General features: G+C 38.4%; 1 protein-coding gene across 3 annotated transcripts; it reads right to left on the bottom strand.

Moving 5' to 3' along the window:
- Nucleotides 1–34,904: 34,904 nt before the first annotated feature.
- Nucleotides 34,905–56,258, bottom strand: LOC140529027 (SLAM family member 9-like). Of its 3 annotated transcripts, none has more exons than XR_011975393.1 (4): nt 51,075–52,718; nt 48,722–48,988; nt 43,163–46,195; nt 34,905–37,772 (listed from the first exon to the last, which is right to left on the bottom strand). XR_011975393.1 is itself a non-coding variant. In XM_072647422.1 (4 exons), the coding sequence occupies exons 1-4, from the start codon at nt 56,241–56,243 to the stop codon at nt 46,110–46,112; spliced, it is 717 nt and encodes a 238-aa protein (XP_072503523.1). In that variant the 5' UTR covers nt 56,244–56,258; the 3' UTR covers nt 42,444–46,109. The 3 variants fall into 3 exon arrangements, 2 of the variants coding, with proteins under 2 accessions (XP_072503523.1, XP_072503522.1); XM_072647422.1 differs by lacking the exon at nt 34,905–37,772 and adding an exon at nt 56,189–56,258 and having other exon boundaries at nt 42,444–46,195; nt 51,075–51,383; XM_072647421.1 differs by lacking the exon at nt 34,905–37,772 and having other exon boundaries at nt 42,444–46,195.
- Between the last annotated feature and the right edge of the window lie 4,690 nt (nt 56,259–60,948).

Consider the following 60,948-nt stretch of genomic DNA (forward strand, 5'->3'; position numbering starts at 1 on the left):
TATAACTATGTTTAGCTGATTTATTTATGTCTGTGTTTAGTGATAATGTAAAGGGGAAAAAGTTCCTAAAGTTTTCATTCTGCTTTTCTCCTCTCTGGGCTTCAGATTCCTTATCTACTCAAGCACCAAGTATTGTGCTAGGATCACTTATAGGAAGCCTTTCCCAGTTCCTTAATTCTAGTCTTTTCTCTAGGTTACTTACTTCCTAAATCTCCTGCGTATAGCCTGTTTGTTCATATATGTTTGCTTGGTGTCTACCCCATTCATTTGTTAGCCCGCTGAAAGCAGAAACTGTCTTTTGCCTCTTTTTTGAATCTATAGTACTTAGCATGGTACCTGGTACAAAGTAGGTATCTAATAAATGTTTGTTGATTGGCTTATGAATGTATTAACGGTTTACTTTTCCAGGCAAGAGGCACAGAAGCACTATGGGAATGCTAGTCTGTTGGAAGTGTGCAGTATTGTGATTGGAGAATCATGAATTCCAAGAGGACCTGGGTATCCAGACGGTAACATAGGACAAGTCTGGGACACTTATGAAGGGAGAGAAGATGATAGGATGTTTTGGAAACAATTCTAGGTGTGATATCAGGATATTGTGACTTGAGTCTTGATCTACCAAGTGGTAGCAAGTCACTCAACCTGCTTGAGTTTCACTAGGCTACATCTATAAAACAGGGTAATTCCTCTTGCCCTACCTCCATCATAGGACTGCTGTGAGGATCAAAGAAATAATGGAGTGGACTTTGTCTATTTCACTTTAGCACTTCTGCAGTTGGCATTGGTATTTTCACATTCATGACCAACTTGCAGAATTTTCAGAAGACCAAAGTAGGCAATATTTTCTCAGATAAAGAAACTGAGGTCCAGAGAGGTTCAATAACTGGTGCCAAATTACACAGCCAAGTTCTGAATTTAAATGAATTTCCAGGTGCATCCATCTACCCCCCCTCACATTCCAAAACCTAGGAGGTAATTAGATCAGGAGAAAGGGATGGAATTTTTCTCCTACTTCATAGATAAAGAAAATGAAAGGTCTTGTCCATAGTTAATCAATACACTTGAACAAAGAATCCAAATGTCCTTCCTGATCCTCAATTCAATGCATGAAAATATCAATAATGATGAAGTTGTTGAAGATTATAGGTGACATTTACTGTGGCCAAATTTTTTCAATTCCCTGAATCTCAGTTTCCTCAGCTACAAAACTCAGAGTGCCTACACTGTTGGGTTGTTATGAGGTCCAATGTAAATAATGCGTGTGTGTTCATCCTTTGTTGCTGAAGAAGACCATGCCATCAGAGAAATAATGGCATGACTTACACTTTACTTTGTTTTGAGTGAGGAAGGGCTATGCAGGTCACCAGCCTCACTTTTCCTCCACAGCCATCAGAATCCAGTGACCAGATATTCATCAGGATGACTAGAGATGACCCAGGATGAGGCAATTGGGGTTAAGTGACTTGCCCAAGGTCACACAGCTAGTGAGTGTCAAGTGTCTGAGGTGAGATTTGAACTTAGGTCCTCCTGATTCCTAGACTGGTGCTCCATCCACTGCATCACCTAGCTGTCCCAGATAATGTATGTAAACTTTCAAGTGCCGTCTATAAACATTGGTATAGCACTTAGAAGTCTGCAAAGAACCTTTGGAGCATTATATCATTTAAGCCACACAACCAGTCAGTTGACAAACATTTATTAAGCACCTACTATGTATCAGGAGTTGTGTTAAGCTCTGGGGATACAGAGGAAGAAAAAAACATTGCTGAGTTCTGATTAACTCTGTTACTCCGAAGAGAGACAGCATCACGTCAGGGAAAGAGATCAAATTTCAGCCTTGCCATTTTCTAGCTGTATGGTCTTGGGCAAGTCCTACTCCCTATCTCAGACTAAGTATACTTAGCTATAAAATGGGAAGGATTAGATATCATTGCTAGGACCCCTTCTGGCATTGAGATTTTTGTGAGTTTAAGGAACTTACTACAAAAAAAACCAAAAAAAAAAAAAAAACCCTGGCTCTGCATAAAACTTACATGGACTGAACTGGCTACTCCAACAATTTCTCACAATTTAATTAGAATTATGGTGTCATATCCCAGGCCCTAAAGCTTTCAACTGGTTAAGGTCACATTTGGAGAGAGGAGAGATATAAGCAGAAAGGTTATATAGTGTAGTGGAATGACAACTGCAGTGGGAATGAAGAAATTTAGGTTCAAGTCCTAGTTCAGCTACTTGGTCTTTGGGACCCTGGACAATTCACATACTTCTGTGGACTTCAGTTTCCTTACCTGTCAAATGTAAGTTGGGAATTGAGGTGGTTCAACAGGTGATCTCTTAGATCTTTTCCTATTCAAAGATTTCATGATTCTAAGTTGGGATTTTAAGTTTGACAGCTAGGTGGCGCAGTGGATAGATCACTGGACTTGGAATCAGGAATACATCTTTATGAGTCTGCTCTCAAATCTGCCCTCAAACTCATACTAACTGTGTGACTGTGGACAAGTTACTTAACCCTAATTGCCTCAGTTTCTTCATCTGTAACATGAGCTAGAGAAGGAAATGGTAAACCACTCCAGTATCTTTGCCAAGAAAACCCCAAATGGAATCACAAGGAGTTGGACATGACTGACAACTCAACAAGAATGAATTTAAACTATACGTTCTGTTCTTTGACTTTCTCTTTCATGAGTAAATTTAGGGTTCCCTTGAATCTTACATTGAGGGTTATACTTGATAAAAAAGGAGGGAAAGGGGAAGAGGATGAAAACATTATTTAGAGTGAATTTCTCTTTTTGCTTTTAAAACTAAAAGTTGAGAGGAAGCTTGGCTTGTGATGGGTGGGTGGAGGAGAAGTGAGTAGAGGTTGCTCATTTTTACAAGAAATCAACTTTCTCAGTTGGATGAACTTGTCACAGTTGACCTGCCCCATTTGCAAGGTGTTTCCGCCTGGGATTTATTGGGTGTTCACCAAAGTGATATATGCACTTGTGAATGTATGTATGTTTTCAAACACTTTGCTTGCCTTCAAAAGAAACTGATTTGAGTGGTTGAGGTGGAGTTGGATGGGGGTTAGGATGGAGGGCAGCTCCTCCAGATTGGAGTCTGATTTTCTCATGCTGTCCATTGCTCTTCAAGTTTGCTTATTTGGGAAACCACCAGCAAAATCTTTCTAAAGCCTTTGTTGGTCAGAATGGCCAGGATCCTAATCAAGCAACGGAAAAGGTCTTTCCTCCTCTAACAAGGGTGAAATGCCCAGAATATAAAGAGAGTGATATTCAGATTCTGATAGCTCCAATCCTGCCTGATTACTGGATAAGAGGGCAGGCTGTCTATTGCAAAGCAGCAAAGAGGTTTTGATTGGGAATCAGAATACTTAAGTTTAAGTTAAGGATATGTCACTTACTGTGACAAGATCTGTGACTTTGGACAAGTCTGTCTCTCAGCCTTACTTTCCTTATTTGTAAAATGGAGTTGGATCACATAATTGCTATCTATCCTATCCCCCAAAAAGATTTTTTTTATGGAATATTATCTTTTGTGTGTCAAGGCTCATCACCAATGGTCAAAAACTTAAAGCAATTGGTGTCACCAAGGTATGCATAGTCTTCCTCTGAGAATGAATTCAAGAGAACTTACTCAACTGGACTTTCTGAACTCCAAGATCAATTCCTCCTTTACTGGACCTGGGGAGCAGAGTCAACCCAGTCTGGAGGCAGATGATGTCCAGAGGGATTCTAACCTCTCAAGGTGGGAAGCACCAAAGCTGTTACTCACACTTGCTTTCCCTACTTCCTACTCCAGAGATGTCAAACATAGGTTACAACTGCCAAACATGGCCCATACCAGATTAAAATATAATTGGGAAAATTTTTAAAAATTGAAAATACAATAAAACATAGATAATGTTAAACTATGGTTTTCTAAGTCAATTTGCAGCTGCAAGGATTCTTATATGGCTTTCTTTTCTGTTTGAGCTTGACACCACTGTCCTACTCCACAGTTCAGTAGCTCTTCCTAGAAGACACCCTCAAATTCTAAGCCTCCAAAACATTTTGGCCCTAGGACTTTCCCCATAGTTCCTTCCGGCCTGTCACGGAACCATTATCCACACCCTGACCTGTGACTTCACCCATGTTTCCCTCTGACTTTCCATGCCAGCACCTTTCACACCTGAGACCCAAATTGATTTATATCACCAATTCACACGTCCATCTCCAAAGTCTGTAACTCTGCTAGGATTTAGGATATTTAAGGTATCTCCTTCCACTTCTCTAAAATACTTTAATGCTATGAGCATTGATTTGAGACCCAGTGGGAATGATATAAAGAAATTAAACTTACCTCAGAAAGCTCTCTCCCAAACAATAGTACTGTTTCAATAGAGTAGAGACAACTGCTTTACCCTTCAGAATCATTTAAGATTGTCATGTCTCACTTGTGGTAATCAACTTTGGTCACCAGAAATCCCAGACTATCCCCTTCTTCTCACAGAGCTTTCCCTTACTGGAACTTTACCACACCATTAGCCACATTACAAACACTAAGAGTCCCAAAAATGGACCTGGAGGTTTCACTTCTTACCATTCCCTTTCAGGTAGTTCCTTGATTGTCCTCCACAAAGCCTGCCCTTCCTAGGGTCTCCACTATACAGGCCACATTACCATCAATGATGGTCATATCCATGGGCCAGAAGGATTCACTTCTTAACATTCCTTCCAAGTACTCTACCCATTGGGCAGCTAGATGGCTGGGTGGGTAGAGTGCTAGGCCTGGAGTCAGGGAGACCTGAGTTCAAATATGGCATCAGACACTTATTAATGACTAGGCAAGTCACAATTCTGTTTGTCTTAGATTCCTCATCTGCAAAATTAGCTGGAGAATAAAATGGTAAACCATTTGCCAAGAAAACCCCAAAGGGGGTCATAAAGAGTCAAACATGACTGAAAGAAATAACTAAACAACAGCATTCTATACACTGTTATTTTAAGCAATAGATTAAGACTATTGTAGAGGGATTAATGGTTTTACTTTCAGGACTAGAACCCAGCACTCTTTTTACCCTGAACCTGAGAGTCCCTAAGACCTCCTTCTATGCCGTGGGCCTGTTCAATCAATTTCAGGTTCTCAATATGTGCCATTTCCATTCCTGGACTGTATAGATACTCAGATCTGCATCTTTGGTTTGAGAGCTTTGGCACCTTTACAACTGCTTGGCCTATGGAAGGGACAGGTAGGTGGGCCAGTGGATCAAATGCTGGGCATGAAGTCAGGAAGACTCATCTTCCTGAATTCAAATCTGACACCAGACACTTACCAGCTGTGTGACCCTGGGCAAGTCATTTAACCCTGTCTGCCTCAGTTTCTTCATTTCAAATTAACTGGTGAACTGAAGAAGGAAATGACAAACCACCTCAGTACCTGTGCCAAGAAAACCCTAAACTGGGTTTTGAAGAGTTGGACATAACTGAAATGATTGAAAAATGACTGACTCTGGATGAGGACCTCAGAGTGGAGGACACCAGACTGAACTAGCAAATAACCCCATATGCTGCTGTTGGAATTCGTCTTGGAAAGACCAGGGAGAGCAAAGGGAAAAAAGGGGTACTAAGAAAAGCAGAACCATCACACTTCACTGCTCTGTAGCTTCTCACTCACCCAGAGGGATGTTGATTACCAAATATAGAAATATTTGTGTATATACACTAAATCAATACTATGTGTATATATATATATATATATATATATATATATATATATATATATAAAATTTATTTAAGTAAATAAATTAAATAGACTCCTAAATCGATCTGCATTTATCAGTTCTGCACCAGAACCGTAGAGTCAAGGAAAGGCCTTGTACGAGCAGCAGTCCTTTGGCTGCTGGGTGGTGACCAGTGCGGAAAGGAAAGGTGACTACCCACTAAGTAGCTTGGCTGTTATGTCACAAAGGTAGCAGAAGGGAGAGCAACATGTCAGTGCTTCCACTGCAGGATTTGTGGCAATGACAGTCACTGGTTAGGAGACTTTCAGTCTGCTTAGAGGGCTTCCTTAGTGGATCTTCTGCGATTAATCATCTTTTCCCCATCTTTTAATAAACTTTCTATTCCTAAGGAGGGTCCAAGTCAGAATTATGAGCCATCAGGGCTGGGAAAGCAATCTGGAGGAGGCATCCCCCTTCCGCCTACTCTGGCCAAGAATAAATCTCCTTATTCTTTCTGTTTCTTAGAAATCTCGAGGAAGAGGAGTTTAGAGGTTCCATGGGTCAGTTATCCTAAGACTTAGCTCCAGAGTTCAGGAAAAGTTTAAGGTTCATGCTAGGTCTGCATAAAATAAAGGCTATTTTATCTATGCTCCTCATCTGCACCAATCTAAATTTTTTTTTAATTAAGATTTTTGGCTTTGGGAGGTCATCCACAATTCTGACTCTAGAATCTTACTGTTAAGTGAATTTTCTTCTCTGTTTGGAAAGGTATATAAATGTTTTCCATCCCAGTCATCCTCATTCCCAAACCCTGAGTAGACTTGGAAACATCACAATCATAGAATGTCACTTTGGTAAGGAACCACAAAGCAGTCAAGTGCAATCCATAGCTGAAGAATTACCTCTACAACAGATCCAATAAATGATCACACAATTTTTGTTGAAAGACCTCTAGGAAGGAGAAATATAAGTTATGTTGTTCTATTTCTAATTTGCAATAACTCTAATATTTCAGTGCATCTAGGTGGCACACTAGATGGAGTGCCAGGACTGGCGTCAGGGGAATCTGAGTTCAAAACTATCTTCAGATACTCACTATCTGTGTAACCCTGAGAAAGTCACTCAACTTTGTTTGCCTCAGTTTCCTCATTTGTAAAATGATCTGGAGAAGGAAATTGCAAACTGCTCCAGTATCTTTGCCAAGAAAACTCCAAATGTGGTTATGAGGAAGTAGTGGTAATTAAACAACAACAACAATGAATTGTTCAGAAATTTTTCCTTATATCTAGCCTAAATCTGTCTGTGCATCTCCTAACCATTGTTCCTAGTTCTGTCCTTTGGAAACAAACATAATACATATAATCCCTCTTCTCCTTGATAGGCCTTTAAATCCTTGAAGATAGCAATGGTATTCCTTTAAGGCTTTTTTTCCCTCCAGGCTAAATATCTCAGTTTCTTCTATTTATTGCTGATGATCTCAAAGCCTTTCATTATCTCAGTCACCTGCCTCTGGATAGCCTTCAGATTACAAATGTTCTTTACACGTGGTTCCCAGGACTAAACACCTTAAAACTCTATCCTGGGCACTCTTTTCTCCCTATATTCTTTTTCTTGATGGTTTCATGGTACCACAGGAACATAATGCTACTGTTATTTCACAGGTGGGTCCTAAATCTGCATACATGGTCCTATTTACATGACAGAACTCTAGTCCTATATCACCGAACATTTGCTGATGACCTATTTATTCATGTATCCATTTGGGACTTATCTTATAATGTGGTATGAGGTGTTAGTCTAAGGCTACCTTCTGCCAAATTATAAGATAGTGAGTCCTTTCCTCAGTAACTAAGGTCTTTGGGATCTCACTTTTTCATTATCATTCTTGAAAATCTTGATCTTTTTTATTCCTTCATGTAAATTTCCTCATTATTTTCAAGCTCAATAAAATATTCTTATGGGTTTGATTAGTAGAGTACTGAGTAAGTAAATAATTTAATAGTATTGTCATTCTTTATGCTCCATGAGAACAATTAATGTTTCTCCAATTATTTAGCATGGTTTTTATTTCCACAAAGAGTGTTTTATAATTGGATTCATATAGTTTCTGAGTGAATTTTGGTAGATATGCTCCCAAATAGTTTGTAGCTTCTGTAATCATTTTGAATGGAATTTTCCTTTTTGGTGCTTTCTACTGAGTTTTGTTGACATTATATAGGAATGCTGACGATTTATATGGATTTCTTTTATATTCTTCAACTTTGCTAAAGAAAGCTATTGTTTCAATTAATTTCAGCTGACTCTGGAATTCTCTAAGTACACCATCATATCATCTATTTCAAAGAGATGATTTCGTTTATTCTTTGCCTATGCTTATCCCTTTGGTTTCTTTTGTTTTATTGCTATAACCAGCATTCTAGTACTTCATCAAATAGTAATGATGGTAAAAGGTATCTTTGCTTTATCTTGGTTATTACTGATAAAGTTCCCAGCTTTTCTCTATTGCACTTTATTGCTCTTAGATTTTGATACATATTATTGATCACATTAAGGAAAGTTCCACTTGTTCCAATGATTTCTAGAGTTTTTAATAGACACAGATATTTATTTTATCAAAAAAACTTTTCCACATCTATTCATACATATATAATCATTTTTATTATTTATAGTAACAACTTATTATCTTGTGTTGAACCAACTCTGCATTCTTAGTATTAATGGAACACTCATGCTGCATAATTTTCCTAGCATGTTGTTGTAGCTTACCTGCTAATATTTTATGAAAAATTTTTGTGTCATTGTGCATTAGGATTATTTGTCTGTAGTTTGTCTCTTTGTGGTTTAAGTGTCAAGACTATATTTCATAGAAAAATCCTAACCCCTGAAAACTAAGGCTTGCATATCAATTGGGAAAATGGCTAAAAAAATTGTGGTAAATGAATACAATGGAATACTCTTGAGTGGTAAATAATGGGGAAAAATAGTTTAAAAGAGACTTAGAAAAACTAGTATGATTTGATGAAGTGAAGTGAGTAGAACTGGAAGAAAAACTATATATTCCAGTATCGATATTATAAAAAAGAAATAAAATATGAATAATTTAAAGAATTATTAGAAAACATGAAGATTAAGTAAAGACCTAAAAGCACAGTATACATAAATATGTTAACAAAGATTGTTGGGATTGGAAGTTCAAATCCGTGTGGACGGTCTCGGGCGGGTAAAAGTGGGACTTCTAAATCTTAGAGTCTTATGAGGCCCTCCATGAACAGCGGGGATTCGAGAAGGTCAGACTGAGCTAGCTCGGCTAGCTTGGGTATTTCCGCCTCTCCCCGGGAGATACGTGATGGGCGGAGTCTCCCTGCCCTCGAGGTCGTCCCGGATCTGGGCACACTATTGTTATCTAACAGCACGGTATTCAGATGCAAACTGTGTGGCTGAAGGTTAAGTAGGATTGAGGAAGCCTGAAAGCTCTCTTAGCATGTGAGGAGCCAAGAGGACAGTAGGCTCCGCTTCTCTTCTTTCCTCTCTCCCCTCCCCCTCTCTCCCCGCTTGTACTTCTACTTCCAATCCCTTAAGATCCTAGCCTCCTTAGGAAATCTCCCCCTCTTCCTCCTAAGGAAGACCCCCCTGCACTTGTAACTAGACGCTGAAATAAAGCTCAACCCTTGTTCGACTCTGGAACGTCCTTTCTCTCATATGAGCATCCGGTTTTGACCAACCGAAGACCTCGGAGGTGAGGTAAGAAGACTCGGGTAGTCCACACAGGCCTCTAGGCCTGGCAAAAGATAACAATAAAAAGAAACAAAGTTTAGTTAAATACATTGGAATATGTTGTTAAGGTTAACATACCCAACTTTTGTTTCTTTCAAAAATCAAGTAAAATGGAGTATATAATTCAATATAGATTCATCTGTATAATCATTGTTTTTGTTGTGTCAGTTTCTTTGTATTTTCTTTTGTTATTGTTCTTATGTTGGAATGCTAATGTCAAAAATAAAGAAAATAAATCTCAGAAAAAGGAGAGATTAGAATAATGTCTTATTATTACATAGTTTATGCTTTTTGGAAATGTTTTTGAATGTTTAATAGAAATTCCTTGTAAATGTATTTGGTCCTGGAGTTTTTGGGGGGTGGGGGTGGGGAGAGATTAACTATTTGAAAATGACTGAATGAAGAGACACCTAGAAATAATAGTTTAATTTTTATTCCATGGAGAAGATACATTGTGGAGAAGATATCCTGAAGAGAATTCTTGAGAGATTTTGTCCTGAGAAAACTAAAGGATAGAGTTATGGTTCAAGAGTTTATGAAAGAATCAGCTGTTGCAACTGATGGTTAGAGGTAACTCTGACTGATCTTTGTCTCAAATGATTCACTGTTAAAATATTGATCTGTGTATGGAGTGTTAGTTGCACTCTTAATAAATTATATAAGTAATATCATGGATATATTTAATTTTATGAGACTAGAGGGTTGAGAGAGGGGCAACAAAAGCTAAATGAGACAAGAGGATTTTTTCCCCCCTAATTTACTTATAAATTGGAATAGGAGCTCCAAGTTAGTTAGATGTTATGAGAGATTGTGAATTTCTATCAATTTTTGAGGACATATCAGAACATGTCACTTGATTACATTTAGAACCCAAGTAGAGAATTAATAAGGAAATAAGGCAGTATTTGTAGGAAGTAGAGAAGGTGAGAGTTAGTGTGATTGCCAATACCCACATAAAATACATATGGGAGTTCTGTCCTAAAATTGTTATTCTGCTTTGTAACTCTGTATGAAAAGCTTACTAGTAATATGCAATTTCAGCAGTCATCTCTTTCTTAGTTTAATATAGTCACAAATTGATAATTTTCATTATGTTACATTGGCTTTAAATTCACCTTCTGCTGCATCCCAGTTCATAAATGTTTCAATCTAAAAATCATTCAGCTTGTTGTAGTTCAGTAGTTTGTGACTAAAAAAACACTAGCTCATTCATCCTGTAAGTATGAGGGTCCATGTTCCTGGTGTTCCTCCTCTAGAATTCCATACAAGACTTGAGCAAGCAATGATATTGCCAAATAATACACATGGGAGGCTAGATATAGACTTTTTGGAAAGAGATCAATCAATTAATAAACATTCATTTTTAAGTGCCTCCTCTGTACCGGGCACTCTACTAAGCACTGGGATACAAAAAGAAGCCAGAGATAAATACTGCCTTCGAGGACCTTGCAGTCTAAGAGAGGAGACAACATGCAAATAAATACATATGAAATAAGCTGAATACAGGATAAAAAGGAAATGATTAACAGAGAGAAGGCTCTAAAATCAAGATGAGTTGGGGAAGGCTTCCAGTAAAAGATGGGATTTTAGTTGGGACTTAAAGGAAGCCAGGGACATCAGTAGGTGGCATGGAGAAGGGAGAGCATTCCAGGCATGTGGGACAGCCAGAAAAAATTTGAGAGATGGAGCATCTTATTTGTGAAACTGCTAGGAGGTCAGTGGTCACTGGATCAAAGACTATATGTTGGGGAGCAAGGTGTAAGAAGACTGGAAAGGTAGGAGGGGGTTAGGTTATAGGACTTTGAATGCCAAGCAGAGCATTTTGTATTTGATCCTGGAGGCAGTAGGGACCCCCTAGAGTAGGTTTGGGTTGGGAGTGGGGAGGGGATGACATAATCTGCTCTTTTTTTTTTTAATTTTATTTTTATTTTTTAATGTTTAACAATCACTGCCATACAATTGAGATTTTATCCCCCCCCACCTACCCCCCTCCCTCCCCGCGACTGCATACAATTCTGTATAGTTTCTACATATACTTTCCTATTGAGTATATTTTCACTATAGTCATGCTATGTAGTCAGACTAAAATAAATGAAAGAAATCGTATAACAAATCAGAACGTGATACACAAACACATACACATACACAAACATGATCTGCTACATTTTGTGAGTGACTTCCATATTTCTTTCTCTGAGTGTGGAAGGCATTTTGCCTTGAGAACCACCTTTGGGATTTTTTTTTTTATAAGAAGTTTTTGCGTTATTACAAAAATCCAAGTCTACCAGAAAAAACTCTCACACACTGTGGTCGTTGCTGTGCACAAAGTTCTCCTGGTTCTGCTCCTTTCACTCAGCATCAGGTCATATACGTCCTTCCAGGCCTCTCTGAAGTCTTCTTGTTCATCATTTCTTATGGCACAATAGTACTCCATTACATTCATATACCATAATTTATTCAGCCATTCCCCAATTGATGGACATCCCCTTGACTTCCAGTTTTTGGCAACTACATAGAGTGCTGCTATAAATATTTTTGTACATGTGGGACCCTTTCCCATTTTTATGATCTCTTGGGGATATAGTCCTAGTAGCGATATTGCTGGGTCAAAGGGTATGCACATTTTTGTAGCCCTTTGGGCATAGTTCCAAATTGCTCTCCAGAATGGTTGGATGCTCTCGCAGCTCCACCAACAATGAACTAGTGTTCCAACTCTCCCACATCCTCTCCAGCATTTATCATTTGACATAATCTGCTCTTTAAGAAAATCACTTTCATAGCTGAATGGAGGATGGATTGGAGTAGGGAGAGACTTGAGGTAGGAATATTACACTAGTCCAGACAGGAAATGATGCAGGTCTGCACAAGAGTGGTAGCTATGTCAGATGCGAGAAAGGGACATACTTGGGAGATGTTGCAAAAGTAAAATCAGCTTTGGCAATAGATTGGATATGGGGGGGCGAGAAATAGTGAGAACTTAAAAATGACACCTAGGATATGAACCTGAAGAACTTAAAGGATGGTGTTGTGTTGGGACTGGAAGCTCAATTCCGTGTGGACAGTCTCGGGCAGGTAAAAGTGGGACTTCTAAATCTTAGAGTCTTACGAGGCCCTCCATGAACAGCGGGGGTTCGAGAAGGTCAGACCGAGCTAGCTCGGCTAGCTCGGGTATTTCCGCCTCTCCCCCGGAGATACCTGATGGGTGGAGTCTCCCTGCCCTCGAGGTCGTCCCGGATTGGAGCACACCTAGTTACCTAACAGCACGGTATTGAGATGCAAACTGTGTGGCTGAAGATTAAGTAGGATTGAGGAAGCCTAAAAGCTCTTAGCACGTGTGGAGCCAAAGAGAAAAGTAGGGCTCCGCTTCTTTTCTTTCCTCTCTCCCCTCCCCCTCTCTCCCCCGCTTGTACTTCTACTTCCATTCCCTTAAGCTTAGCCTTCTTAGGAAATCTCCCCCTCTTCGTCCTAAGAAAGAAGAGCCCCTGCACTTGTAACTGAAACCCTGTAATAAAGCTCAACCCCTGTTTGACTCTGGAACGTCCTTTCTCTCATACGTGCATCCGGCGTGGCCAGCCGAAGACCTCGGGAGGTGAGGTAAGAAAGACTCGGGTAGCCCAATACAGGCCTCTAGGCTTGCCAGTTGGCGTCCCAACAGGGATTGGGAGCGTAGATAATCCTGGGTGCTTTTGGGGTACACCCGGAAGGGGCTGTGAAAGAAGCGAGTCCCGAATCCTAGATTCGGAAGGAGAGAAAGGGGAGAGAAGCTTCCCAAACCCCTGGGAAAAGGGCAGGGATGAGGAATCAATTGCCAGTAATAAAGCCAGAGGAACAGGAGGTCTGGGCTGAGAAACTTCACAGGGAAGGCAGGGAGGCGGGGGTCACAATAGAGTTAAACGACCTCCGAGAATTTTGTAAGGAAGGGCCGGAGAGGCCAGGGCGGGATTGGAATAAGAGTGGAAGCGGAGAGAGGGGAGGGGAGGACCTTGGCGAGCAGAACCCTGGCGAGCAGAAAGTTAAGGAGTGTAGAGAAAAAATAGGTTCGGAGCTCCATCTAGCGGATGGAAAAGGCGAGGCAGGGGAGAATACGCCGTGCCTTCCCTCCGCGCCTCCTTATAACCTGCTCCATTGGTCAGACAGTTCAGGGCCACAGTCCAGTTTGGAAAAAGGAATAAGAAAGGCTATAGAGAATGGAGAAGATGTAGGGACATTTCCTGTGTTAGAAATAGCGGACCCCAGTGTCCCCGGTGGGGTTCGGAGGAGCCACATACCTATAGAGTGGAAGAGAGTGGCGACTCTTAAAGAGGCTTGTACCAAGCATGGCCCTAATTCACCCTTTGTTATAGCCATGCTTGAAACTCTCAGCGGTCAGTTCATTCTGACTCCTAATGACTGGAAGAGCTTAGCTAGAGCCTGCCTTACCCCTGGGCAGAAAGAAATAAGTACAGGGAGGGGTCAGGATCAGCTTCCCATAGCTATTGCCCTTCCCTTAAGGCACTGGAAGCTTAAAGAAAGCCAGAGACCAGTGTGGGGAATAGGAGGGTGCCAAAATACCTTAGAGACAATGCACCCAGTAAAGTGGGAGGCAGAGGATCGCCAAAGGACCGTATGGCCGTTGGTGATTCCAGGACTTAGTTTTAACATCTGGGGCAGGGACATTATGAGCCGCCTCGGGATGAAGCTATCAAATTTTTAGTAAGGGCCATTGCAGTTGTACTGGAGTCCCCACCCTTGAATTGGAAGTCAGACACCCCGATTTGGGTGGAGCAATGGTCTCTGACTTCAGAAAAACTCCAGGCATTACAAATACTGGTTAAGGAGCAATTAGCACCCTGGAATGCTTCTGTGTTTGTTATAAAGAAAAAATCAGTAAAGTTCAGGTTCCTTACAGATGTTAATCAAGCATTTGTAAGCTCCTGGCAGCTGCTATACCAAAGTAACCAGCCACTATGCATTCTTATCAATTTTACCTTAAAGGCGATCCTCGCTAAACAAAGAAGGGGAAAAGGTCGCCTAATACAATCAGAGCTAAGATTAAGAGGCCTAATACAATCAGAGCTAAGATCAAGAGGCCTAATACAATCAGAGCCTGATACAGCTGTCTCAAGGAACGCACATACTACTCCAGCTATGAGACATTTTAAGATACTAATAGGGGGTCGAGGGTATGTTTGTGTCTCCACAGGAAAAAGTGATGCATGGATTCCCATTAGAAGGATCCGTAGGTGGGAACCGAGGTCGGAGACGACGGAGACGCAGGAGGCGGAGACCCCGGAGAAGGATCATACACCACCTGAGCCTGCTGCTGACAGCTTTAACCTTGCTGCCCAGAGAGGAGGCAGCCCTCATTACAACCGCAGACACTGCTGCTGACAGCTTCCCATCTAGGCATCCTTTTTTCGCCAGCTGAATGAGGACTTTGATATCACAAACCCAGGACACTTGGGTGGGGAGGAGGTGACCAATTTTCCACCTGTATAGATCCATTTGCAAGATTAAGGGAGTGGTGGTGTAAGGCGCCTACACCACCTGCTTCTCTTAAAATATGCTTTGGGATTTTAGTTGATTGCACTTCCCCAGTTGTAACTCAGCCATTTAGTTTCATCTTTGTTTTATTTGATGCCTCCCTTTGTCAGTTGTGCTAGCTGCAGATTTCTGTGTGAATGAAGTCTTGTTGTAAGGTACTCATATGCTAAAGGCCTTCCTAATCCGCTCAGCCTCCAGCCACTGTTTGCTCTAGAGCCAGGTGCGCTCCGCGCATAACAAAGAAGGGGATATGTTGGGACTGGAAGCTCAATTCCGTGTGGACAGTCTCGGGCAGGTAAAAGTGGGACTTCTAAATCTTAGAGTCTTACGAGGCCCTCCATGAACAGCGGGGGTTCGAGAAGGTCAGACCGAGCTAGCTCGGCTAGCTCGGGTATTTCCGCCTCTCCCCCGGAGATACCTGATGGGTGGAGTCTCCCTGCCCTCGAGGTCGTCCCGGATTGGAGCACACCTAGTTACCTAACAGCACGGTATTGAGATGCAAACTGTGTGGCTGAAGATTAAGTAGGATTGAGGAAGCCTAAAAGCTCTTAGCACGTGTGGAGCCAAAGAGAAAAGTAGGGCTCCGCTTCTTTTCTTTCCTCTCTCCCCTCCCCCTCTCTCCCCCGCTTGTACTTCTACTTCCATTCCCTTAAGCTTAGCCTTCTTAGGAAATCTCCCCCTCTTCGTCCTAAGAAAGAAGAGCCCCTGCACTTGTAACTGAAACCCTGTAATAAAGCTCAACCCCTGTTTGACTCTGGAACGTCCTTTCTCTCATACGTGCATCCGGCGTGGCCAGCCGAAGACCTCGGGAGGTGAGGTAAGAAAGACTCGGGTAGCCCAATACAGGCCTCTAGGCTTGGCAGTGTTGCTCTCCACAGTAATAAGGAAGGTAAGAGGTGGGGGAGATCTAAAGGGGTGCAGGAATAATGAATTCTGTTTTGGATATATTGGATATATTGAGTTTAAGATGTTTACTGAACCTCCAGTTTGAGATATCTAAAAGGCAGTTGGAGAGGTGAGATTGGATGTCAATAGAGAGACTGGGGGCAAAATAGGATGATTTGAGAATCAACAGTATATAGATGGTAAGTGCATAAAGCATTGGACTTGGAGCCAGAAAAAAATGAGTTCAAATCTGGCTTCAGATATTTACCAGTCATGTAATCCCTGAGTAAATTATTTAATTTCTGTTTCCCTCAGTTTCTTCATATATAAAAATGGGAATAATAATAATCCCTACCCCCGAGGTTGTTATGAGGATCAAATGATATAATGATTGTAAAATGCTTAACATAATGCCTGACACATATCAGACTCTATGTTAATGTTATTATTGTTATTGTTGGAGAAGAGAAGAGGACCCAGGACTCAACCTTGAGGGACACTAATGGCTAGAAGGCATGATCTGGAAGAGAATCCAGCAAAAGAGTTAAAGGAGCACTCATGTAGGATGAGAACCAGTAGAGGGTGGTGTCTTGAAGGCCTAGAGAGAAAAGAGTATCAAGAAAGACAGTGATCAACTGAGTCAAAAACTGCATAGAAGAAGAATGAGGACAGAGAAAAAAAATCACTGGATTTGGCAACTAAAAGAGGAGATATGTGCATGTTAATCAAAGAAAGAGAGGAGCAGAAAAGTTAACCACAGAGGTACAGGCTATTTATGGGCTACATCTCCTCTGCTAAACATTAAGGGATTCTCCCATCCATGCAGATGCTAGACTGTTGGGTATTGATATGGTCATACTTTGTTAGTCTTTTGATGTTTCACCCTTTCTCCAGCAGGAAGTAACACATGTAGAAAAATGTGTGTAGTCCTGAAGACTCACAGCTTCCCACCTAGTCTGACATGGAGGTATGGAGTTCCAAGCAGTGGTGTCTGGATTGCTCTTGAGTCTTTTCTGATTGGTAGCTTTCCTAGTCCCTCCACATTGGACAAGGACAGGGATAGCAGTCACAACAGGCCTCAATGAACCTAATACACACCCTGACACTTTTTATGGGTTCTTTATACTTGGATTTAGAGGAACCTACAAAGCAGTAACAATGAAGATTGAAGAAATAACGTATATTCTTTATCCAACTTATTCCAAGTGACAATTATGGTCCAGTTATTTAATGAAGGACAAAGCATATCTTTGTGCAAGGCTTCTGTAAACTGAGTGCATTACCCATATTTGGATGACAAGATAATGGGCCCATAGTTTTCCTGGGAAGTTATAGGTGTTAGTGAGAAGGTAGACACCATAACCCTCATCTGTCTAGACCTGGTAAACATCTCTAGAGTTTTAGCTGTAAGTGACCACCCATGCTTCCTCTACACAGCCATACCAGAAGATAAAGTATTGAGCAGAAAACATTACAAAAACACTGAAACCTCCATTTTAAAGGTGGGTAGAGAAGTTTGACTTTGAAGATTATTCAGTGGTTAAGGAAAGGAAGGACCCAAAAGAAAAAACTCAGCTGAAGAACTATGGGTTTTTGTTGGGGAAATGGGATGTTTGCTAGTTCATGAAACATAAAATTAACCTCAATGTCTTGTGAAGGATTTTTTTTGAGATTGGTATCAGGAACTTCCTTGTACATAAGGTGGAGGACATCAAAAGCTACCTAAAGGAGTTGTTAATTGATAGCATCATCCCAGAGTTCCACAGAACAGCGGTGGTTCAGAAAAATATAGTAAGAGTGAGGTGTTTATGGGCTGAATATGATCATTATGATACTATTCCATGTGTTCACAATGACATGGACTATCTGCCAAAGAGTTAAGTATTTTTAGTGTAAATTTATACAGTGGGTACTACCACATCCCTAAGTCAGAAGCAAGATGAGGAGAAGATGGCCTTCATCAACCCAGTAAGATTAGAACCTTTTAATGACAGGATTTTCATGCCCAAAAAGTTGTTTTGGTTCATAGAAGCATATATTTAAGGGTAATAAAGAGACAACCAGATAGCACAATGGATAGAGTGCTGGACTTGGCTTCAAATTTGACCTCAGAAACCTCCTAGGGGTTCCTGGCCAAGTTACTTAACCTTTCTTAGCCTTAGTTTCTTTGACTATAGAATTTGGATAATAATAATAATACCCATCTCCCGGGGTTGTTATTGGGAGAGCAATTAGCACAATGTCTGGCACTTAGAGTAGACACTTAATAAATGTTTGTTCCCTTTCCTTCTCCCACTATAGAAAAAATGATACTACCTTCAATTCTCCAGGTAGCATCATGTAACCCTGGGATTCAATGGTCATCGCTGAGCTGTGCCAATATAATAAAAACGAGGATATTATCTAAATTGATTTGTAAATTTCATTCTATAAGAATCAAATTACCAAAGGGATACTTTGGACTTAGAAAAAGGAACTAAATTCATGATTTAATTGGCATAGGAAACTTATGAGGGAACTTCCTCCACCAATGTACGTCTATTCAGCTTAGGGTCTTAGGGAACTGCCTATGCTTCTAAGAGGTTAAGCCCAGCATCACATAAACATTATGCATTAAAACGAGATTTAACCGCAGATTTTTCTGGCTCTGCTTCTGGTTTTCTATTCTTCTATTGCATGTTGCTTCTCATAGTTGATATTTATAAACAAAATAACAAAGTTAATCCAGAGGGAAAAGGATGTAGACTCTCAAGGGAAGTAATATGCAAAAGTATGAATGAAGGAAACACAGCATTACCATACTTCAAAGAATATTATAAATTGTAATCATCAAGACCATTTTCAGTGCTTAAAACAAAAGAACAAGTGAAAAGTTAGGTCAGAAGAACAGACTAGATAAACAAGACATATATATAATAAAAAACAGGCTTGGTAAACCCCAAAACAGAAATTATTGAGGTAACTCTTGACAAGACCTGTTGAGGAAACTTGAGAGCAGTTTTTATGGGTTAGGTTTACATTAACATGATATATAAAATGCCACAATAAATTCATAATGGCTTTGTGGCCTTAATATCAAAAGTCACACCACATCAAAATTAGAATAGAATGAAAAGAGGTATTTTTCACAACTGTGGCTAGGGGAATAATCCTTAACTAAATAAGGGCTAGAGGATATAAAATTATTTTGACTGTGGAAAATTAAAATTCTTTTTGTATGAAAAAGCTCAATTAAGAGAATTAAAGGAGAAATATGAGTGATTTTTAAAAAAGCAGTATGGTGGCACAGTGGATAGACTGGACTTGAAGTCTGGAAGACAAGAGTTCAAATCTCACTTCAGACACTAGATATATGACTCAGGGCAATTTATTTAACCTTATCAGCCTTAGTTTCCTCATTTCTAAAATGGGAATAACAAAAGCACTCATCTCACAGGATTATTGTGAGGTGAATTACATAAAACACTTAAAAAAATCTTAAAGTGCTATATAAATGTTAGAGAATTGAAAGGAATGTAGTCACTCCTAATCATTTATGAGAATCTGTGTTTGAAGTGTAGTTGATGATTTAAAAAAAGTTCTTGACAACCACTCACCATCCATGGTCCAACAAAAGAGTGGAAAATGATCTGAGATAACATTTCCTTTAAGGAAGAAACCCCACCAGCATATGACAGTTCCTGCAAATGGTAACAGGACTTCATCAGAGAAGTGGCAAAAAGGAGGATCAGAAGTGAAATGGACCAAGAGGGAGACAGAATTGGTTTCTTGGAGATTGAACTGAAAGACAAATTCCACTTGGGCTGCGATCTAGATCTTTCTTTTCTTTCCAGTCTTGTTTGCACTTTACTCTCCTCCATGTTACATTGACCTACTTGCAATTCCTTGAACATGACAGTCTAGCTCACAGTTCCACGCCACTGCACTTGGCTGTTCATCATACCCCAAATGCTCTCTCTGCTTACCCTCATACTTGCTTTTGCTTTCACTGAGTTCGTTAAAGTTCTCAGTTCGAACCCCACCTTGTACAAAAGGTTTCTTCCCCAGTTTCTTTGCTATTATTAGTGCTATCTACTTTGAGATTGTCTCTCACCTACTATATTCCTAGTTACTTACATGTTTTCTCCTATTTCAGAGTATGACCTCCTTGAGGAAGGTCTCTCTTTCCCTTCTTTGTATCCCCTGCACTATGCACAATGTCTATTCAAAGAAAGCACTCACTAGGGACTTTTTAATTGATTGACTCAGGATTCCAACCTTGGCATTACTTCATTTCAAAGTCAGTCCTTTCTTAAAAGTTTACCCTCAGTCATTGCAAATGTTAATTCAAAGAATTTGTGAAAGTTATGGTGTTTGGGGAACTCCTATTTGGAATTGAATTGGCACAAGTCTCAAATTTCCCCAAGGGTTTTCTTTTGAACTGTGGATGAGGCTTTTGTGTACCCAAACACTTACCATTAGCAACCCCACTTCCTCATAGAATACCCAAAATTCTTCTAGCAAAACCCTCAGGAAGGCTTGAGTAGAAACCATAGGCACAAAAGAGAAAAAAAATTGAGAAATGAGAAAAAGAGGGCAGGCGTATGGTTTAGGGATCTTCCTGAAAAGATTGCAGAGAATCCTCTCACACTTCATGCAATTTCAAGTCCTGGGACTGGGGCTGCTAAATATGATGCCAAGTGCAAAACAAAAGCCTGGGATTTGAATGTACAGGTTTTTACTACTTTTCCCTGGATCACTAAAAGCACAGCTCAGCTGTCCCACAAAGAGTCCCTTGGGAGGAGAGGGGTTTATTGAGAGGGAATTAGGGTATAAGGGAGCCCAAGAGACTTGCTTGAATAACATGGGTCGCAAGTTCATACCTAATCAGTGGAATTGAGAACCCTCTGTGGTCTGGAGCAGGACAGAGAGGTCTCTGCAGAAGAAACTATGGTAGCCAACCAAGCCATGCCTAGGAATCAGAGGACCTGGATTATGGTGACACTTCTTTTAATAACTTTGTGTGATCCAATTAAAATGAGGGGATTGAATAAAAGATTTTTAAAGTTCTTCCAGAACTGATAGTCTAAGTTTCTAAGTAGTGTTAGTGCTGGGATAGTTCCTTCTTCCCTCTTCCTTTGCCACTTGAACACTTGGAATTTGGATTCTCATTTGAAAATTAAAAAAATATTTGCAGCAATGGATGTGCATGGCAGCAGGTAACACTGGTCATTTGGGGAGGATAAAGAAGGAGAAAAGAGGCAGACCCTAGAGAGGAAGAGAAATAACAACTAAGGGAGAAAAGGACTTTTGAGGTTTTCTTGCCCTCATCTAACAACAGAAGGATAGCTTTAGAAAAGTAGTGAGTTCTACACAAATCAGAGTCATAACTAAGGCAAGGAATCCAAGGTTTGTCCCAGGAGCTGACATTTGGTAGAATGTTTTTTAAAATCCCATCGTAGACACTGCTGAGTCCTCAATGTTGTCTACAGATTACTGATTTTGTGCCTCATCTTGGATTATGAATACAGAATGGAAATGAAAAGTGGAACTCCTTAGGTTGAACATGTGTTTTGAGGTATCAGGTTCCAAGAAACAATTTTAATCACTGCCACAGACAATGAAATTTCTTAATATTGCTCAAGTTAGGAAGACTTAGTCTGAAGCCTTGTTCTTATCTCTGATGACAAAACATGGACAATATGGACAATTATATTAAACATATTTCAACTTAAATTTTTAAAAATAAATAGCCAGAAGATGGAAACAAAGAGAGGAAACAGTATGAAGACAAAAGCACGGCATACCACTAAGAATTGCATCATGAAATCTGGAACACAGAATGAACTGAGGTTGGTGAGAAAACCAAAAGACCACAAAATTTTTTCTTAGCTATATTGGGGAAAAGATAGGTATCAAAAAAATAGGTAGGATCATTGCTTTGGTGAATAGGTAGATGATAAATGATAATAGAAAATAGAGGTACTCAATTGTCATGGTAGAAATAAAGGTAAACTGAGGCACACTGTTTCAAGTACATTCAGTTTATTGGGAAGGCTAGCAATTACCAATGAAATGGATCTCTCAACTCCTTAGTTAAAAAAAAAAAACAACACAAGGTAGGGCTTACTAGTCTTCATATAGTTTTGAGAAGTACAAGAGAACAAAGAACAGGAAGCACAAAATAATATGACTGATAACAAAATCTGAAGTATCATATAAAATGGAAAAGAATGTGACTGAATGGAAGTCAGGAATGCAGGGCTAGCAACAACCCTTCTTTCCATGTTGTTGCTATGCGCAGCCCATCGGTGGTGTCTACCTGCATGGTTAGTCAGAGTCACAACGTTAACAATCCAAACTTTCTTGAAGGACAGTGTTGCAGAGACAACAGACTTATCTGGCACCTGCCTGCATCTTGCAAGCTTGTCAGTGTTATAACAAATTTCCTTTAATTGTACATGGGTAGAAAGATTTATAGGAACAACATATTTCTTTGAATTAAGGTGATTTATGGGAAGACAGCTCAGAAAGGAAAACTGAACTTTCGAACTTAACTAAGAGACAGGGAAACACGTCTTGTGCAATTTTGCGACATGTTCAGGGCATTATAGAATAGAATAAATTACAAATGGAACCAGAATTTGATTTTCTCACAATTTTTATTCAAATACTGTTTATAAAGGAGAATGAATTTTGAATGATAAAAGATGGAACAAAAATGATCTACATGGAGTTGATTCCCAAGAAAATAAATTTAAATCACCTGACCAAATAATCTGTATTTCCAGGCCCAGAAAAAAAAAAGAGTGGTAGGTGTGTAATAAGATAAACAAATAGTATACATTTAAAAACTTAAACAGATTCAAAAATTTGACTTCACAAGTACAAGATAGTGGAACCATGGTTAGCAGTTTGTCTGAAAAATATCTAGGGGTTTTAGTGGACAGCCTGCTTAATATGTACCAATATATAATATGGCAGCCAAGAAAGTTAATGTGCTCTGGCTCCGTTAAAAGAATCAAAGCTTCCAGGACTACGGAAAGAGAGAACATGTTCTGGATTCACAGTAAATATTTTTGTACTTCTGTCCTTCCTATACTTAATTAGCAAATATCTCATAGTACCAGCTAATTGATATTAATTGGTTAACTGATAATGAGGAGACTAAAATGGGCCCAAGTAGTATTAGGCAATAATCACTGGTTAGATGACCTTAAGAAGAGGAGCATTTTTTTCATTTGCCCTGCCATAGTCTGGTACAAAATTTCCTTGACGGTTTCAGGGAAATTTGAAAGCCATCTTATGACATCTTACAGTAACCTGATTTCTATAACAACCCCTGGAAGTAAGCAGTGCAAGTATTCACTCCATTTCACAACTGAGGCTTAGGGAGGTTAAGTGACTGTTCAAGTTGACAGGTGTTCATTGCATCTAATCTCTAAGGTCTCTACTCTGGATCTAATGCTTTTTCAACATCACTTTGCTGTATCTTCTCCTATGAAAGTAGTTGGTGTCCCAGACAGTTTGCTTACGACTTGACAGTGGACTTTAATGTATCTACAATCTCACTCCAAAACCTTCTTCAGTGCCTAGGGCAGGTATCTTCACTCTCGAACATCTATTGGCTCCTTCACTTTTGTCTTTGTGTCCTCAGTTCTTGGCACATTTCCTGAAACATAGTAGGCCCTCAATAAGTGCTTATTAATTGATTCATTTTCTGAGGTTCTCTGGTTGTACCACCCAATCAGGCCACACAATGACCTCATCCTGGAACATCCCTTTGCCATAGCAGCTTCCTTCTCTCATTATTGAGTTCTTCCCAGGGTCTACATTTTGGGAAGGGACCTGGACTGGCAAACCTTCACTCCTTTCCAGAATTCAATACCATGCCTCAGAGGCAGTGTCCCCCTGGAACTTTGCTCAGTGCCTGGGGACATTTACACTGAAATATCCACCCACCCCTTCAACTTGCTTCTCTTGGATTTTACTTTGCCATGTTGCACACTTTTTTTTTCCATTGGTGAATTTCTTTTGGAACTTCTGGCTTAGACTCATCAAGCTTTACTTCTCTACTTTTGACTTTCTGGAATTTGACATCATCCATCCTATGCAAATATTCTTTTCTCTTTTGTGTGTTGTCTTCTCCCTGTTAGAATGTAACACCCTTGAGGAAAGGGGCTATTTTTCTTTTTGCTTGTATTTGTTTCTTCAGTGCTTAGCACAGTGCCTGATACATTGTAATTATTTAACCAAAGTTTGTTGCCTTGTCTTGTGTACCCAAGACATATTAAGGGCTTGAAACAACTGGCTGCTATACCAGGCAGTTTTCCTCATTCAGGTTAAGATATTAGTGACATTTTAAAAGGCTGCCTGGGACCTTTGGAAGGCGCGCATGCGTCACACACACACACACACACACACACACACACACACACACACACACACACACACACACACACACACACACACACACACACACACATATGCTGGTTTTCAGTGGTATCCACTCAACTTGGGATGGCATTATCAAGTGGTGTTCCAGGGAGATCCTGCATGAGCTCATTTTATTTGAACCAGTAAAGTGGGAAAAATACTGAACTTTACATCAGAAGATACAAATTTAAATTGCAAGATCTGACTCTAGCTTTATGGCTGTAAATTATTTTGCCACTACAAGCCCAGTGAAACAGAAATAAGAGTTCTTGTGCTACTTACCTCACTCAGGGTAGTTTTGAGGAAAATATTCTGTGACAGGCAGCAATGGAAAGAGCATAGGATTAGGAGTCAGAAATGAGAGCTCTGGTAGGGACTGCCATACCCTACTCTTAAACATGGGCAAAACAGCCTCATTGGATTTTCCTTTCTTCTAATGTAAAATGAATTTGACACTATGCACAGTCCATCCTTCACAAAGATCACCATCTTAGAGTGGGAGGGTACTTTAGAGATCATGGAGTCCAACTTTCTATTTTTTAGATTTAAAAAAAGGAAAAGAAATGAAGAAATTTGACTGGCGAAGAGGCTAGTAAAGCTGAACCATACAGTGCATGGAAGGGAATCATGTGTAAGATGACTGGAAAGGTAGGGAGGGACCTGGTTATGAAGAGCTTTCAATATCAAAGAGTTTGCATTCATTCCTAGAGATAATAAGGAGTCCATTGGAGTTGCATATGTGTAAAGGGGTGGGGAACTTTGGAGGATCAAAGGAACAGAATAATACATTGGGGAAATTATTTGGATAACTGTATGTTGGAGTGAAAAAAAAATTGAGGTAGGGAGAGCAAATGAAATGCTTTCTAGTGGGGTTGTACTGCCCCTTTGTGGGCATATAGGATAGCAAGGGTAGAGCTTAGGGAATAAGAGTGGAAGGGGCAAAGATAGCGTTAAAAATATGGGTGGTAGGGTTGTCTGCCAATAAGAACATGGTAGATGGGGTAAAGAGAGCAGGTGTTTGAAGGGTAAAGTGAATTCATGGATTATGAAATAATGCTAAAGAGGGAGGATCAGAAAAGCATATGATATGCAGGAGAAAGGGAAGAAGGAAAAGGGGAAGAAAAGTTAGGATCCTTGGTGAGAAGGGAATAGGGTCAATGGGGCTGGGCTAGCAACTCAAGGGTTGATACTATACGCTGCTTAGTGCCTACTCTGAGATGTACCAAAGTGCAGGCAGTGCTACTTTTCAAAATTACTTTCCTCTCCTCCCCTCCTCTCCTCCTCACCTCATTCAGTACACACACACACACACACACACACACACACACACACACACACACACACACACACACACACACACTCTGGGGCTTGGGTTAAGACTAACTAGATTTTCATTTGAATAAATCATTAAAATATTTCTAAGGAAGGGGATAAAGTGTTCAGTCTAGTTCAGTCTAGTCACCGCAATAAATTGATCCATTTTTATTGTTCTAGGGATGATAAAAGAAGGACCCTATTGTCTCGTCTGGTTGGCTATCTAGGACCTAAGATAGGCAATTATTCTCTACATCTCCAAAGTGTACCTCAAGATGCTCACTTCCTTTTTTATTCCTTAATTTCCCTACCTTATCACCTCTTTCAAGAAAACTCCAAAGAAGGTCATGAAGAGTCAGACATAATTGAAACAACCCAACAACAAATATACACATATATGAACATATGTACACACACGTGTGGGCATATATACATATGTTGCATTGCACATGCAACACAAAACAATATTATGTATTTATGTATGAAATTGCATGCATGTGACAGATCATATATGTGTGTGGATAGATAACATAGATAAATGCACAGATATAATTGAGTCTTTCTGCTTATAGACTAACCTTTTGATGAAGCACTTGTGGTTTACCTAGGGTAATATTCGAGTTCCTCCCTTTATTGTGAGACTTCCATATGGCATTAGCGTCTGCTCCTTCCCCACCTCATGCTGTGTCTGTGCTGAATCTCCATTTTCTCCATAGGGATCAAAAACGTATTTCCAAATCTACACTCCCTGCTTTCATTAATCATACCAGATGTCACCAAACTGATGAATTCTGGAATTCCATCTACTACAGTCTCCTCTCTCCATAGTAGCACTATCTGGGCAGAGAGCCAAGAAACCCAGAGTTACACTATGAACAAAAGAAGGAGAGAGGAGAGTTTTTTGAACTCAGAGTGTCCTAGTTCTGAGATGGAAAAAATAATGTCATTTAGACCTCATTGGGAGCATCTGTCACCTAAGTGGAAGCCATATCCTGGGATGATCTAAGAGAATTTGCAACTTATCTACATAAGGACTGGGAAGCCTTCTCATTAAGTAAGTTGTTTGTGATATTGTTGGATTAAAAATATGAAAACAAAACCAAACAAAAAGCAACTTGGATTATTTAGTACTGTTTGTTACCAAATAACATGAGGAGCTTGAAACGCTCAAAAGGGATGGGAGAATGTGGGGATAATTATATGGATTAAGAAGTGTCTTTTGACCTCTGAGTAGCCCCACCCTGCAGGGGAAGGTGAGGGGAGAGAATTGTTGCTTAGAGAGTAGTCTCCACATGTAGAGGACTGAGGATTGATTAGGTAACTTCTACGTATGATGATGTAGCTTGAAATAATTCAAGAAGTTTTTCTAAATGCAGAAACACCTGCCTCCTATCTTGACCCAAATTCCTTTTAATTCAGTCTAAGGTTTAAATGTAAAATTATTAGAATAAAATATTTCTGAAATTTAATTGCCTTGTTATGACCAAGAAAAATCTTTAAATGTAGCTCTTACCCCATTTCTCATTAAGATTCTTATCTTCTTCCAGACAACATTACTCAAGACAAAAACATAATAGTTTAGGATATATTTATGCATGAATTAGAAAGATAATATAAATATAATATATATTAATATAAGCTTCAATACTGTAACCTCCCACATTAGGACAAGGGCTACTGACTCTTTGTACAGCTTGCTCATTCTAAGCTGCCCTCTGTCACTTTCTAGAGAACCATCAACTTGGTTGTAATAAAATTCTCAGGGACTGAAATATCAATCTGTTGTGGAGAAATGTACTCTCCCCACTCACAACTATAGCTCTTCATCTTTCATTGGTAAACTTTCATTTAAAAAAAGTCACTCACAATGAGAACATCATTAGAATTTAAAGATAATTATTAACTTAATAAAGTAAAGGCCAAAATTATCAGTGTATTACTAGTATTTAATAAAAGCAAATAAGGGAATGATCAAAACATCGTAATCCACACATAGACCCAGATTAGTGCCTGTGGGTAAACACACACTTATGTAAACTGGACACGAAAACATAAATGAGGAAACCCCATGTACTCAGGGTAACTCACAACTTTGGCCTGTGCACCACAATATAATTGATTTATTTAGGAACAGATGTACCACATGAAGCTGCTTCTCTGCCAACTGTTCCGATCCTCACTGTCACTGACTGTTCATATATGAAATATATATATCATCTTACATGCTTCATAGGGTGATTTAAGCCTCTTTATTTACGCTGAAGTTCATTTTCTACACCAAACTGCTCATAGCCTATTAAAAACTATTTATATGAGGAATTTTAGCAGTTTTCATTGAACAAATACTCTTTTTTGCTGTTCATTTCTGCTATTAAATTGTTTGTTAATAGAAGGGGCATTACCTTACATTCTTTCCTAGTTAGTTTCTTTTTTTAATGCAAACATACCTCTTCAGCCCTTTTAGCAGCCAAACTGCTTGCTTCTTAAAGTTGCAATATCTTACAATTATATTACCACGTTATTGAAAATTCTAGATGGTTGATTCACCGCTGATTTTAGCTAGGTTCATCTATGTTAACTAACTTTAAATCACAGATCTAAAGTTAGAATAGACTTCAGAGGTCATTCAGTTGGAACCCTCATTTTACAGATGAAGAAACTAAAGCTTAGTAGTGATTTGCCCAGTCACAAAATAGAGTAGACTAACAAGTGGGATTTGAAGTGGTCTGTCTTCAGGGCCAGAGCTTTTTCAGCTCTACCATATTGCCTCCATCTCAACTCAACTCAAATCCCAATCTCACTTTTTCCAAGGAAATAAACTCTCCCTAAAGCTGTTGCCCAAGCAAATTTATTTTTCATTTCCTCTTAACATCACAATAATAAACTTTTGAAATGTACCCAAATGACTTGTTAAGTAGTTTCTCCAAAGATAGAGTTTTGGAGCTCTCTGATCCCACCAATGACTACTTGCCATCCCATTGGAATCTCTGTCTAGAACTTTATGCCAAACCCCCTCTGCCCTCTGCCTTAGGTTTTTTGCCAACATTATGCTAAGGAAAATTCTGCCCCAGACTATGTTGAGCTTCCTGATACTGTTCACTTATTTGGGAGGAAAATCATATATCATACTGACATTTGCAAAACCAAGCTTAGGACATAAATTTCAAAATATAGTTTTGACCAACTACTTTCCTGTCCTTCCTAATGCAAAACCCTCATCTTCCTCTTCTGTTTTTGTTTCTTGATGTGTAAATCCTGCTCTACCCCTTCTACTTTTTGTAAAAATTCCATTGTATTCATCCTGCTTGTGTATTTACATTCTATGTAAAGTTGCTGAAACTATGCTTGCAGACTTTTGTGTATAGCAGTCTGTGCTCTGGGTGTGATAAAACTGCAATAAGCTGTGTAGGGTTGATTTCGTGATTGACAGAAGAACCTAATCAATGGACCTTCTGATAATTTTTATCTCAGCAGTATCATTAACATGTGTTCATGCAACTTTTGCTTGAAGGTATACAGTGATAAGAAACTCTGGGGCAGCTCATTTCCCTTTGGCATATCTTAAATCGTTAGGAAATTTTCATTCATTGATACTAAACCTGCCTCTCTGTAACTTCCCAATGATCCTAGTTTTTTCCCTCTGGGGTCAAACAGAACAGGTTTCATCCCTCTCCCACCTGACAGACTTTCAAATCTTTTAAGGCAGTTGTGTCTCCCCTATGTCATCTCTTCTTTAAGTTAAATATTTTCCAATCTTTCCCCAGTCTCTCCTCCATCAGATCACCTTTCATGATTTTTACACAGTTGCTTCTGGGGAAGCCCTTAGGTAGAGAATTAAGACTTCCTCAGCTCTGTGGGAGAGGTTTGCCAATGCTGAGACTATGCTTCCTATTTCTTCTCATTATTCCTCAATATGTGGTTCTATGAAGCAACCTAAGAAATTTGACAAAGAAAAAAAGAGGTAGGATGGCAGGCAAGCATGCAGAGCAAAACCACCTACTTTGCTCTATGTGTTAGTCACTTAAGTGGAGTAGGAAGATGAACCCTGGTTTAGGAGTAATCGAACTTCTTAAGGTGATAGCATCTGCTGGAATGGCAGGAGTGTGTGGGGCAGGTAGAGAGGTGGGGAAATTCACTTTTTCCCCCTATAGTGTTGTTATTCTTAAGGGGGAAGGTGCTTACTCTCTGTTCTTTATATATCATTGTCATTTCCCCAGCATTTCTTCCACAGAAAGGAAATATGTCCTATTGCCTCTACATCTGACACTTTAAGAAAAAGTGCCAGTGACCTGTGCTAGTTATAGTACTTCCATTAGAGATTGTTACAAATGTTTTGTTATTGAAAATTTGGTGTTATTGTTCTAGAACAACCATCACATATACCCAATAATCGATTCTTATACCATATGATGTCTTAATTGTGAATTATGTTGGTTGAGTATGTCTAAGGAAAAAGATTGACTCTAGAAACTCCAAGGTTTTTCTCTTGTTGGGGGACCTCAACCCCAGAGTAATACAAAAAGTGTAGGGGATTGTATGGCTCTCTGATGGAGGCTGAACTCATGATAGGAACAGGTTGCTTGATTATTCTAGGTGGTAGGCTCTCTCTCAACTCTGGGATGGGGGAACTTGGGCCCTAAAGTAACACTATTATAACCACTAGGTATTGCCATCTGGTAAGATTTGGAGGTTTAACATGGAAATTGGCAAGATGTTTTTTTTTTTTTTCTCCTCACCAAAGTTTTTTCTTTCCAGTAGGTAGTCCTAAGATGTGTGCCTGACCCTTAGTTCATGTTATACACTATTCTTGGCTTGGAGATGGAAATTCTTTGAGGAACCTGCATTCTAAACCACACTTGAATCAGGCTACAACAATGACTCTATTAGCCTAAGGGTATATGGTTCAATTTCATGTAGATAATCTCTCTCTGTTACCTTAAGAGCTTGTAAAAACTATTCATTAAAATCAAGTGCCTTTTATGATTACAACTCAGAGCTCTCAGTTAAGTAAGAAACCCCAAAATTTTGACCAGTTTGAATTCTGTGATTTTTAGCTAGATACTATATTTTTCCATTGCCTTCTTCACTACACAGAATTAATACACAAGATTGCATGACAAAGAATTTAAATCAATCACAGTTTTATATCTAGAGTGAGTTAGAAATTAAACCAGGAGTTAGAAATAGACTTTAAAAATAGAACCTTTGGAATAAAGTTTGCCATCTGTAGATGGCAGACGAAGCAATATGGTCTATATCCCCAAGAGATCATAAAAAAGAGAAAAGTATCCACAGGTACAAAAATATTTATAGCAACACTTTTCATGGTGGCAAAGAATGGGAAATTGATTGGATGCCCATCAATTGCGTAATGGCTGAACAAATTGTGGTATATGAATTTAGTGGAATAATATTGTGCTATAAAAAAATGATGAGCAGGTAGATTTAATAAAAAAAAAACCAACTGAAAAGACTTACATGAACTGATGCTGAGTGAAGTGAGCAGAACTGGAGAACATTGCACACAGCAACGCTGTGGCGACCAACTCTGATAGACTTTGCCCTTCTCAGCAATACAGTGATTTAAGACAATTCCAAAAGACTCAAGATGGAAAATGCAATCACTATCTAGAGAAAGAACAAGAGTCTGAATGCAGATCAAAGCATTCTATTTTCTTTTTTTTCTTTCTTGTGGTTTTTCCCTTTCGTAATGATTCTTCTTTCACAACATGGCTAATGTGGAAATATGTTTAATATGATTGTATATGTATAGCCTATATCAGATTGGGAGGAGGGAGGGGAGGGAGAGAGAAAAAAAATTTGGAACTCAAAATCTTATAAAATTAAATGTTGAAAACTATCTTTACATGTAACTAGAAAAAATAAATTGCTATTAAGAAAAAAAAAGAAGAGTCATCAGGGAGGAAGAAATTGAAGCACTTTAATGGTTATATTTGTCAAAGAAAAACAATTCATTTTCCTCTTAGGGATCTGACTGGGGTAACAATGGCTTGGATCTTTTGGCAGCCACCACCATACCATACACTTAAAAATGGGCTTATTCTTAAAATGCTAGTTCTCTGTTCATCTGACTTGCTGGTTTGCTCTTCTTCCATCAGTGTACACCTTTTTTGCCAGATCTAAAAGTATAAACCTCTTCTCTGTCATAGTTCCTTTCTTTTGAAAATGAATTATATCACTCTTTTGTATTTATTTCATTTGAAATCTCTCTCCTTTCTTCCTTCCAGAGAGCTACATCTTATTAAAAAGAATTTTCTAAAGAAAAACATAACTAAAACTGATTAATACCTTGAAAAAGTTTGATAATGTATGCAATGTTCTAGACCATTGGAGCAAAGTATTAAAAAAAACCAAAAAAAACCAAAGGTATTTTCTTGTATTTTTTCATTGGGGTCAAACTTGTTCTTTGAAATTTTGCAACACTCATTTTTGATAGTTTTGTGGTTGTTCTTTCCATTTGTGTTGTTTTAGCCACTGTGTAAATTTCTTTCTTGCTCAATTTGTATAGGTCTTTTCCATATTCCCCATATTCATTATATTCATCATTTCTTATAGCACAGTAATATTATGTTGCATTCATGGTTCACAGTTTGTTTATCCATTCCCCACTTGATGGGCATCTACTTTCCAGTTTTTCTATTACAAAACAAGCTGGTCTAAATATTATGGTACATATGGAGCCTTTCTTTTTACCAATGCCCTGATATCTGCTTTGCAATGAAATCTCCAGTTTGAAAGGTATAGAAAATTTATCCATTTTGAATACCTAATTTCAAACTACTTCCCAGAATGGTTACTGTAGTAACTCACAGGTCCAACAATGTATTAACATTACTATCTTTTCATAACTCTTCCTACATTGACTTTTCCCACTTTTTTTCATCTTTATCAATTTGCTGGGTATGAACTAAAACCTCATGGTTATTTTGGTTTGTATTTTTCTTATTACTACTTATTTTAATTATTATTTCATATGATTTCTAATAATTTGCAATTCTTTTGAGAGTTATATGTTTTGGATTTTTTCAAAAAATATTTATCAATTTGGGAGTAGCTTTTGGCCCTATATCTTTCTTTTAGTTGTCTTTATATCTTGGATGCCAAATTCTTATCTGAGAAATGTGATACAATTTTTTTTCATTCATTTCCTCACTCATTTTCTTATCCTGGGTGCATTAATTTGACTTCTGCAAAAGATTTAGTTTTGCGCAATCAAAATTATCTGGTTTTGGTAATCATTTGTCCCCCCTTGTTTGTTTAAGAATTCACCTACCAATAGCTGTTAAAGATATACCATCTGCTTCTATTCTAATTTTTATAGCATAATATTTAATGTAAAGGTTGCATATCTATTTAGAATTTTTTTATGACTGTAACAACGGTAAGCTGTTAGTCTGAGCCTAATTTTTGCCAACAGCTTATACTTTTTCAAACAGTTTTTTTTAAAATCAAATAAATAGATTTTTCTCAAGTAATATATGTTTAAGGTTTATCAAAATCTGGGTTATTGAATTTCATTATTTGTTTCACTTTTGTCTAGCTTGCTCAACTGATGCTTTCTATTTTTAGCTAATATTAACTTGCTTTGACAATTGATTTCTTTAATATAATCCAATGTCTGGAAATTCTATTCCCCTTTAATTCCTACTTTTCCCATTATTTCTCTTAATACCCTAGATCAGGAGTTAATCTTGTCATGGATCCCTTTGGCTGTCTCTGGTAAAGCTTAGCACTACTACAGTATGTTGGCTCAACTCATAATCCAACAAAATTCTAAGTTTTCATTATAGGTAATAGACATAATTTCCCTCTATCCAAGTTCACTGAGCCACTGAAATCTATCCATGGAGTCAGGTTAAGAACCTCTACTCTTGATTTTTTGTTCCTCCCAGTGAACTTTTTATTATTAAATCAAGTCCCATAAGGTATCCCTTTGGTAGTGTGATTGGTACAGCATTAAAACTAAGGATTAACTGTATTATCATTTTTATTATATTGGCATGTCCTAGCCATGATTATAGACTATTTCTCCAACCGCTTAAGTTGTTCTTTATTTCTTTAAGGAGCATTTTGTAATTGAATCTATATGAATCATCAGTGTGCTTTGGTAGACTGACTGCCAAATACTTAATACATTTTGCAAGTTCAATTACAAGAGTGAAGAGAAACATAAAAAAGTTAAGTATGAATGGATGATAAAGGATGTAGTAAGGATAAGCTACTGAGTACATTCAAATCTGAGATGATACTTTTGTCCCCTCTGAACTCTATCATCATCATCAGAGTTTATAGGAGTCTAGTTAGACATGGCCTGGAGTAGTTTTGTTATGGCTTGATGATCTTTTTCAGTTTTCAACATTCACTTCCACAAGATTTTGAATTCCAATTTTTCTCCGAATTTCTTCTCTCCCTCTACCCCAGGACAACATGCACCCCAACAACCCCTTCCCCAATCTGTCCTCCCTTCTATCCCTCCTTCTTTCTCCAATTCCCCTTCCCTCTATTTCCTGTAGGGCAAGATACATTTCTACTCTCATTGTCTGTACATCTTACTTCCCAGTTGCTAGCAAAACCAATTTTTAACATGCATTTTTAAAGCTTTGAGTTCCACATTTTCTCCCTTTCTCCCTCCCCACGCATCCTCATTGAGGAAGCAAGCAATTCATTATAGGTCATACATGTGTAGCCATGCAACAATAACACTCATGTTACCAAAGACTAACTACATTTCCCCCTATCCTGTCTTGCCCTCCATTTCTTCCATTCTCTTCCTTGACCTGTTCCCTTACAAGAGTGTTTGCTTCTAATTTCCCCTTTCCCCAATCTGTCATCTCTTCTACTATCCTCCCACTCCTATCCTCTTCCTCCTTGCCTTCCTGATAGGTAAGATAGATTTCCATACCTAATTGAATGTGTATTACTCCCTCCTTAAGCCAAATCCAATGAGAGCTAAGCTCACTTACTTCCTATCACCTCCTCCTCTTCCCCTCCATTGTAAAAGCTCTTTCTTGCTTCTTTTATGTGAGATGATTTACTACATTCTATCTTTCTGCTTCTCCCAATACATTTAATTTTATTTTTCAGGTATCCTATCTTCATACTCAGTTTACACTGTGCCTTCTGTGTGTGTGTGTGTATGTTTGTTTGTGTATTTATATATGTATATATACATGTATACATACACACATATACACACACATATAATATAGACATACATATGCATACACATACATACATATTCATGCACACACACATGTATATGTGCATATATATACATACATACACACATACACACAATTACACATACTCACATATATTCCCTCTACCCTAATACTGAGAAAGGTCCCATAAGTTACAAATATCATCTTTCCATTTAAGAATATAAACAGTTCAATTTTAATGAGTCTCATGACTTCTCTTTCCTGTTTACTTTTTCATGATTCTCTTTATCTTGTGTTTGAAAGTCAAATTTTCTTTTCAGCTCTGGTCTTTTCATCAAGAGTGTTTGAAAGTCCTCTATTTCATTTAAAGACCATTCCCCTGAAGTATTATACTCAGTTTTGCTGGGTAGGTGATTCTTGGTTTTAGTCCTAGTTCCTTTGACTTCTGGAATATCCTATTCCACACCCTTCGATTCCTTAATGTAGAAGCTGCTAGATCTTGTGTTATCCTGATTGTATTTCCACAATACTCAAATTGTTTCTTTCTAGCTGCTTGTAATATTTTCTCCTTGATCTGGGAACTCTGGAATTTGACTATAATGTTCCTAGGAGTTTCTCTTTGGATTTCTTTCAGGAGGTGATCAGTGGATTCTTTCAATATTTATTTTGCTCCCTGGTTCTAGAACATCAGGGCAGTTTTCCTTGATAATTTCATGAAAGATGATATCTAGGCTCCTTTTTTGGTCATGGCTTTCAGATAGTCCCATAATTTTAAAATTGTTTCTCCTGGATCTATTTTCCAGGTCACTTGTTTTTCCAATGAGATATTTTACATTATCTTCCATTTTTTCATTCTTTTGGTTTTGTTTTGTGATTTCTTGGTTTCTCATAAAGTCATTAGCCTCCTTCTGTTCCATTCTAATTTTGAAAGAACTATTTTCTTCAGTGAGCTTTTGAACCTCCTTTTCCATTTAGCTAATTCTGCTTTTTAAAGCATTCTTTTCCTCATTGGCTCATTGAACCTCTTTTGCCAATTGAGTTAGCCTATTTTTCAAGGTGTTATTTTCTTCAGCATTTTTTGGGTCTCCTTTAGCAAGTTGTTGACGCACTTTTCATGATTTTCTTGCATCTTTCTCATTTCTCTTCCCAATTTTTCCTCCACCTCTCTTACTTGACTTTCAAAATCCTTTTTGAGCTCTTCCATGGCCTGAGACTATTGAATATTTATTTTGGATGTTTGGGATACAGAAGCCTTGACTTTTATGTCTTTTCTTGATGGTAAACATTGTTCTTCCTCATCTGAAAGTATGGGAGAAGATATCTGTTCACCAAGAAAGTAACCTTCTATGGTCTTATTTTTTTCCACTTTTTTGACTTTTGGGTCCTTTGTCAAGAGTAAGGTATACTCTGGGGGTCTGTAAGATCTCAGTTCCTCCAAGATGATACAATCAGGTGTGTATTCTGGTCTGGGAGCAAGGAGAAATTTTTATGCCCAGAATCTAAGTAATAGAGTTTTCTCTTCACAACCACCTAGCCTCTAGTTCTGCCAAGCCAGCACTGGGGGCTGAGATTCAGATAAGCTGCAGGGGCAGGGCTGCCATTCAGTGTGAGATAAAGATCTGTAGCGGATGGCCTGCGTCCCTACTCAGCTCTGTGATGTGGTGAAGAAAAGAGACACGGGAGGTGGGAAAAGATAGACCAATTCCATTTATTGATCTGAGGGTCAAGGTATTTATAGACAGAAACTGTAAGCCTATGTGACATTCTGCTTGTCTCCTGTCCCAGTGATCTGGCCAGTCTTATTGTCTTTAAAGACTGTTAGCCTAGAGGGCATCTATTTTACATATCCCTTGTTTTCTGTAATTCCCATGTTTGTCTTACGGAGACAGCAACATCTGGGGGGCATGGAGAGCCACTCCAGATGATAATGAGCACAGTCTCAAAGAATAGTTTCCCCAAAGGTCTTTCCTGATCTTGTCAACAGCACTCCACCCTGGCCCTCAACAATTCCCCCTTTCTTTGGTTGTAACCAGAATCAAGGTACTCGGGTTTGAAAAGCTTACCCATGAGAGAGAAGGCACCTATGAATAGGTGGCCATACAGAAAAACAAAGGGATAGAGGTAATATAAATATGAGACAATGGAATGGGGATGCAAAGGGATTTGTATTAGCAACATAATCCCAAATCGCTTGCAGCTTCCTTGGGGTCAAGATTTCCTTTGGAGGCCCGATCTATAAATTATATAGAGAGGTATTATAATAGACAGGAGTAACACAAATAGAAATGAACCTATAATCACATCTTATGAACAATCTTGTTTCAAAAACATCAACTTTGTTTCCCATCACCATAATAGTTTTCCTTAAAGCATCCATTAAATTGTATGTACGGATAAGCCAATTGATACAGAGGAAGCCAATGCTGCCACAAAGATTATAATGCCTAAAATAATGCAACTTATACATCTTTTCTGTCTTACTTTCAACATTAACTGATTAAAAGTTTGATCAGATACAGATACCAGCCTTCACTTTTGATAAGCATTACAGCAAACCTAGGACACATAACTACAGATATAATGCTAGTATTAGCTATATGAAAACCAATGTATTCAGTGATAGTACAATTAAAGCACATTATTTCCCAATCACAAAAGCAAAAATTCGATCTATATCAATTTGTTTCCCAAAAACCTTAAACCCATGTGCTACCATAATTACCTCCTCTTTCTTCCCTCCCCATTTCACCACCCATAACCCAAGGTGGATTATGTACAAAAAGTCCATCTATCTTCCTCTCAATCAGTTCCTTCTGCTGTGGTGGTCAGCTGGAGGGTGCCCAGAAGCAGAATGGGTGTCTTCATTGTCCTGTCATTCCAATGATCATGTCTTCCTTTTCCTTAATTCATATCTTCTCCAATGTATGGCAGAGGTCAAATGTTTCTTTCTGGTATCCAGATCATTTCTTCACCATTTCCTGTGGAAATACAAGCATAACCTCACCCCCACGTTAAGAGTTCAGAGGGTCCATGCCACAATCCTGTTTTCATGTCCCTCCATTTCACCTTCACTTTTTCCAATCAGTGAGGTGTGTTTTGCCTTTTTGAAACTGTTTTTGAGCTGGCATAAGCCCCTCTCTATCTGGTGTCAGGAAATTAATGGTATACAACACCGTATCAACTCTTCTTATTCTTTTACCTTCTTCTCTCCCTTTCTTTTGTTTTTGGAGGAGAGTTTTTATGTCATGATTGTGATGTTCTACAATGGCTTGACCAGTAGGATTATATGGGATGCCAGTTCTATGCAGTATTCTGTATGACAGACAGAACTTAGTAAAGGCTTGACTAGTTTAAGCTGGACCATTATCTGTTTTTATAATTTGTGGAATACCTAGAGTTGCAAAACACCTAAACAGATGATCAATAACAAATTTTTTTGATTCCCCAGTCAGTGGGTGGAGTCACATGAAGGTATTTATTACTTCCAAATTCTGGGACATGTATGACATCCATTTGCCATATTTCAAGAGAACTGCATCCTCGAGGATTGATGGATGTATTTGATGGAGCTGGCAAAAACAGAATGCAATGTGGACAAGATGTTACTACAATGCTTCTTGCTTGCTCTCTAGTAATATGAAATTGCCTTCAAAGTATGGAACCTGACTGATGAAACTGATTGTGAGAATGTTGTGCTTGTAAAACAGTGCAAGCAAGCTGTCTGCTTGTCTATTTCCCTCTATTATAGGCCCTGGCAGTTGTGTATGGGATGCGACCCAAGATCTTTTGGGGTAAGGGATGAAGGTCTCAGCTTCTGAAATTCCTTCCTGCTGAGATTGGACGTAGAGCTGTCCCTGCCTCAATAGGTCCTATTCAAGGGATACATAGCCTGAGCAGTTATCTGTAAGTTGCTGGCTTGCACTCTGGAAAAGACAAACCTGGCATGGAGGTTAGACAAAGACTAAACAGGCACAAAAGGAATATAAAAAAAGGACAATTTCCCTGGCATAACAAAGAAGACCAGTCTAGGCCAAGGGCAACAGATTTGAATATGAAAGACTAGATTAAGTGGGAAGATTCAGGAAGACCTGGCTACAAATTTGAGTATGAAAAGCCAGGCTAAGTGGCAAGATTACCGTAGATAAGATAGCTCATAAGTTATCACTCTTCACTAGCATAACTGTATTGTCTTAAACAAAAGAGATTCCAAACTTAAACCTTACAACTGAATAGATATACGTCATTGTTTCCCAGGCTAGTTTCTCCTTCTCTGATTACATTTACTCTGGAAGAAAAACTTTTAGAAATTAAGTTGTTAGTAAGTTCAAACACTAATTTTAACTTTTGCCTAGGCCATGGAATGACTACAAATTCAGATTAAAAGAGCAAGATCTTTTCTGCTTTATAGATCATTACATGTTAATTTATCGATACATTGCCTTGAAAATGAAAATTTAGGTTTTACAAGAGATTGTTTTAAAATGTTTCCTCTAAAATCTTTTGTTTTAAAACAGTTTAAAATTTGTCCTGATGTTAACAGTCACTAAACTTTTATAAAGAAAATTAGTTGAAAATCTTTAAAATGATAGTTCTCTTTTTACTTTGAAACAAAAATAAACCTTTAAAATTAAAATCCATTAAAGCTTAGTTGGTATGAAAATGTCATTAAGTGATATGAATGCCCAAAGTATTACAACAAACCAAATTCTTAATTATCATAGAATTCCTAGATAACACAAAATGCTTTAGTCAAAAAGGGGCAATATATACTCTCACATTGATTAACAGTAAGAGAGTGATTACAGAAAACACTACTGCTTATAAAATTCTTTTAAACAGTGGGGACATCTTAGGTGAGTCTTAAGTAGTTTACTTAGATTGCTGAACATGTTCTAATTTCAGATAAAAATATTAGATTTCCATTACACAAAAGGGACTCACAGGTGTTATTGGTCACTTGGTATTGATCATAGAAATTTGCTATAGAAAGAGAAAGCAGGGATATGTGACATAGCAAATACGACAGAATAAAACATCCTTGACTTCGTTTGAATTCAGATAAGAGTAAAATTCTCCAAATATGTAGTATCTGTTTCATAGTCAGACTCAGGAATAGTCCGGTGGGAAATATTCCCTTTGAGTAGCTTGTGGCATTTCTCTCAGCTACTGATTTAATGCAAACAACCACACCCAAATTCAAACTCAAAACAAAAATATTTATGGTCTCAAATATCTCTCACCTTTAACAGCAAAATTCACTCATCAGCTCAGAGCCAGATAGTCATTCCTATTCTCATGGAGTTCAGTAAGCAGGACTCATATGCATAAGGGAATCCCATCAAGATCTTTCCTTTTCAAGTTTAAAACTTGTCCAGAAGTAAAAGCCAATCGCCAAAAATCCTCTCCATTTGTTACAACTTCTGAGCAAGTCCTATTGATTGTTTATAATTTGCATTAGCCAATCAAGTTTCTTCCTCAGGGTTGATGACGGTTTCCTAGAGGCCTTAGCAATTTTACAAAATAAAGGAGATTGGTACCGCGCCCATGCCTGCCAACCCCCAAGCATACAGGAGGTCTGTTCTGAATGGGCACATCTCAATAAAGTTTTCATTCAATTCCTTTCTTTCTACATGCAGTAATCACTTAACAATTTTAGGTTTAGCATTAAAGCAGTAACTCCAAGTAACTTAACAATCTCACAACTTTGAAAATAATTGCCAAATTGTTTGAACTGAAACTTCTTTAACAGGCAAAGGTGAAAATACCTGGTTTTCTAAATGACAGTTACAAAAACCAAAACATTATAAGACAAGGTTAGCAGGACTGATAAAATTTAAAGTAACATACACATTTTTCCCAACAGCTTTTAGGTTCAACAAAATTCAGATTAGAAATTGGTTTCTCTAACACTGTTTCTGGATTGCAGGGGTTACTCAATTTTTTATAACACAAGACTATAACACTTTGAAAGCACGACAGTAACACAAATAGTGAACCTTAGATGTCATTAATTACATTTCCAAACCATCACACATAAATATTATTAATAGAAGACTGGGCTTACTAAATGTAGGGGCTGGTTGGCTTCTGATCTCATACTGCTGTGGCCCAAACCCTACTCTCGGGGAGGGTAAATTAAATTTCCTACTATTCTTTAGCATTCTCTTCCCTTGATCTGATCTGGGATGATAAGAGTTACAATTCACTGTAGTCCTAGCTGGGTGGTGAGTTGGGACTGCAGGGCAAAAAAAATCTTAATGGTTCTAACCTTTACTCAAGTAAATTTTACTTCTGTGTCCACTCCTTAAGAACTTCTTTGAAAGAGAGGGCTTTTGAATCTATCAGCTGAAGTGAGGGAGACTTCTGGACAACTATCCAGTGGCACAAAGTCCCCTCTGTTCTACTGGAGAGTTCAAAAGCTTTATCTCTGCTGAGGTGTCTTTTTCAGATCTATGCGTTTTTCCAATTTGCCTTAGTGCCAAATAATATAACAAATTTTGACCTGTCTTAAACATTCAATTAGGAGTGACATGTTTCACTTAAAATATGACCAGAATAACTACTTTTTGGTTATTTCCCACTATACAAAAACTTCTCTTTTAGGTGAGGCATGAGATAATTAACATGCTAGTCAACCAGCCTCTGATATGAGGAAAAAACTTCCCTGATTTCTTCTTGTCTTTCTCTCCACCTTCCCAACCTGGCCAGGGTTAGAAGGTAGAAAGAGAGAGAGAATTTTACTAACAACTTTCCAAAACTTTTATGCTTTCCTTAAAACTGCACATGTGTTATTTCCTTGTATACCTTATCCAAAAGTGCCTTTAGCAGTATAAGGTTAGTTTCTCTCTTTCTCCCATACTCCTCCCTGATGCTGCAGTCATCAGAGAGAAGGGACGAGAGGAAAGGAAAGAGAAAACATGGGAAAGAGATTAACACACAAACACACTCCCACAGAACATAGGGACAGAATACATATACAGACAATAAGACAGAATTCAAAAAACTGAGAAAAGATTGTCAGAAATCCTCTGCACAAATTAGACCTATGGCTTGATTTCTTTTGCTTTGCTCCAAACATGCTTTGTGAAATTCAAATTTCCGCATTAAGTAATCTCCTTCAAGAGTGATTTTATCTAATTACGCCAATCAGTGGGGCATAGGGCTGTCTGAGAAATGCTGTCTAGAAGAGTGAAGGAATATTTCATATCCCTTGAATAAAGTAAGTTCACTCTGTCCTTTTGGTGACCTCTCAAGGAACATAACATGCGCCAGTTGGCCATGCCTTAATGTTTTGGGAACTAGCCACTCCCGGAACACATAGATAATACTTGGAGGATCTGGCTAGTCCTCCCAGTATATGATTAATTAACTTATATCTTTTGGCCCCCGTATGATATCTCCTTGATGGACAAAACCTGCATTCCCATGGCCATGTGCCTGACCAGCTTGGAACAGTGTGTGGAGCCGTTGGCAAAAAGCCTTCTTTGTCTAGGTCCCTATAAACTCCCCTTGCTTAGTGCAAGTCCTCGGAATCTCACCCATGGAGAGGACACTCTGCCTGGGACCTCTTTGCTCCCAATTCGGACCCTGAACACTGTATCCCGGGATTCCCCAGCTGATGAAATTCAGGTGTTGGTGCTCCTCGAATTGGTGATGTTTTTCTATTTCCTCTTATATCTATATTAATATTGCTATAATTATATTAGTATTAGGCTATATTAATTATTTCTGCTGTAGCTCTAAACTGTTCATGCATTTGCTTTTTCTGTAAATCAATAAAATATCCAGCTTCTTCTTCTCAAATGTGTCTTATTGTAGGTGCAAATCTGAACCATAAATTTCCTTAATCATACATAATTGGACGAATCCGAACCCCTTTTGAAATCACAATCACAGTTCAATCACTGAATGTAAGGATTACTTGGTCCATAACTGATTGCCCCTTGTATTAATTCCTTTAAAAATTTAGAATCCAGAGGGGTGAATTCTCTTGCAACTCCTCCTGGGTTAATGGGATCTGGGGTTTCTGGAGGAGTATAGAACAGCAGTGGTTCTATGGGAGCCGAGGGTTCCAGGGGTGCTGAGGCTTCCTCTGACCAGGAATCTACCTCTTCTTCCCCTTCCTCCTTCTCCGTAACCAGCTTTATCTGAGTGTTTCTGCTCTTAAAAAGTATCTGACTTATGGTTAACCTTGTTTTTGCTATTTACCTGTCAGTATTGATTTCTTATGAACAGAATCTGCCTTTTGATTCTGTTAACACAATAAATTCTCCCCGTAAGCCTGTAAGTGCTGAGATTTTACTGTGCCTGCGTGAACCTTGGACAAAGTGAAATGCCCCAGCTGGGGTTCTTCGAGGCTTCCCCTTACCTTCGTTGTCTTGTCACAACTTGGAATTCCAAGGGGGCCACTATCACCGAGAGACGAGTCCCTTTCCTGGATCAGGTCCCTGTTGAGGCGCCATTTGTAGCGGATGGCCCGCATCCCTACACAGCTTGGTGATGTGGTGAAGAAAAGAGACACGGGAGGTGGGAAAAGATAGACCAATTTCATTTATTGATCTGAGGGTCAAGGTATTTATAGACAGAAACTGCAAGCCTACATGACATTCTGCTCCTCTCTGTCCCAGTGATTTGGTCAGTCTTATTGTCTTTAAAGACTGTTAGCCTAGAGGGCATCTATTTTACATATCCCTTGTTTTCTGTAATTCCCATGTTTGTCTTACTGAGACAGCAACATCTGGGGGGCATGGAGAGCCACTCCAGATGATAATGAGCACAGTCTCAAAGAACAGTTTCCCTGAAGGTCTTTCCTGATCTTGTCAACAGCACCCTACCCTGGCCCTCAACAAAGATCAACTGCTCAAATCCCCCAGGAGTATTAGGTGGGGGCAGGGCTTCTACACAGGACTGAGGTAAGAATCAGCTGCTCAGTGCCCCCAGGGTTTTAGATTCAACAATGGATGCAGGCTACTGTGGGGGCTTCTGTGGGAGCTGCTGCCGTCCACCGATGTGGTCTCTGCAGCTTCTGCCTAAGGCCAGAGCTGTGGGAAGGCTCTTCTCCCTTCTCAGCCAGCTGAAAAAACCCTGACACTGACTTTTGGCACCTGTGGTTTGAGGGATCTGAGAACTGCTGCTACTGTGACTGGGAATTTCATCCTTGAGGCCTGCTCGTGTCCTCCTCCCAGAGCCGCACCATGTGGCCAAGGCTGCGCTACGCTCTGCTCTGCGTCTGGTGCGACAGACATTTCCTGTTTGCCTTTCAGGTTACCCTGGGCTGGAAATCTCCACTCTGTTGTTCTGTGGCTTCTGCTGCTCTAGAATTTGTTGAGAGTCTTTCTTTACAGGTATTTTGTGAGCTGTAGGGGAAGAGTTAGTATATGTGCATCTTTCTATTCCACCATCTTGGCTCCTCTCCTTGATAATTTCTTGAAAGATGATGTGTAGGCTCTTTTTCTAATCATCATTTCCAGGTAGACAATTTCTAAATTTTCTCTCCTGGATCTATTTTCCAAGTCAGTTGTTTTTTCAATGAGATATTTAACATTGTGTTTTATTTTTTTCACTCTTTTGATTTTATTTTATAATTTCTTGATTTCTCATAAAGTCATTATTTGCTCCATTCTAATTTTTAAGGAATTATTTCCTTCAGTGAACTTTTGAACCTCCTTTTCTGCCTGGCCAATTCTGCTTTTTAAGGCATTCTTCTCATTGGCTTTGTAGACCTCTTTTGCCATTTGGGTTAATCTATTTTTAAAGGAGTTAGTTTCTTTTTGCTTGTTTGTTTTTCATATAATTTCATTTATTTTCATTTTTCAACATTCACTTACACAAAATTTGAATTTCAAATCTCCCCATCTTTCCCCTACCCCCACCCCAGGACAGCATATACTTTGGTTGCCCTTTCCTCCAATCTACCCTCCTTTCTAACATCATTCCCCTTATCCCCTTCCCTTCTATTTTCCTGTAGGGTAATATAGATTTTTACCCCCCATTGCTTATATATCTTATTTCCTGGTTGCATGTAAAAACAACCTCTAACATTAATTTTTAAAACTTTGAGTTCCACATTCTCTCCCTTGCCCCCTCTCCACCCACCCTCATTGAGAAAGCAAGCAATTCAATAAAGATTATACGTGTGTGGTCATGCAAAACAACTCCATCACACTGATGTAAAAGACTAACTATATTTCCCTCTATCCTGTTCCACCCTCCATATATTCTATTCTCTCCTTTGACTTGTCCCTCTACCAAAGCATTTGCTCCATATTACCCCTTCCCCCAATCTGCTATCCCTTCTATTGTCTCCTCTCTCTTATCCCCTCCCACCTACTTTCCTATAGGGTAAGATAAACTTCCATACCCAATTGAGTATGCATGTTATTTCTTCCTAAAGTAGATTGAGAACTCCAGAAACAGCCACCACTGCAGCAGTGGCTGACCCTGCCCTGGGGCTAGGACTGGGACCAGACCACGTTTCTCTCTCTCGCTCAGATGAGAGAGCTTTCCCACTGACTTTTGAAGCTGTTTTTGTCTTTTTTGCTTTGAGAAGTCTGGAAACCTTTGCAGCTACCAGTGATTCAGTGCCCTGAGGTCTCTTCCAGTTCAGTCCATGCTGGGCTACACTCTGCTCTGAGCCCAGTGCAATAGTCCCTTCCTGCTGACCTTCCAGATTGTCTTGGGCTGAAAATCTGTTTCACCCTGTCATTTTGTGACTTCTGATGCTCTATAATTTGTTTAGGGTCATTTTGCAGGTATTTTGAGGAATGTGGGGGAAGAGTTCAATCAGGTCCCTGTTTCTACCCCAGCATCTTGGCTCTACCAGATAAAGATATTTAATGGGGATAAATACAATGTCTTAAATATAGGTTCAAAAATATAATTTAATAATTTCAATAGAATTTAATAACTTTCAGAATAAGGGAGAAGATTGTCCCACTGTATTGAGTCTCAGTTAGATTTCATCTAAAGAATTCTTCTCAATTCTAGATACCTTGGTTTAAGAACTGCTTTGAATAGTGAGAGGGTGTCCACAAGAGAGCAAACCAGATGATAAATATCCTTGAGTATGTGTCATATGATGATTGGTTGAGGAATTGGGAAGTTTGCTTTGGAAAAGAGAAGGCCAGATATAACTGTATTCAAGTATTTGAAAGGTTATCATGTTCAGAGATTAGATTTGTTCTTCTTGACTCAGAGAGAAGAGCTTAGAGCAGGGGTTAAAGTTGCAAAGAAACAGGAAAATTTTCTTGACACCAGGAACTATCCAAAACTATGATGAGTTTTTCCTCATTTGGAAGTCCAACAAAGTAGTCATGTTATTGGGTCCAATTCAAAATGAACAGGAGGCTGAGGATGGAGGGCAGAATGACTTTTAACTCCTGGGACACTCTAGAGGTCTTGTCTGGAAAAAGAAAGAATAGAAAGCCCAAGTCCATGAAGTTTTTGAGGCAAAGTAGCAGAGTTATCAAGTAGAGTAAGAATAAGGTGGTGGAATATCTGGATTTCCTCCATGAATTTAGCCCCAGTGTACCCAGGACACCTCTCTTAACTTGATATCTCAAGTTGTGGAAAGAGTACCATGAGTTTAGGGTTGACTTCTTGGGGAGAAGAGGTCAGAGTTCAAGTACCCCACCTTCATTGCTCTAGTTCTTTCCCTTATGTCTCAATATTCAAAAAAGGTGTCTTGCAGGATGAAAGGAAAGGAATAGAATCCTAGATCTAGATGGACATTAGAGAGCTTCTAGTTCAAGCCTCTTATTTTACAGTTGAGAAAATTGAGGTCTACCAGGGTAAAAAAACTTGCCAGGAATAACACAGACACTAAGTGGCAGTGTCTGGATGTATACTCAGGTCCTTGGATTCCAAGTTCAGCATTCTTTTCACTGTACAATACTGATTTTCTTGGACAAAAAAAATCTAGTTGGGCCATTTTCCATGCCAAACCATGGGGGAAAGTTGAGACAAACCTGAAAAGATGCTGAGAGGTCATCTGAACATACCTCTTCATTTCACAGACTAAGGAAAAAGGACTGAGAGGGGTGAGGTGACCTTCCTTTCTACTTCAAGGATAGTAAATGACCAAAAGGAAACTTCAGAAACAATATGGCAGCTAGATGTTACAGTAGACAGAGTATGACCTGAGTTCAAATCTTATGTCAGACATCTACTAAACGTGTGACCCTGGACAAGTCATTATCTGTCTCAGTTTCATCATATGTAAAGTGGAAAAAGCAATATCATCCACTTCTCAGGGTAGCTGTGAGGATAAAATAAGGTATTTGGAAAATGTTTTGGAAACTTAAAAGTGCTATGTAAATACTAGCTATTGTTAATAACTGATATTTTTTGACTCTTTTTGGTAATAATAAGGTACATGAGGGTAAAATAAGATAACATTTATAAAGTGCTAATAAATGTTAGATATTAGAAAGAATATTGGGCCTGAGATCAGGAGTATTGAATTTTAAGCAGTCATTAATTTTCACATATATGTCTTGTTCCTGAAATAAATAATACACTCATTGATCGCTGATGGATATCAGGGTCAATATTCAGGAAAGCATGGAAAATTAGAAGAGAAACATGAGGGGGATTAGTACTAAGAGACATGGAAGCCTCTGGTCCTTAAGGGAGAAACTGATCTTTTCCCAGTTTTTATACTGTCAGCTGCATGTGAATGTTTAAGGGATAGCAGTGGTGTGTGTTTAAAGACAGGGAGAGGCAGAATGCTATAACTATTCATTTTTCCTAGAATACTAGGCATCATAGGGAACTCCTACTCTGTTGCTCAGAAATGTGACAAAGCAGTCCAAGATACTGAATTCTAAGCTAGGATCTGAACTCAGGGCTTCTTCATTCAGTAATTAACAGACATTAAGTGCCTCTTCTGTGCAAAGCACTGTGAGATATGAAGATGAAAACAACACTGTCTTTGCTTCCAAGATTGTAATTCAAAAGGTCTTGAAAAGAGCACTGGAGAGGCCTGGAGTAGAAGGAAAGAGAGAGGGAAAATAGCTACTGAGTTAGGGGATTCCCTCTTCCCCCCTTGCTATGAATGAAGGATTTCATACAGGAAGGAATTATCACCAACGTGATGTCCCTGGTAATTATGGAAATAAGCTAACCTTTCTAACCTTGAGTTTAAGTTCTTGTTGAAGATAATGTTTCTGTCTTTATGTTTCCCAACACAATCCCAAGAACTTTTTCTGGAACTGCATCAACTTCAACATTCTGAATGCTACATTCAGCTCTATAGTTATTATACTGGGGCCAATTAAACTGTTCTAATAGGGTACAGTGGAAAAAGCACTGGTTTGGAAGTTAGAGGACCAGAATTTGACACTACCTATGTGACCTTATATGAGTCACTTAAGTTCCCTGGGCACCACTTTCCTCATCGGTGAAATCAATGGGTGGGAGTAGATGGCTTCTGAGGTCTTTCCAGCTGTAGAGCTATGATCCCTAGGAATGTATCCCCTAATGACAGCTCCCTGTAGTTCTATACCCCTGGTAATAGTACATATCAGGGCATGTTTGATTTCTTTGATTTCTGACTGCCCCAACATGAAGAGAAGAACCACAGTGGTGGGAACCATGAGGCATAGGAAGAGTCTGGTGTAGTTTGTATAACGTTCAATGCCTTAAAAGAGAAGATAGAAATAAGCAGGGTCACTGGGAGTAATCTGAACCATGAACAAAAAAATTGTCTTGATCAGTTCACCTAGAGGAAACTGATCATTGAAACAACTACCCTCCTCACAGTGTCAGAGCAGGAGTATTTCCTTTGGCTGAGGCTTGGCCAGTGATAGAGCTCAGGAGTTCTGCTCCTTTAGGTACTAGGTTGGTACCAAGGTCAAGAATAACTGCAACTGAAATCCCTGTAGGACTCTATGATCTCAGGCTCCTGGGAAAACAGTCAGAAATTTACCTGTACAGATCTCACTGGCAAGAATAGTACGGGAGTTGTTGCTGACAGGGTTCTTGGCAGTACAGGTGTACTGGTCATAGTCACCACATTTCCAGCTGATGCTGAGGATGGGTCCTTCACTCGATACAATAACTCCTTGTCTCACATACATCCAACTGTATGTTACATTGTCTTTTGCTTTTTCCACAGAACATGTCACGTTGACAAGACAGGTACCATCATCATTGATCCTAGGACCCGGTGTAATTTCTGGCTCTGTCAATCGCTCTGCATGAAGGGTAAAATATAATATTTGTTTTAATTGTGCTTCTCCCCCCTGTAAAGATGGTCAATAATTTCCTTAGGCATCAAAACCCTGGGTTTCAGAGTTTTGCTCTGGAGTACCACAAAGCACCATCCAGTTCCAATTGCTAATATTACCCGAGTCTGCACACCCAGAACTACAAAGGGGCAGATTATTCAGATAGGGCACATCATTATCTGTGAAAAACTGTCCTTCTTCTCTCATCCTTTTCTGATCAACAACAACCTAGAATAGGTAGTTTCCAGAATGGTTGAAGGAAAATGACTCCCTTGGGCTATCACACTGCCCCACAAATGGGCTCTCACAGATGGGATCTGAGAAACCAGTACCTGTTACACTCCTCACACACTTCTATTTGTGTAGAAGGAGACGTTCTCTATCTGAATAATAATATTTTATTAATAATTTAACACTGAACATCATTATAACCAGCTAAACTTGTGTGACCACTATTTACATGGAAATTAATTTTAATGAATGATTTGTCATAACACCTTTTCTGTCAATTCCTTTAAGTCCTCATCAGGATTCTTCATCCATTCATTCTCATTCACTTTCCCCTTTATTTGGTGATAGTGTGTTCTCTAGTCTCCAAATTTTCTGTCTTTCATCATTTAATAAAACTTCTTTCCAGGTTTCTTAATATATATCTCATATTTGATGTTAATAATTTGATTATTTTTATAATATGAATATACCTTAATTTATTCTACCATTCCCCACCAATAGGTGGACATTTAAATTGTTTCCAGGTTTTCATGATTACATGCAATTCTTCCATGGCAATCTTACCAGAAATAGCTCTTTAAAAAAATGATCACACACACACAAGCATTTGTGATTTATGTCCCTAAAAACAGTGAAATTATTACAGTAGAATCCGAGACTCCTAACTAAAAAGATTGTGCAAGTTTGTCCCTCTGCCAGTAACGGGTGTGAGTACTTGTTCTTCCACAACCTCTATTTTTGTCACTTTGATCAGTGAGAAATAGTATAAAATAAGGGTCTAAATTTGCATCTCTGGAGTTCCATCTCCATGTTTTCTGGTGATCCCCATTGCCAGATTATGTTCCTCAAAAGTATTCTTGTGTGATTGTAACCTCAAATTCAATAAAACAGAACTCATTATCTTCCCCCACCCAGAACCAAACTTCTTTTGAACTTTCTGATTACTTTTGAGGACACCACAATTTTTCCCATCCCTGGGGTCAGTATCTTGTTGTCATCTTTGACTTCTCATGGCCATATCTTGTTCTGTCTCTGTAACATTCTATATATGCATGTATGTGTGTATGTATTTGCACGTATAAACACACACACATATACATACATATGTATCCCTTCCTATATACCTTGTTGCCTTGCACTAATGTGGCTTGATCAATGCTTTATCTCTCTCTCTCTGTCTCTTTCTCTGTCTCTCTCTGTCTCTGTCTCTCTGTCTCTCTCTGTCTCTCTGTCTCTCTGTCTGTCTCTCTCTATGTATATATATATATATGTATATATATATATGTATATATATACATATATATATACACACACACATTAGCTTTCTATCCTTGTATATTCCTCCAGAACTTTAATCCTTTTACTCTCGAATTATGGGAACTTCTAGTTCTGTCCTGTCTACCTCAATTCACTTCTTAGAATTTGATCTCTTCCCAGCTTTATCCTAATGTCCCAGTATGGCACTAATCTTCTATATAAACACATCTTGTGTCATGCCACTTTGAGGCTCAGATATCTATAATAGCTCCATATTGTATCAAGTCTGAAATCCTCTGCTTATCTTTCAAGGTTCACTCTAAAACCTTCCCACTATTCTCCAAAACCCATATTCCAGTAAAGCTGATGTCTTCACTATCCCCAAAATATGCAAAATAAGTCACATTTAATCTGATCTCAGAGCTTTCTCCATGTTTCTACTCTTATCTTTAATGTTCCCTCTTTATCTTTTTTTACTTGACTAAAATCAGCTCACACTTCCTCCTAGTCTAGCTGAAGACTCAATCCTCCCTCCTGTTCTTTCCTCTTCTCTGCTTAACTTACCGTACACTTCCAGTTTGATGTACTCTGAGTGTTCTTTTCCTGTATTCTCTAAGAAAACCTTTAATTTATAGGTGCTACTGTCTTCCTTCTGAAGCTGTTGGATATGCAAAGTGACATTATCTTCAAGACTGATCCGTGTTTGCAGGTTGGTTTTGAATGTTACTGGGTTTGTTGCTTTGTACCATGTCAAGAGCTTCTGGGTCTCATTGTAAAACCAAGAGACTTCTGAAAAGGGCCCATGAAATGATTCAGATTTCTTGAGCTTTACAGATTCGCCAATAGTAGATATCAGGTGTCTTGCTGAGTGAACTGCCAACCAGAGCCAGAGCAAGAATCTTGTTAGTGATAGAAAAATAAAAACCATAGCCAAGGAAGTATCTTGGTGGGGGTGCCATTGGAGGGCTCTATGAAACATAATAATAGATAATATTTGCATAATACTTTAAGGTTTGCCAAGTACTACATATTATCTCATAAGAATCTCAAAACAAAACAACCAGATGAGAATTACAGACATTTTTATACCCATTGTAGAGAAAACAAAACTAAGGCTCATAGAAATTCAAAGTGACTTGTCCACAGAAACCTGGCTAGTGTCCTAAGTGGTATTCAAAACTGACTGCCAGGATCCTGTGAACTGTAATACAGATAGAGCCTGGAATGGGAAATGGCTAAGGCAACGTTGTTTAGAACACAGCTATAACTGACCTTGTATGAGAGTCATCATCACCCTTCCCCTTGGTGATGTACATAAGATCTCAAAAGGCATATAAAACAGCCTTCTTTACAAAACTTTTCTTAGAAAGAAACAGTCCAGAAAAACAGAAATATACACAAGCTATTAAAACCACCCAGGTAATCAGACTCTTTTAAAGCTATACTTGAAGATATCCCACCTGTCTCTCATTCTCTCTCTCCTTTCAACTCATCATAAGGACCTCTTATGGTCACTGCATAAGGACCAGTTGACAAAAATAAGGTCAAAGATACTTCATAAATGGAAAGAGATTGATGATCTCATTAGGATTACCAGGAGCAACCACAGCCTAGTTGTTTTGTCTCCTTGATTATGGTCATATACATGGATATTGTGGCAAAAGTGAACTCTGTCATAGGCTCCAGTTGCCGAGGGATTCAATGTTAAGTGATTAAGTGAAGTTTATGGCAAAACTAAAAAATGAAGTTCTACTAGAGGTTAAAAACTACTGATGCCAAGTTCTGGCTTTATCTTGACTCTCAGAATACTTTTATATACTGAAATAAAGGGATAGTGAGTCACCTTCTGACTTTGAGCCATACTTGCTTCATCTGCAAAATGGGGATAACAATCTACTCTTCCTATCTAAAGTGACCACTTGCATTTGTAGCCAGTTACTCTTGGCTACAGGGTAAGGAGATGTCTATAGGCCCTACTGGTCCATCAGGGGATGTGTATTTTCTTCATGCATATACCCACTGATGGTAGCATATTTTTGTTGATACACATGGGTAAGATTCCATACATCAGTACTGAAAAAATGCAGAATTGATCAGAGTCATTTTCAAACATTTATGTGATGTCACAGAAAATATTATAAGTACCAGAAAATTGAAGAAAAAATATAAAAACAAAACCAGAAAAAGATTCTAAAATTTAGACTAATAAGCTTGATACTGATATTCAGCAAAATTCCAAGATATATTATTCAAAAAAAGAAGATGATTCTTAGAAGTTAGCACAAAATCACTAAAAAGTTATAACAATTCTAAATTAATAATAGGATTACCATTCTTATAGATTAGGGAAATAAAACTGAATTTCAGGAAGATATATAACAGTTTTAATGATTTTCTTGGAACAAGTTGAAATGATGTGGACTGGATGATAGTCAACTTAGATGTATTTATAACTGACGGAATAGCTATATTCAGAGACTGTTGATTGGTGGTTCAATGGGAACCTGAAAAAATCCATGTTGATGTGCCTTAGAGGCCTGTGCATAGCCATCTGTTTAACATTTTTATCAGTAACTTGGATGAAGACACATAAGGGATATTTGTGAAGATTACAAATGACCCTAAGCTGTGAGGGATAGCAAAGAAGTCTGACTAGATGGCCTCTAAGATCCATTTCATCTTTAAAATTTATGATTCCCTAACTGATTGACAGAATCAGGGATTAAAAACCCAATCCAACTCTGATTAATACAATGATCTAAGATAATTCCAAAGGACTCATGATGAAAAAAAACACTGTCTACCTCAGAGAGAGAAGTGAGGAACTCTGTGTGCAAATTGTAGTATAATATTCCCACTTTCTTCACTTTTCTTGCTTTTTTGCAACATGGCTAATCGGGAAATATGTTTCCATGATTTGACACGGATAATTGACATAATATTTCTTGCTTTCTCAGTGGGGTGGAGAAGAGTAGGAGGGAGATAGAGAATTTAGAACTCAAAATCTTAAAAAAAGAATGTTTAAAATAAATTATATATACACGTTTGTACTAAAACAACAAAAACACAAACCAGTCATCCAAAGGGCATTTATGAAGTACCCAGAATATTCTGCTGGGCACTGGGCAAAGACAAAATCAAAACCAATTCCTGCCCTCAAGGACCTTATTTTTTACTCTGGTCTTACAAATGTGAATAGGTAAGTATATACAAGATAATTTGAGGCCAGGTAGAGTGCTAAGAACCAGGGAAAACCAGAAAAGCTTACTACTATTGGACATGGCACTTGAAGGAGGCTAGAGATTCTAAGAGGTTAGAGGTACAGAAGGAATGCAATCCTTTTTGATGTCTGTAATTTTATGTCTATAAAGGAGAACAAGTGCAAAACCACAAAAGTAGGAAACAGAATACTGAGTTCAGTGAATATAAAATCCATCATTTGGCTGAAACATAGAATTCATAAAGGAGGATATTGTACAATAAATCTGGAAAGGTAGTCTAAAGCCAGATTGTGAAGGACTTTAAATCATTAATAATTAGAGAAATGCAACTAAAACAACTCTGAGGCACCACCTCCCATCCATCAGATTGCCTACCATGATAGAAACGAAAATGACAATTGCTAGAGAAGATGTGGAAAAAATAGATACACAGAAGCACTGGTAGAATTGTGAATTGGTCTAAGTATTCCAGAATACACTTTCACTCAGCAGTACTACTCCTAGTTCTGTATCTCAAAGAGATAAAAACAAAAGGGAAAAAATCTATGTGTACTAACACATTTATAACTGCTCTTTGGAAACTGAGGAGATGCCCATCAATTGGGGAATAGCTGAACAAGTTGTGATATTTGAGAGTGATGGAATACTGTAGGAAATGATGAACAGAAGGGTTTCAGAAAAACCTGGAAAAACTTATATGAACTAATGCAAAGTGAATTGGAGAGCATTTGTACAGAGTAACAGCAATATTCTAACAATAAACAATTGTAAAAGATTTGACTACTCTGATCAATGCAATGACCCATGAAAATTAATTAAAAATAAAAAATTATGAAAACAAAAGATCTCTTGCTTTGGCATTTTTGTCACTGGCTCATGGTCAAGGACAGAAGAGAACTGTGTGATGGGGAAAGACGCCTACTCCCTACTATAGGTTAAAAAATACTGATGTCAAGTTCTGGCTTTATCTTGACTCTCAGAATATTTTTATATACTGAAATAAAGGGATAGTGAGTCACCTTCTGTCTTTGTGCCACACTTGCTTCATCTGTAAAATGAGGATAACGATCTACTCTACTTGGCATTTAAAGTCAACCTGCTCCCACCTTACACTTCCACCCTGGCTATGTGTTCTCTCCTACACACACTCTATATTTTAGTCAACTTAGCTTTATAAGTGTTATTCATTACACACAATATTCTGTCTCCTTCCTGTGCCTTTGTCCAGGCTGTTCTACATTTGGAACACATTCTCTTCTCACTTCACCTTCTGCAAATCCTTAATTTCCTTAACAGCTTAGTGAAAATGCTTCCACCCACAGGAGACCTTTCTTAACCAACACCTAACCTCTTTGCAGCTATTACTGCCTCCTCTCCCCCAAATTATCCCATATTTACTTTGTGTTTATATTTTTATATACTCATTGTACTGTTTATCTCAATTGATTATACACACCATGAGGTCAGGGACTATATCATTTTTGTCTTTTTATTCTCAGCAGCTAATATAGTTCCTAGTACATAGCAGGCACTATTAATAAATTTATATTGATTCATTAACATTGAATCCTATCCATGAGGTAGGCTGAACAGGTTTAGTTACGCTCAATGTTACTGAAAAGGCAAAAGGGACTAAATGATTGGTTCGGAGCCAAGACTCCTAGAATCACGAACTGCTATAACCGAAAGTCATAGAGAACTTGTGTAGTCCAATACCTATTTTATAGATAAGGAAACTGAAACCTGGAGAATTGTCTTTCCCAAGAATCTAGATCTCCTTGTCTGCATGTCTAGTGCTCAAGAAAATGGTTTATACCCATATAAAATTGCTGATGAAAGACAGGGGCTGCTGGAATAAATAGAGTGAATAAATCTAGATTCATTTGAATGGTGAGTAATTCCTAAAAATCTGTGTGTGATAGTAGCGAGTATAGCAGGCCTTTGACTTTGACAGGGGAGCTAACTTCCTCTCATGGTCTTTAGCACTGAAAGGTAGTTGGGAAGGGAGAATAAGTTTTAAAAATTAGACTCCTAAGGCTAGATCTATAAATTCAGAGCAGTCAGTCAGACAGGTTTCCTGACTTGGACCTTATAGAATACGTCCAAAGGGGCTGGGCTTGAGAAAGGGAAGACACGAGGGACTTAGGCATATAAAGAGCAAAAATCTTCATGGCTGACTTCCTCTTCTTTCACTGGCTTTGTCAACACCCTTCCGTGACCTCACCAATACCCATTTTGATTCCCTTCCTTTGCCCCTATCTCTTTTTTTGGTTGCCCCTTGTTGGAAAGGAAGTTAGATTCATATGAAATAAGAATGTGCCTTCCAACTCAACTTAGCTGAGTTTGACACAAAGGGATCAGACATTACACTCCCTGAGGAGTTGTCACCTCCTCTTCCCTCTATCTCTAACCTGAAGCCTCCCAGTAAAGAGACAGATGAGAATGAATATAAAGTACCTTGAGAGGAGATTATGAGCATTAGCAGACCCAGATTCCACCTCCGAAATGACATGATATTTCTTTGGTATTCTCAGCCAAGGATCTGGTTGAGACTTGAGACCTTCCGTATCCTGGTACTTATTCAATTCACTAGAAGTTAGAGGTTTTGCCTCTCTCTTCCTCTTCTATGAGATCACATCCTTTCTATAATGAGGACTAGAACCTGAAATCAACGGGCAGAATGGGAACTTGTATAAAGCACTTATTTTTGCAATTCTTTATTTACAACTTCCTGACTCTTTGGGCGAATAAGTTAGGAAAAATGACAAGGCATAGACTGTGTGGTCTGGTGTTGAGACAGACATCACTCATTACTGTGCTTGAAAGGGAAACCAATCCTCCTGAGAAGAGGGACTGAGAAAAGAGCTAGAAAGTTATACCCTAAAGAAAGGAATAATTCAGCAAGTGGAAAGTCTGTTTTGTATATACTCCTCATTAACAGAGAGAAACTGTTTACTGGGATTGAAATTCTGGTAATCTTGGAGAGATGTAATCAATTCCTCTAAGCAGTTGTGACTGAAAAGGAAAGGAAAACTGAGAATAGATTGAAATTTGGAAAAGGGGATTTCAAAGGGTTCAAAGAAAGGATAGTTGGGAGTTCACAGGCAAAATTTCTACAGGGGAAATCAGCCTAGGAAATAATTCCAATGAGCAGGAAAAATGGGGATTTTTCTGAAGAGACTGATATGGATATATCAGAAATAAAACAAATTAGATTTTTTTAAAGAATTATTTTATTTTCCCCAATTACATGTGAAAACAATTTTAAACACGTGTTTAAGTTTTGAGTTCAAAATTCTATTGCTCCCTCCTTCTCTGAATCCCTCTCTGAGATAGTAAGCAATCCGATATAGGTTTTACATGTGCAATCATATAAAACATTTCCACATTAGTTATTTTGTGGGAAAAAACTGAAAGAAAAAAGAAAGATAGATAGAAGGAAAGAAAGAAGGAAGGAAGGAAGGAAGGGAGGAAGGAAGGAAGGAAGGAAGGAAGGAAGGAAGGAAGGAAAGAATAGTATGTTTTAGTCAGACAACATCAGTTCCTTCTCTGGAGGTAGATAATATTTTTTATCGAGTCCTTTGATAGTCTTGGATTATCGTATTACTGAGAAAAGCTAAGCCATTCACCACTGTTCATCCTCACAATATTGCTGTTACTCTGTACAAAGTTCCTCTGGTTCTGCTCACTTTACTCAGGGTCAGATCATGTAAAGTCTTTCTAAGTTTTTCCGAAATCATCTTGCTCACCATTTCTTATAGCATAATAATATTGCATTACAATCATGTACCACAACTTGTTCAGCCATTCCCCATTTGATGGGCAACCTTTTGATGTCAGTTCTTAGCCATGATAAATAATTAAATAAAGCTATATAAGTGTGATTTAATTTGTTAGTCAGCTCAAAAGGATTCTTACACCGAGTCTTATTTATCTCTACCTTGAAATAAACAAGGTGGAGGGTCGCAAAGAGTACTGGGCTCTGCTCTTGAAATTCTTTGGGGTCCAAATATATATCATAATAAAATTTATTGCTGCCTCACTTTCACCTAAGACTAGGACATGGCCTGGCCTTGTGGAGTTATTGAAAGAATACTTTCCACCTACATTATCTACTACTCAGATATTTAAATTTTGCACTTGGAATTAACATCTTAATTTGGAAGGACATTGATGTTTATTTATCTGTCATAATCCTGAAGCATGTGGAATTTCTTAAATGACATGTAACAGGATCACCATATATGTGGAGCGAATGATAGAACCTTGCAATGGCACTTTCTGAATCATACTTCTACCATTTACCATCTGTGTGACTTTGAATGAATCATTTACGTCCTTTAGTTTTCTATTTTCTCATCTGTGGAACGATGGGGCTGGATTAGGTAACATTTAAGGCCTGTTCCAGTGCTAAATCTATGATCCTATCCAATCACAGCATGTCATTATGTAAGGGGCATGCTGATGCAATCCTCCATGTAGGTTGGTGTGGGAAGCCTGTTTCTTGAAAAATATAATGACATGTAAGGGGAGTGCTTTGGAGAGATTTGAAACTTGTGCAGATATTAAAAACTGGTTCCAATCCGCTAAGTTACAAGATTTTTTTTTTATCAACTAGACCAGCTAAGGCTAATTTAAAGCCAGAATGAATCTGAAGACAGGCTTTATTACATTCAGAGTGTGGCATACCCCATTAAGAATTAATGGAGTATGCTGTCATTCACAATTTAGCAAACAATATTTACTTATCATAAGAAACAAAGAAATTATATGAAGCAAACATAAAAAAAGAAAAAAATAATTACTTGTAACAGAGCATTTGGCTATAAAAAGCAAAAAATAGTATGCTTCTTTTTTATTTTTTCAGTGTTTTTAAAAAATTTATTTATTTTGCCATCTAGGGGAGGGAGTGCAGAAGGAAACGAGAAGAAGGGAGAGGTAGGGGAAAAAATCTGAGATATATGGAAGTGATTATAGAATACTGAAAACAAAATAATTTTAAAAAAATAAAAAATATCTATTTTTAATTTTCAGCAGTCATTTCCACAAGATTTTGAATTCCAGATTTTCTCACCATCTCTCCCCTACCCCTACCCCAGATGGTATGCATTCTGATTGCCTTTACCCCAGTTTGCCTTCCCTTCTATCATCCCCCACTCTTATCCCCTTCCCCCTTACTTTCTTATAGGTCAAGATAGATTTCTATACCCCACTGCCTGTATATCTTATTTCCTAGTTCCCACCCTCATTGAGAAGGCAAGCAATTCAATATAGGTTATACATGTGTAGTTATGCAAAACTCTTCCATAATAGTCACATTGTGAAAGATTATATTTCCCTCCATCCTATCCTGTCCCCCACTTATTCTATTTTCTCCTTTGATCCTGTTCCTTGCCAAAAGTGTTTATTTCTGACTACCCTCTCCCCGAAACTGCCCTCCCTTCTATCATTTCCCCCCGTATCTCCTTCCCCCTTACTTTCCTGTAGCGTAAGATATCCAACGGAGTGTATATGTTATTCCATCCTTAAGTCAAATTCCATGAGAGTGAGGTTCACTCATTCCCCCTCACCTCCCGTCTCTTCCCCTCCATTCTGAAACCTTTCTCTTGCCTCTTTTATGAGAGATGATTTATCCCATTCTATCTCTCCCTTTCTCCTCCCAATATATTTCTCTCTCACCCCTTAATTTTATTTCTAGTTATTCCTTTATATTCAGCTCACCATGTGCCCTCTGTCTGTCTTTCTATCTGTCTGTCTATCATCTATCTATCTATCTATCTATCTATCTATCTATCTATCTATCTATCCATCTATCTATATTTCCTCCAAACTACCCTAATACTGAGAAAGGTCCCATGAGTTGCAAATATCATCTTGCATGTAGGAATGTAAACAGTTCAAATTTAATAGGTCCCTTATGATTTTTACTTCCTGTTTACATTTTCATACTTCTCCTGATTCTTATATTTGAAAATCAAATATTCTATTCATCTCTGATCTTTTCATCAAGAATGCTTGAAAGGCCTCTGTTTCACTGAATGTCCATTTTCCCCCCTGAAGTACTACACTAAGTTTTACTGGGTAGGTGATTCTTTTAATCCTAGCTCCTCTGACCTCCTGAATATCATATCCCAAGCCCTTTGATCTCTTAAGATAGAGGCTGCTAGATCTTGTGTTATTCTGATTTTATTTCCATAATACTTAAATTGTTTCTTACTGACTGCTTGCAATATTTTCTCCTTGACCTGGGAACTCTGGAATTTGGCTACAATATTCCTAGGAGTTTTATTTTGGGGATCTCTTTCAAGAAGCAATTGTTGGATTCTTTTGATTTCTATTTTGCCCTCTGGTTCTAGAATATCTGGGCAGTTTTCCTTGATAATTTCTTGAAAGATGATGTCTAAGCTCTTTTTGATCATGGTTTTCAGGTAGTCCAATAATTTTTAAATTATCTCTCCTGGATCTGTTTTCCAGGTCAGTTGTTTTTCCAATGAGATATTTCACATTGTCTTCTATTTTTTCATTCTTTTGGTTCTATTTTTATAATTTCTTGATTTCTCATAAAGTCATTAGCTTCCATTTGCTCCAGTCTAATTTTTAAGGAATTATTTTCTTAAGTGAGCTTTTAGACCTCCTTTTCCATTTGGCCAATTCTGTTTTTTAAGGCATTCTTCTCCTTGTTGACTTTTTGGACCTCTTTTGCCATTTGGATTAGTCTATTTTTTAAGTTGTTATTTTCTTCAGTATAATTTTGGGTTTTCTTTAGTAAGCTGTTGATTCATTTTTCATGATTTTCTTACATCATTCTCATTTCTCTTCCTAATTTTTTCTCTACTTCTCTTACTTGATTTTCAAAATCCTTTTTGAGCTCTTCCATGGCCTGAGACAAATTCATATTTTTCATAGAGGCTTTAGATATAGGAGTTTTGACTTTATTGTCTTCTCTTAGTTGTATGTTTTGATCTTCCTTGTCACAAAAGTAATATTCTGTCATCTGAGTTTTTATGCTGTTTGCTCATCTTCCTAGCCAAATATTTGGTTTTTTGTAGAGAGTGGAGTGGAATGTACTTTCCCAGGCTTCAGGGATATTGTATGAGTCATTCAATCCCCCACCATCTGTGGGCCTAGAGCTCCAGTGGCAGCCACTGCTGCTGCTGCTACCATGACCACTGCCACCTCTCCCACCCTGTGTCTGAGGCAAGATCCCAGTCAGACTA

Source organism: Notamacropus eugenii, chromosome 2 (assembly GCF_028372415.1).
Source record: "Notamacropus eugenii isolate mMacEug1 chromosome 2, mMacEug1.pri_v2, whole genome shotgun sequence".
NCBI classification, from domain to species: Eukaryota; Metazoa; Chordata; class Mammalia; order Diprotodontia; family Macropodidae; genus Notamacropus; species Notamacropus eugenii.

Bases quoted from the DNA above. Each gene is read 5' to 3' on its own strand.
- LOC140529027 (XM_072647421.1), bottom strand. From the start codon at position 51,510: ATGCAAATATTATCTATTATTATGTTTCATAGAGCCCTCCAATGGCAC. The intron at 48,989-51,074 runs GTAAGTTAAGCA...CCCTTCATGCAG, and splicing joins CATCAAACTGGAAGTGTACG to AGCGATTGACAGAGCCAGAA. The intron at 46,196-48,721 runs GTAAATTTCTGA...TTCTTTTTCCAG, and splicing joins TGCCAGTGAGATCTGTACAG to ACAAGACCTCTAGAGTGTCC.